This window comes from Dermacentor andersoni, chromosome 9, assembly GCF_023375885.2.
Source record: "Dermacentor andersoni chromosome 9, qqDerAnde1_hic_scaffold, whole genome shotgun sequence".
NCBI classification, from domain to species: domain Eukaryota; kingdom Metazoa; phylum Arthropoda; class Arachnida; order Ixodida; family Ixodidae; genus Dermacentor; species Dermacentor andersoni.
The window spans coordinates 103146286-103218374 of NC_092822.1; the positions used below are offsets into that span (position 1 = coordinate 103146286).

A 72089-nucleotide genomic window follows, 5' to 3' on the forward strand; every position below is an offset into this window, starting at 1 on the left:
ATTTCGCCCCTGCGTCGTCGAGTTCCCACTGAAGAGGGAAACTGACTGCTGCAGTTCCTGAGGCAAGAACTGCAAATACATCTACGTTCTCAAGACCTCAATCTTCGCCGCAAAATGTAATTACCGTTTTTGTAGAGGGAGTACCAGCAGTGGCAGTAGTCGATACCGGAGCAGCCGTTTCCGTCATTCATGAAGGCCTTTGCCGCAAGCTACGAAAAGTGACTTCAGCTCGCTCTGGCCTTGTGCTCGCCACTGCCAGCGCGCAGCGAATTCACCCTTCAGCTGCATGCACGGCCTGTGTCGTCATCAACGACGTTCTGTACATAATCGAGTGTTTCGTGCTACCATCGTGCTCTCACGACCCCTTCCTTGGTTGGGATTTCCTGTCACGTCATCATGCTGTCATTGACTGTTCGCGTGCAGAAGTGTCGCTTTTACCGCTATGTGGATCACTGCCGACCAGCTCTCCTCACTTTGCCGACAAACTCACTGTTGATGCCGACACAACCATACCACCTGAGTCGTCGATGACTGTTGTCTTGTCGTCTGATGCCGCATCTGACGCCACCGTAGTGTTCACGCCGTCCGATGTGTTTGCTCAACGCAAGGGCATTGTTCTTCCGTTTGCCGTGCTTGCTGTAACATCTGGGTCAACTGTGATGCTGGTCACCAACTACTACCAGTACCCGATCAGCCTACTGCGTGGAGAGACAGTAGGATACCTCCAAGCGGTCGACTACGTCGACGACCTCGAAGTTCCTGCCGACTCCCTCCGTCACGTTGACGCCATCGCTTCGGTCTCCGGCTCGTCACCTTCAGTGGGTTTTGACAAGGCCATCGACCCTGCACTTTCCCCATCTCATCGCCGCCAACTTCTCGCTCTCTTTCACAAGTTTGTCTCTTCTTTCGACTGTCATCAGACGTCACTGAGCCGTGCCACCGGTGTTTCTCACATCATCGACACCGGTTGCCACTCCCCCTTGCGACAGCGCCCGTATCGTGTCTCTGCCGAAGAGCGCCGAATCATCATGGAGCAAGTGGACGACATGCTCAAACGTCAAGTCATCTGTCCCTCTCAAAGTCCTTGCTCTTCACCTGTCGTATTGGTGAGGAAAAAAGATGGCTCCATTCGCTTTTGTGTCGACTACAGACGCCTAAACAAGATAACGAGGAAAGACGTTTATCCTCTGCCTCGAATCGATGACACTCTCGACTGTTTACAAGGCGCAGAATACTTCAGTTCCTTGGATCTGCGCTCCGGGTACTGGAAAGTTCCAATGGCCGAGCCTGACCATCCGAAAACCGCATTCGTTACACCCGATGGCCTCTACGAGTTTAACGTCATGCCCTTCGGGTTGTGCAACGCGCCTGCTACTTTTGAGCGCATGATCGACACCATCCTTCGTGGCCACAAATGGAAGACCTGTTTATGTTACCTCGACGACATCGTCGTCTTCTCAACCGATTTTCCGACGCACTTCGCTCGCCTGCATGACATTTTGACCTGTCTCACCTCTGCCGGTCTACAGCTTAACCTCAAAAAGTGCCGCTTTGCTGCAAGCAAGCTTACCATATTGGGTCACGTTATCTCAAAAGGCGGCGTCCTCCCGGATCCAGGCAAGCTCCGCGCTGTTGCAGAGTCCCCAAGGCCCACCTCTATCAAAACCCTCAGAAGTTTTATTGGCTTATGTTCTTATTTTCGTCGCTTCGTACGCAATTTCGCATCCATCATGGTGCCTTTGACAAGTTTACTTTCCGCCAGTAACGGCATAGTAGCATGGTCACCTGAATGGGATGCAGCATTTCAGCAGTTGCGCCACTTGTTGACCTCACCACCGATTCTTCGCCACTACGACCCTGATGCTCCCACGGAAGTCCATACTGACGCCAGCGGAGTTGGCCTTGGCGTGGTCTTAGCGCAACAGAAAGCTGGCTATGATGAATACGTCGTCGCTTATGCGAGCCGTACTCTAAAGAAAGCAGAATTAAATTACTCCGTCACAGAAAAGGAGTGTCTAGCGATCATCTGGGCACTAAGCAAGTTTCGCCCATACCTTTACGGCCGTTCTTTCGCCGTTGTTAGTGGCCACCATGCCCTTTGTTGGCTTTCTTCCTTGAAAGACCCGTCTGGACGCTTGGGACGTTGGGCGCTTCGCTTGCAAGAGTACGACATCCGCGTCATGTACCGCTCCGGTCGCAAGCACTCCGACGCTGATGCGCTCTCTCGCTCCCCACTGACGCCTGATTTGGCGTCGTTGTCAGCTTCCTCGTCCACCCTGTCACCATTCACCATCACCGACATGCTCACAGAGCAGCGCAAGGACCCCTCCCTTGCAATGTTACTTGACTACCTTGCTGCTCCGTCTGATGTCCCTTCGACACGAGCACTGCGTCGCCAAGCAACCCACTTTTCAGTACGGGACAACATTCTATATCGCCGAAACTACATGCCCGACGGACGCAAATGGCTCCTCGCTATACCTCGTCATATGCGCTCTGACGTCTGCGCGTCTTTTCACGCTGACCCCCTAAGCGCTCATGCCGGCGTCCTCAAAACTTACACAAGGTTGCGTCAGCGCTATTATTGGAAAGGCATGTACAACTTTGTGCAAAAGTACATTCAGTCTTGCACTACATGCCAACAAGGCAAGACACCTACACGGCGTTTCACAGGACCGTTGCAGCCGCTACCATGCCCGTCTCGTCCGTTCGACCGCGTCGGCATCGACCTCTGCGGCCCGTTTCCATGCAGCGGGCGTGGAAATCGGTGGATTATTGTCGGCGTAGATCACCTTACTCGCTACGCTGAGACTGCAGCACTGCCAGCAGCGACCGCCCATGACGTTGGTTTTTTCATCCTTCACAATTTTGTTCTTCGCCACGGTGCTCCCCGAGAATTACTGAGTGATAGGAGCCGTGTCTTCCTGTCGGAGGGTATCCAAGCCTTCCTCGCTGAGTGCAGGATAATTCATCGCAAATCGACCGCGTACCATCCCCAAACCAACGGTCTGACCGAGCGCTTCAATCGCACACTTGGCAACATGTTGCGGATGTATATTTCATCCGACCACTCCATCTGGGACACCGTACTCCCCTTTGTTACGTTCGCGTACAACACCGCGACGCAAGCGACCACTGGCTTTTCCCCTTTTTCCTTGTGTATGGCCGTGAGCCTTCATGCCCTTTGGACACCATACTGCCGTACCAACCTGACGCTACAGAGTATACTCCGCTTTCCGAAGTCGCCAAATATGCTGAAGACTACCGTCAGCTGGCACGTGCGCTGACTAGTGAGACTCAAGAACGTCAAAAGACAAGACATGACCGTGCTCATCAACCACCGCACAACTTTCCTTCTGGTTCGCTTGTTTGGCTTTGGGTACCAGCCCACATTCCTGGCCTTTCTTCCAAACTCCTGGCGCGTTATCACGGTCCATACCGTATAATCGAGGCCACTTGACCGGTCAACTACATCGTCGAGCCGCTCACAGTGTCACCAGACCTGCGTCGTCATGGGCGAGAGACAGTACATGTCAACCGCCTGAATCCGTACTACGACCCACTCATCTCCGCGCCCTGAGTCGCCAGGATGGCTACGCTTCGCTCCCGGGGCATTGTAATGAAACAGACGCGCCCCTGTGTATGTGCCGTCTGAAGAGGAAGACGAAGGGCCGTGCCGTGGTCCCGAGCGACCCCCGTGCTTCGGGCAGCCCTTGCAGTGCCTTGATTGACCCAGCGTTCCACAACGTTGTGAACGAGAATAAACCTCATCGCATAGCAATCATGCCAAAACCACTTAGCGCATATATCGTTTCGTTTACGCGCGTATTCTATAAACTTCGCACTTCCTACATGACTGAAGTTAGTGTACACTGTCAAAGAGGCTTGAGCGTCGGATCACAATGATTCATTGCGCTCACTTGTGACAATAGTTAGTTTTTGCAGCACCATCATATTCTGGCACTATACGAAACCAAAAAAAAAATGCACAGGCAGAGTTTACTGCCAAACCAGAAAAAGTATGTCTCATTTTTTATGTAAAGAATATACAGCACCGTGAATCACAATGAATTTTCGAAATGTATCTTGCGACACAACCCCCGACGAAAGGCCAGGGGTTGTGTCACAAGATACATTTCGAAAATCAGCTGAGGTTCGCCACTTGCATACAGGGTGAAGTACGGCAATGCAGATCACAGCAAAAGACAGCAGGAATGCAACACAACCACCTATTTCTTGTATGCCGAATTAGTACCTTGTTGGGGCGGTGGTGTTACCTGACTAGGCGCTCATATTGTGATTATTATACTTATTTTTCATTCTTTCCTCTTCCTAATTTATCAAACAAAGCATTGAGACAGAACTTCAGCCAGTACTCTGATGTAAAGTACACTGTAAAATAATTTACACCCTTAAAAGTGAAAAAAGAGGTGTAAATGTGTCTATAACTCATACCATTAGGTTGTCGGTTATATAAATCACACCATAAGGGTGTGAGTTATAGACACAGTTACACCCTTTTTCACTTTTAAGGGTGTAAATTATTTCGCAGTATACTCAAGGGAATGAAAGATTTCTTCCCTATAGCTGCTACTTGTGTTTGGTCGGCTCTTATACTGTAATGCGGGTGCCACGTTTTTGCAGACGCCAAGGGAATGACGGAGGAGCCGACTTCAAAAGGTAACAAGTCCTAATGAAATTCTGCCTCATACGGCCAACAAACACATCTGGGAACGCAGTAGGCCATAATTATGAGGTGCAGTAGACGAGAATATATACCATTAACAGCATCAATTTGAGTTGTGATCACGCTGTCAGTCTTACAATTTTGAAATCACCGGCTCGCGTTAGTTAATCCCTGCGGGCTGTGAGACATTTTCAGTTTTTGACACCCCTACACGGCTTTAGCGAAGGCTGCCAAGGTCAGGCCCTTTGTGTGTTTCAGTACAACCCTTCGGCATTTTTCGTAATGTGGCCCTAGAAATTCCCGTGCATGCCGTTGCATCTAAGGCATTCCGAGTTCCTGCTAAAGCTTGTTTTAAATGCCAGATCAAATTGCTGAATTGGTCTGTGGAGGTAGGTGAATTAGTGAAATCGAGCTATCAGGACTTACTTTATCGGATACACATCATGCTCCACGTGTGGAATGAACGAGCAGCCCATTTGTTGTGTAGTAATGTAGCTCAAAGATTACAGAGGGACGTTAGTAGAGCAGTTTTAGCAAGCATTCATATCCCTCCGTGTAAGATTGAGCTACTCAGCCATTCTGCGACAGTTCGTTGCTCCTAGGTGACTCTATCAGAGGCTATGTGCATTAGCTAAAGCCGAACTAAAATTTGCATTCACCGAAAGGACATGCCAGCGGTGTTAAGAAGGTACACACGGATACTATATAGACAACCTAATGAGCTGTTCCCAAATGAACAATCCCTCCATTCTTCCGTTCTTTCCCCTAAAAATGAGCCTATGATGTGCGGTACTTCACTCTTCCACCTTTTCATCCACTCTCGTTCCGTGACACCAAGGTAATGTGTCGACCATAGTGTACAACAGTTACTACGACTTTCTTCTTTCACACATTCTACGTAGAGGCTGCTTATCGTAATACACAGGTACGAAGGAGATTACGGCGGGCGTAAATGGTATAGCAATCATGCCAAAACAACTTAGCGCATATATCGTTTCGTTTACGCGCGTATTCTATAAACGTCGCACTTCCTACATGACTGAAGTGTATGTACACTGTCAAAGAGGCTTGAGAGTCGTATCACAATGATTCAGTGCGCTCACATGTGACAAAAGTTAGTTTTCGCAGCACCATCATATTCTGGCACTACACGAAACCAAAAAAAAAAAAAATGCACAGGCAGAGTTTCCTGCCAAACCAGAAAAAGTATGTCTTATGTTTTACGTAACGAATATGCAGCACCGTGAATGTTGAGGTATGAGTTGTGTATAGATAATATAATTCGTGCAATGAATTTTGGGAAAGCTGAAACTGAAAAAGTTATAAAACATTTGCTTTGTTATGAAATTGAATTCCTCCTAAAATTTTAGCTTGTAAATGTAGCAATTTATCTTGAATTGGTATTTCAATTACTTGGCAGGTTAGGAACCACACTACTTTTCTATACTGTTTGGTATGTTTTTAGTGAATATATGATTACTAAGCACATCGAAAATTGTAGTAAGAGGGCTATCACTGTGACCTACTGCGAAGCTTGGCTTTCTTCCGACGTAAAGCCTGCGGCGCGATGATATGGCCACCAAGTTTGACAACTCGGTCAAGATCGCTAACACTTTCTCGCTTGCCCTGCGCTGTTCGGGGCCGTGCATGTGCTGGTTTCAGTTTCAGTTTATTATACCTTAAATACAATGAATTGGTAACATACAATATACAGACGAGGGTCCCAAAATCAAAGACTGCAACGGGACCTCTCAGAAGCAGTGTTTGTGCCGGCACGCACGCATAACGCCAGGCACACTTCCCCACAAAGCACGTCTGAGCTAAGATGGCGCACCTTTTCCGCTTGTGCTGTGTTTGTGCAGAGACTTAAAAGAAAAAGTCACCTGGGTCAAATAACACAATTCTAATTATTCAGCTGGATCGGTCAAACAGACAGACATAATTTATAGGATAAATTGCAGCGCACAATCGATAAATTACCAAACATTCACTGGTTTGGTTTTTTAACTGATTGCCTTGGGCAGATATTTGAGTTTGCGAATCTGACAAAATTACAATGTTCGTAAGGCAGATCCAGTTCGAATTCTCAGTATGACACCAGATTCGAAATATTAAATCCCAAACATTGCGAATACATACATGGGCAGTCCATTTACCTTAGTGCAAAAGGCCATTTTGTTCCACTATGGCGGTTTTGTAAACGCCATTTACAAAGTGCATTTTTAACGCGTTTCATGGCACGTACCTCAAAAACAGTGTCATCCACAGAATTCTTTTAATGCGGATACGCCTTGCAATCTAACCAGCTACAATTTGTAAAATAGAATGTGTGTCGTAAGGAATTATATAAAAACTTAATTACTGAATTCTGGCCCCCATTAGTCAATTATATCTCTCGATTTCTCGTGCAAATGAAGTCTGCCTCTTCGAGTATACCAATATTGTGCTATCTGTTACAAGCGATTTTTAGAAATCGCTTGTCTTTGTAATAAACACCTGGTGTATTCGCACCAACTAAATTGTTCTGTGTTTGTTTTTAAGAATCACATTTTATGTTTTGCAAACATTAGCGTGATGAACAAGCACTATTTCACTTTACGCAAACCAAAACCTGTTTTCAGGAGCTACGAGAGCAACCAAGACATCTAAGAAAACAGGTGAGCAGAAACGTTCATCGCATTTTTGGCCTTAAAAAGAAAAAGAAGTGCAATAGTACACTTGGCAAGCTTCAACTTAAGCTGGACAGCCGTATTTCTGTTAGCATGTCAGTGGAAGAGTGCCGCAGTCGGCCAAAGACTGAGGGTAAACGCGCGGAGAGAACAGCCATGAAGTCGTTGAGACATATAGGCAAAATTAACTCTCGCTGTTATGATTAACATTGCAGTTGAAGCCAACGAGTATTGAATTTATGTGTATTTACCCAAATGACAAGTGCCAGCTTGGAAAATATTACTATTTAAGGATGTGCCACGACATATATTACAGCGGTCAATGAAGCCTTTCGTCATGAATTGTTTTCGGCAGGGATAAGAATAACACTATTTTATGTGACGTTCGCTTAAAATTAGTGCGTGATAGTCATGAAGGTTTAGCGCTAGTTAGAAAAATTTCAAGCAGCTGGTATTAGGTGTGACCATCCTAGGTTTACATAAGTTCGTGTCATAACTGTTGAAAAAGCGCGTCAAACATTGGACACCTTGAATCTTCCTAAAGCCCCCCGCTCTATGTACTGCCTCACAAAAGTTAATGCATATTTGCTACACTATATTGACGAAGTTGTGTCATAATTTCTGAAAAAAGGATGTAAATTTGTGAATCGCCCAGTATTCATTTTTGGCCGACAGCGAGGTAAAAGCGACGTGTATAATACGAATAAGGGAAGGGTGGAACGAACTAGCATGTTCTGATTAGGTCAATTCCGTTGCAGTGATTTTGAGGAACACAAAGCGTGAGCATTAGTTCCTCGCTGAATGATCGCTTATACATGTCAACATGCGTTCTTAGAAAGCAAAAACAGTCTCAGATTTCGAAGTTGAAGCGTGAGCTGCGTATAACGGTGAACGCTAGCAGAAATCTTAACGATATATAGCCGAGAAATTATGCACGAACAGACGTTGCTTTTATTGAATCAGCAGATGTGCTTAGCGCCCTATGTGTCGCATCAGCAACCTTCCCATGCGTAGCCTTCACCGCTATAGTTCAAATATTTAATACGCTCATTGCCGACAAAACAGAATAGATAGCAGACTGCAACGTTTCACACACGTTCGGTACAAGGAGGTGAGACTGAAGGGGCTTTCACAAATACTGTGCGATAACTGAACGGTCACAAATGATTAGCCTACTGCGATTGCCACAGTTGCCTTGAGAGCCACCCTGTATATCATAAAAGTTTGTTTGAAATTAGCAATGATTCGCTGCTCATGAAATGAAGGCAATGAAGCAAGACATTCTACAGTCTCAGTTTTAATGAAGACATAAAAAAATACTCTATGTGAGATATGAACGAGGCAGCATTTTAACTGTGATTGGAATTGTTGGGTACATTTGATACTGTTGACCTGGATGTACGTTTTGTTGGATAAGCTAGAGAATTTTGAAATTTGCGTTGCGTTTCTTACTTAGCCGAAAGGCTATTTCTCGACTCGAGAAAAAAATGTGAAAATTGATAATTATGTCGGCTTGACTTGGTGTGGCGCGCAGTCTCTCAACAAGGTCACCCAGATTTAGCTTCTACGTGAATGACCCTTGGGAAAATGAACTCGAGCATGACTCAACATGGAGATGAGAAGGCACTGATGTTGCTACATGACAGAAAAAGGAGCAATTATGCGCACTCTGATACACGTAAAATACTGTAGCGATTTCACGAACACGAAATTGTTATCAGTAATACTTAGACAGAGCTGTTTTTACGCGTAGGCGTAGATCGGCGAGCTGTGAAATCGGCGAGCTTATGTTTGAACCCGCGAAGGAAGCGAGCACCGGAGGAGGAAGGCGCCTGGAGGTGGAGGAGAGAGTCGCCAGGCTCGCGCCCTTTCTCTTTTTGCTTGGACGCCGCAGTGCTCACCGTGCATCCACGCGGCACCTCTTCTTTGCATGTGTAGCAATGTGCGCTTGCCCTGTTATTTCACTGTTATTAAAGTTTGGACAACTGTTCAAAAAGCGTGCCAAACATTCGACACCGTGAGTCTTCCTAAAGCTGACGGCTCTAAATACTGGCTTGCAAAAGTTAATGCGTCTGCCACACAATCTTAACGAAGTTGTTTCATAATCTCCGAAAAAAGGAGCATGTTCGCGGCGTGCATACGTTTGCGCATGACTTGCGTTCACCAAGCGAAACATCACAGTAACATATTTTGAGTAACCGGTACAAGGAACTAAGGGCAACTATAGCTCTGAACTTGCAAAGTGGCAATTGCTGTAATTGGTGATGGAATGCACTTCTGCATGGTAACACTGTAAAGTATGTAGCAGCAGTATTGGACCGTGTGGTGTCTCAGCAGGTTGAAGCCGAGCAGGCATGCAAAATGTTGTGAACAGTAATTTTGCGGTTGTATGACCCAAGTGCTATGCGACTGCCCATCCGAAGTGTCTAATCAAAATATATTTTGTCATTCTTCGTTAGCGGGCCTTACTCGCGCTTCCTGCATTTCGCTACTGCTGCGAACATTCGTTTAAGGAACGAAGCGATTGCGCCTCCGTTGGCTACGGTTGCTCGGTTCAGCTACTTTAATGGAATCCCGTTCTCGCTGCCCTTGCGCGTGATTATGGTGCCCTTCTTGTTCAGTTAAATAACACTGGCAGACGAATATGTCCTTATCTCTCAATTCACGGTATTTCATCACTTAGCAATAGTTGTCGCAGAAGTACCTGGTATACCTGTGGCCGGCCACATCCATAATATTGCATCTTCTTGCTAGATTTAGGTCATTGTTATTAGTATGTCTAGTTTTCCCCCGGTTCTATCTGAGACTCTTTATTTTTTTAAGTTTTGCCTGAGCTTATTTCTTGATACAAACTGCGGCTGCATTCCGGGCTAAGAGAGCGGCGTGTCGTTCATTGTAGCGCGATGTTGGCGATGGCCCACGCCACGCAGACGACGTGCTCTCAGACGTGGGTGAGCCGATGCTGAAGAAAGTTTGCCAGCACACTAACTCACACGCATACTGTGTAGTGCACCGACATAAGTTCAGGCAGAGGCACGGCTTGCTCAGAGGAATGGTCTTTGTAACGCAAAGTGTCGCAATGATGATAACTAATCAATAATTAGTAACCTGCCTGTGTAGACTCGTGAAGTGTACGGCTTCTTGCAATGACGTTGCAAGTGCTCAAATTCTCATATCAATTTTGATCTGAAGAAGTTGCTCGTTCTTCGTATATAAATGATTCATTTTCATGAAAGAGCAAGCGTCAAATTAAATAACTGGTTGCCGCTTAAATCAGCTAACCCTGGATGTGCAAAGAGAAAGCTTGGTTTAGCCTGGTAAAGTCTTTGTTTCACTTGGTGAACCTTTGATTTAGCTGTAATTATTACACTTAGGTATACGATCATCATTAAGCCAGGTATGACGACTGTGCCTAGGTCGGTGGCCAGACATGACTGTGATTAGCCTTGTGTAGAGACGCTTCGTTCGACGGTGCGCGCCATTTGTGCCACAGAAAAAGCGCAAGTGCTAGACATGCAAAGAGACGCCGCGAACATGCGCAGCGTCGAAGTGCAAACGGACAGGGCGCAAACGCGGTCGCTATATTGATCTCGACGGTGCGACGCCTGTTGCATTCCGGACCCTCTCCAGTGAAGCTGCTCGCCGGGCGATATCCGTGGTGTGGTCAGACGCCGCTTGGCGACGACTGCTCAAAGCCTCCCGCACAACGCTCGGAGAAGATGGCAAGGCCTCGCTCTCATCCATGGCCGAGCTTGTACTGCTTAGGCGAGCGCGGCCCTCCTCTTAGCCCGGAGCGCGGCGAGTCACGTGGTTAGGCGGCGACGACCCAGCTGCGGAGAGTGCATGTGCCAAACCGGCGGTGTCGGCGGAGCTCGGCGCGGCGAGTCACGTGATGCGTTGCCAAGGCTACGGCGCAGCTGCGGTCAAATTGCTGGCGACAGCTAAACTCGGCTCGATGCGGTTAGTAAAACTAACTTTAAAAAATTGGAGGCATATCAAGGTTAAGCCCAGTGGATGCGAAGCATGTTAAGCAGCTGCCTCAGTGTGGATGGGGCTAAGTAACAGAGACGTGGTTTTAGGTTAATCATTCTTCGCGTTCTTCATCGGTTTCCGTAGCACGCTGCAGCCTTCGTTTTGCATTCCTATTATTAACGTCCTTAGCGTTTGGAGGCATGTTGACCGCATACACGCCCGGCGCAAAGACGCTGGCGCGGTTGCGGGCACAGAGACTGACGCGACGGCGGGCGCGCGCCGCTTCATCCCTCGCGTGACGTCACATATCACGTGATGCAGTGATGGTGGCGCCGCCGCCGCGTCGCGCGCGACGGCGCGAACCGAAGCGTGGAGGCCTCCGCCGGGCGACGTCCGACGGCGCGATATGAGGCCCCATCTGCAGCCGGTGTGACGTCATCACGTGATGTCATGTCACGTGACCCCACTTCAGGGTCAATGGTGGCCACCGCCGGGCGTCGCGCGAAGGCCTGAAACCTACGTTAATATGCTTCGCATAAAAGTTACAGCTATGTTCCACTTCGTGAATGCGGGTTACATGCAGTTTGCCTATGTTCTCCCCGAATATGCACACCAAGCGCTACGGCATCGAAGCACAAACAGAGAGGGCGCGAACGCTGTCGCCGACGCTACATTGATGTCGACGGTGCGACACCTGGGGACGTATTCTGTAAGAGTCCACCTTAGTAAACATGCTCATTTGATGATGATAGCAACTTTCATCATCAAATGAGCATGTTTACTAAGGTGGACTCTTACAGAATACGTCCCCAGGTGTCGCACCGTCGACATCAATGTATGCTCATTTCGTCTGCTTCTGACGTGCTCATTGGCTGTCTCAGCCTAGTCGATCAGATCTTCCACAGCAGATGAAATGGACATGTCCACTAGGTAGATTGTTACAGAATACCAGCCCTGATGTGCCACATGGAAAGCGCCATTGCTACACGTGCAAAGAAAAGACGCCGCGAATATTCACAGCGAGCACCGCGGCGTCGAAGCACGAACGGAGAGGGCGCAAACGCTGCGATTCTCTTCTCTACCCCCAGGCCTCTTTCTCCTCAGGTGCTCGCGTCCCTCGCGGTTTCAAACATAATCTCGCCGATTTCACAGACGGGCCATCTACGCTTACGCGGAAAAGCACTGCAGGACAGTCCGCCATTAAAATTTAAATAAAAAAATGTTTTTTCACTATATGTACACATAAGGTCTAAATGTATACGGAACAAAAGGTGTAGTTAAAAAATAATCAGCAAAAAGTGGTGCGATTGCATTAGGCCATGTTACATGTTCCCACGAACAGGCAAGAAATGAAGTTCTATAACTTGTACTGTGCGTCAAATGCTAGTTTAGAAGAACTTCTTGCTGGGCTAGTTGGTGCATTGCTTTGAAAAACCAAGTCGCACATTAAAAAAAGCTGCTCTTCCGTCTCCGTCGCCTTTTCATGTCGTTGTCTTTTTTTGAATGCGCAACTTCGTTCAAGGTGAAATGTTAAGCAGATTGAAACGAAGCGAGCAACTCTTTTACAGTAATAGACAAAACGCGGCTAATGATCATATTTTAAGAAATAAACTTACATTGTTCTAAAGAAAAACGAAGCTTAGTGTGTTTCCTCTAATTTATTCGAGGACTGTTGTATCAATAGCGCGAATTACCTGCTGTTCACAAAGGTTCTGGCGGGTCCCTGTGGTAAAGTTCCTTAAGAAGGAGAAACGTGGTAAGACGTCACTAAGCTAGGCGACGACTAAAACATTTGGTGGCAAGAAAAGAAGCTTCGCTGTTGAGAAAAACAATATGAAATTTTTTACGTTATGTGCTCGTGTTTAAAGCCTAAATAAGCGATTTGGATGGTTGTGGTGTGTTTTCCTGTAGTTTGCTAACCTGCAAAATAATGAAAGTACGGTAGTGAAAGAAATAGAACACGCAGCAAAAATAAACGTGCCCCATATATACCAGGTACATAAAGCATGTCTGATCATTGTCGTGAGCAGAATGAAAAATAAAAGCTATAAGTGAGAACAAAAGACTACTCATTTAGTTTGGGTTGTGATGATGTTTGCATACAGCGCACTTAAGTTTAGGAAACATTTCTAAACTAGAGCTCATTTTACAGAAGTGCTCTATAATTAAACAAATGCGTACTAGTCTCTCCCGCCAGGAACAAACACAACGACACAGCGGAAAACGATGACGACGACCGAAACAACAACAAAGGCAACGATAGCAAAGAAGAAGATGACAACAAAGGCAACGATAGCAAAGAAGAAGGTGACAACAAAGGCAACGATAGCAAAGAAGAAGATGACAACAAAGGCAACGATAGCAAAGAAGGTGACAACAAAGGCAACGATAGCAAAGAAGAAGGTGACAACAAAGGCAACGATAGCAAAGAAAAAGGTGACAACAAAGAAGACGACAACAAAGAAGACGACAACTAAGAAGACGACCACGACATCAAAGAGCACGGGTACAACGACAACAACGCGTAAGCATAGAGTGAATTTGCTTTACATTGACATTCGTGAAATTTTTAGCAACCACAGCCAATGGAAGAAAACTAAAGTGCTTCCGCCATTTTTTCTTCATCAGGATGAGTATCTGACGCACGATCCTATTAAGGGCCGTCTAAAAAATAGGGACACACGCAGGCACAAAAATTATTGGACGTTACTTAAAGGTTACACGAATCATACATGATGCCATTGCTCTATACATTTATAGGGCATGACGGATTCCTTAGCGATTTTGGGAGTTCAGAATAAAATGCAGAATTAAATACTGATTGAACATTCGTCAGCGATGTGCCAAATTTCGGGTATTTTGATATACTTTTCATGATCACGTTAACTGCGTCAGGATAGCTCTTGCTGAGTCGATAAGGACAAATGCCACCTTCTTGTGATTAGCTAAAATCGGGACCCTGAGTTCACCGCCATTCTTTTTTCACCCGTAGAAAAAAAAAAAACGTCGTAGCTACGGTGCTGTCGATAAAAATAATTTTATTTAATTTCTCATAGCACAATGCACATAATGTGCTTGTTCTATGAGAATAATGAAATAATAATGAAAGTGTGTGGTGGTACAAGGAAATTAAAATATGTAAGGAGAGAACTTTAACCAAGCACCAGAATGTCATAAATAAGTTGGAGGACGTATAAGCTTCGCCTTTAAGAGGAAGCTTTAGCGCGGGTGGTCCTATCTAAATACACGTAAAAGGAGAATTCGTTTTTCTCGGCAACCACTGCACCAAATTTGACGAGGTTTGTTGCATTTAAAAGAAAACTTAAATTGTAGTGACTGTTTGCTTCGAATTTTTCATTTAGATGGTCAATTTTTTATGAAAAATTGGCAAACATTGCAAATCTTCAGAAAACCAAACTATCAGGGTTACAACTCTAACTCAGAAACGAAAAATGATATCAGAATTCTGTAAATTGCATCTAATAGTACATTTAAAGCGGACAAAACTGACATGTTACACTTGAATCTAAAAAAAATAGAAATATGGAAATACAGCTTTTGCAGAGCCCTTGTACACAACTTAATGAATTCACGTAACATATAAAACGACTTATGAAATTTGTCCGCTTTGAATGATCTAGTGGATGCCGTTTACGGAACCGCAACATCTGTTCTTGATGCAAAGCTATTAATTTTCAAACTTCGTGCTTCTATAACTATCACACTTTCAAATATTTGAAAATCTTTTCAACAAAATTGAGGCCCTAAATCGAAATTCCGCTTACAACAGTCACAAGAATTTAATTTTATTTCTCAAATGCAACAAATTTCATTCAAATCGGTCCGGGGGTTATCTCCGCAAAATGTTCTTCCGTATTTCTTGTATCTGAATAGGCCGCGTCGCAGTTGGGCCCGAGCTAAAGCTTCCTCTTAAAGAGTGGAAAGCGATAGCATTCAAAGTTCCCTGACTGCATTTCATGCCTCCCGGCAACTGCATCTTACGTAACCGCAGTGTTTACCGGGAAACGCTGGCGGCGAACGCTACGCACGAAAGCAATTTTTCTGGTAGAAGCGTGGCCCCTTGCGTGGGCCGCTCTCGTGTTACTGTTTCGCACTTCTAATATTTCAGCCTTAGAACATTTAACATAAAAGGTATGTGCTGTCGGTGTCTCTCTTTACAAGACATTTCTTTATGGGCTAAACGAGAAGAGAGGGGTTTAACCGAGGGTCCCGATTTTTATTAGTCATATCATGAGAAGCCAACAAACACTGTCAGTGTTTGTTGGCGTCTCATTCTTTATGGGCTGTCATTCAAAAATTCCGGGGAACTTTGTGAAGAATGAAAGACAATGTGTGAGCAACTTTGGTGATAAAAGATTCGTTGGGTATGCGGGGATAGAAATTATTTTTGCCGAAACAACGGTCGACGCGGACGCCGACGCCAGATTTTCTTCGACATGGGGCCCTTGACGCTTTCGCGTTAATATAGGGCGCACATCTGTGCACCGTGCAGTATAAAGGGAACATGTGGATAATTACACAGAGTATTAATATTGTTACGTAGGAAGACGCAGACGAAAAGCTATATACAAGTATATTTACAAGGGAATACGCCGCACTTGGCCAAGAGGCAACAGCCCGCGCTAGCCTCTAATCGTCGTCGTCGACTTCTTACTGCTCGCCTCTTCGTCATTGTAAACACTGTTCTGTAGCAATGCCCCCGGCGGCAAAAGCGCTGTCCCGGAGCGACTAAAGGCCGGACTCGGAAGCAGTGTACAAGGCTTTGAGCCTACTGACGTGCACGACATCACTAGATGCCAGAGGAGGGGACGAGGTTCAACACACAGGAGCAATTTCGTAAGTAACAGGCGTCACCTGGCGCAGCACGCGGTAGGGCCCTGTGTATCGCGAAAGGAGCTTCTCTGAAAGTCCGACGTGACGAGAGGGCGACACAGGAGCACGAGCGCACCAGGCGAAAACTGCACGTCACGATGGCGGGCGTTGTACTGACACTGCTGAGTGGTTTGCGAGGCCGTCTGTCGAGCACGTGCAAGCTGGCGTGCATGGTCGGCGAGGGCGATGGCGTCGCGCGCATACTCGCCTGTTGAGATCGCAGCAGGAGGAAGTACCGTGTCAAGGGGCAAGGTCGGTTCGCGACCGTAGAGTAGATAAAATGGAGAAAATCCGGCGGTGTCATGCCGTGAAGAATTATAAGCAAATGTTACGTAAGGAAGGGCAATGTCCCAGTCGTGGTGGTTTTTGGAAACGTACTTGGACAGCATATCGGTAAGAGTACGGTTTAACCGCTCTGTCAGGCCATTGGTTTGAGGATGGTATGAGGTAGTCAGATTGTGTTGAGTGGAGCAGGAACGCACAATGTCCGCGATAACTTTCGAGAGGAAGTTACGACCACGGTCAGTAAGCAGCTGTCGCGGGGCGCCATGAAGTAAAATAATGTCACGCAAGAGAAAATCCGCGACGTCAGTGGCGCAACTGGTAGGGAGAGCCCGCGTGATAGCATATCGGGTGGCGTAATCAGTTGCTACGGCTACCCATTTGTTCCCAGAGGATGACGTGGGAAAGGGACCGAGGAGGTCTAATCCAACACAAAAGAACGGTTCCACAGGGACGGTGATCGGCTGGAGATGACCGGCAGGTAGCACCTGAGGTGTTTTCCGACGCTAGCAGGGATCACAGGCAGCAACATAGCGTCGGACGGAGCGAGCGAGACCTGGCCAATAGAAGTACGTGCGGGTTACCCCAAGATGTCCTGCAGTGGGTGCGTCATGCATCTCAAAGAGCACAGTCTGTCGTAGCTGTTTTGGCACGACAAGAAGAAGATCAGAGCCGCCAGGGAGGAAGTTCCTTCGGTACAGAATGTGGCCCTGAAGGACATATCGGCGAACGGATGCATCGGTAGGTGTAGAGCGCAGACGCTCGATAAGTGCTCGCAGCGATAGGTCTCGGTATTGCTCATCGGCGATGTTAGCGAAGGCAGACACAGAGAAAATGCCGTTGGCGGTACTACTATCGGCGTCGTCAAGCTCGTCTACCGGCTAGCGAGACAGGCAGTTAGCGTCCTTGTGTAGTCGGCCAGATTTGTAGGTGACAGTATACGAATATTCTTGGAGGCGTAAGGCCCAGCGACCAAGTCTTCCTGCAGGATCTTTCAGTGAGCATAACCAGCAAAGCGCGTGATGGTATGTGACACTGGAAAAGGGTTGGCCATATAAGTATGGGCGGAATAAGTATGGGCGGAACTTTGCAACCGCCCAAACTAGGCCCAGACACTCACACTCAGTGATGGAATAGTGGCGCTCCGAGGGTGAGTGGAGCCTGCTGGCGTAAGCGATAACACGGTCGTTGCCACGCTGGCGTTGGGCCAGTACTGCGCCAATTCCGTGACCGCTGGCACCAGTACGGACTTCGGTAGGTGCAGAAGGATCGAAATGGAGCAGAACGGGAGGCGTTGTGAGAAGGTCGATTAGATGCGAGAATGCAGAGGCCTCGTTATCGGCCCACTGTAAAGGGGCGTCTTTTTTCAAAAGCTCGGTTAGTGGTCGTGCTATGGCTGCGAAATTTTTTCACGAAACGGCGGAAGTACGAACAAAGGCCGATGAAGCTGCGCACATCCTTGACACACTTCGGAACAGGGAAGTGCGCAACAGCATGGATCTTGCCTGGGTCCGGTTGCACTCCGTTCGCGTCAAAGAGATGTCCAAGGACGGTAATCTGGCGACGGCCGAATTGACACTTCGATGCGTTGAGTTGCAGACCGGCTCGACGCAAAACGTCCAGGACTGCTGAGAGGCGCTCGAGGTGCGTAGCGAACGTTGGGGAGAATACGATAACGTCCGTGAAGAAGGGAGTCCATCATGCGTTCAAAAGTGGCAGGGGCGTTACATAGACCGAACGGCATCACTTTGAATTGATAAAGACCGTCGGGTGTTACAAAAGCAGTCTTCTCGCGGTCGAGATCGTGCACGGCAATCTGCTAGTAGCCGGAGCGAAGGTCAATAGAGGAGAAATAGCGAGCACCGTGGAGACAGTCAATGGCGTCATCAATCCGAGGTAGGGGATACACGTCCTTTTTGGTAACCCTGTTAAGGTGCCGATAATCCACGTAAAAGCGCCATGAGCCATCCTTCTTTTTTACCGGCACAATAGGTGACGCCCATGGACTACATGACGGTTCAATATTGTTCTTGGCAAGCATTTTGCGAACTTCTGCGTGAATAACTTGACGCTCAGCCGGTGACATCCGATACGGGCGGCGATGAATAGGATGGGCATCGCCGGTATTAATGCGAAGTTTAACAGCTGTAATTTGGGCCAAAGGACGATCGGTAAAGTAAAAGATATCGTGGTAGGAAAACAGAACGCGGTAGAGGTCACGAGCGTGCTCGGACGGCATGTCGGGCGCAATCATTTTCTGTAGGTCGGCGATGGTACAAGTTGCCGACTGCGATGGTAGAGGAGGATCAGCTGATTTGTCGTCTACTGCAATAGATGCTACTGAGTTATCCTCGAATGAGCAAAGCTGGGCCAGAGACATCCCGCGTGGCAGCACTTGTGTCGTCAAGCCAAAATTGACCACTGGCAGGCAGACGCAATTCGCCGTAATAGATAAAACTGTATGAGGTACTGTGATCATGTGTGTAAGTAGGACGTCTTGCATAGGAGCCTCGATGTAGTGACCGTCGGGCACTGGTGTGGATGACACTAAGTCAACGTAAGTCAGTGCCGAAGGTGCCAAGCGAACGAAGTCGACGGAACTGAGGCGACTGGGGTGTGGTTCAGGGGGATCCAGAACGGGCAGGTCAAGGCGGAAAGTAGTGGCGGAACAGTCGATGAGAGCAAAATGTGCGGAGAGGAAGTCTAAGCTGAGGATGATGTCGTGGGGACAGTGGGCAATGACTGTCAATAGCACGATAGTGGAGCGTTCGGCGAAGGAGACGCGGGCGGCACGCATACCAATTACGGGGGCTGTTCTGCCATCGGCGACACGGACAGGCGTTGTGGCGAGCGTGTATATTTTCTTCATGCGGTTGCAAAGGTCAGCGCTCATTACCGACAAATGCGCCCCAGTGTCTATAAGATCAGGTACAGAAACACTGTCGACTTACACGTCAAGAAGGTTCAGATGAGTGGGCAACGTCAGTAGAGGATTTGGCAGCTTAGGGAGCAATGCAGCGTCACCTCGAGGCGCTGCATCCTCTAGTTTTCCGGCTGGGAGCGGCGTTCGAAGTGAGTCGGCGAAAAGGAGCGACGCGGCTGGGGAGAGCGAGATTGTCGTCGTTAGGGCGAAGGCGAACGATAATAGGGGCGGTTCGGCGCAGGAGAATCAGTGGCGGCATTATCGGAGCGTGCGACATAGGGACGAGAAGGGCCACCTGAGGGGCGAGAGTAGTCAATATAAGTAGACCGGGTCGGGCATCTCCAGCGACTGCGACAGTTCCAAGAAATGTGCCCGATTCGACGGCAGTGAAAACAAATGGGCTTGTCGTCAGCAGTGCGCAATTCAGTGGGTTGCGAAAACGGGGTGGGTAATAAGATGCAGGACGGGGCGGAATCGATGAAGCCGGGTGGTTATCAGGGCGATGGGCCGAGCAGATGGTGTGAAGACCCATGTTTGCGAATTCCTGGCGGACAACTGCCTGGATCAGGGAAACTGTGACTGCAGGTGCGTTGGAGGGGCTGGAGTCGAAGGCAGCCGGATAGGCGGCCTCTATCTCGCGCCGGACGATCCGGGTAACATCGCCAGTGTTGGTGGGACGAGGTGCGTCGGCACAGGAAGATGTCGCTGGGGTGTTGGGCAGACGGGCAAACTGCTGTTCAATACGTCGGCTTTTAGCGAGTTCCAGGTGGCAGCACTCTTTTATAACTGCATTCACCGTCGCCACGTTGTTGAAAACAAGCGAGTTGAAGGCGTCATCGGCAATGCCTTTGAGGATGTGGGAGACCTTGTCGGACTCAGTCATGTGTGCGTCAACTTTGCAGCACAGAGCCAAGACGTCCTGAATGTACGTGACGTAGCGCTCCGTTGACGTCTGCACGCGGCCGGATAACGCCTTCTGCGCGGCAAGTTGGTGACCGTATGGGTTGCCGAACAAGTCTCGGAGCTTTTGCTTAAGCGAATCCCAACTGGTGAGCTCATCTTCGTGCGTGCGATACCAAACTCGAGGTGTGCCACCGAGGTAAAAGACGACGTTGGCGAGCATAATAGTAGGGTCCCACCGGTTATTGCGGCTGACGTGTTCATACAGGCTGATCCAGTCATCGACGTCTTCCCCATCTTTGCCCGAGAATACGCCAGGATCACGCGGAGCGGCGAGAGTGATGTAGGTCGTCGAAGTGGCAGCAGGTGTCGGAGGCGGCTTCGAGTTGTCATCGCCGGGAGACATGAAGGGAGGCTCGACGTACCGTCCACTGCGAAGCTCCGTGACAAGGTACAGGGAACGTCCACCTCCACCAGATATGTTACGTAGGAAGACATAGACGAAAAGCTGTATACAAGTGTATTTACAAGGGAATACGCCGCACTTGGCCAAGAGGCAACAGCCCGCGCTAGCTTCCAATCGTCGTCGTCGTCTTCTTACCGCTCGGCTCTTCGTCATTTGAAATACTGTTTCGTAGCAATATGTTTGTTCAAGTGCTCAAGGTTAAGGTCAGAAAAGAAAACATACGGGAAAATTCCGTTTCGATTTAGCGGTTCATGCGAGAGAAGTGCGTTAGCATTGCGTTGCACTTCTGTGAGATCCCGCATCCATGATTTAAACCACGTTGAACACTTTCCAAAGTATTCAGGAGCTCGCTCGACACACGTCTAGCCCCTTCGAAGAGTGAAATGAAACTGGCGGTGTTCTAGAGTAGACCACCGACAGTCTAACTATATGTGTGTATATATATATATGTGTGTGTGTTTGCGTGTGTGTGTGTGTGTGTGTGTGTGTGTGTGTGTGTGTGTGTGTGTGTTCACTGCAGGACGAAGGCCTCTCCATGCGATCTCCAATTACCCCTGTCTTCGACTGCGCTTCCCTTCTTTGGCTCCCACTCTGTAACCCTAATGGTCTACCACTTATATAACCTACGCATTAGGAGGCTTGCCCAGCTTGATTTCTCTCTCTTAATGTCAATTAGAATATCGGCTATCCCTGTTTGCTCTCTGATCCACACCGCTGTCTTCCTGTCTCTTAATGTTACGCCTAACAGTCTTCGTTCCATCGCTCTTTGCGCGGTCCTTAACTCGTTTTCGAACTTCTTTGTCAGTCTCCAAATTTCTGCCCCATATATCAGCACCAGTAGAATGCATTGATTGTACACCTTTCTTTTCGATGATAATGGTAAGCTTCCAGTCACGACCTGACAATGTCTGTCGTATGCGCTCCAGCCCATTTTTACAGCGAAGCTGTATACCTCTGCCGTCCAAGGAAATTTTCGTACCGTTGTGGTAAGCAAAAAACTGCCCATACGTGGGCCGATCTCAGAGAATGTGCAATGCCGGGCCGACCCGCGGCGGAGGTGAAGCAGACGTTAAGCACTTCCCTGGTGTGCCGATCCCGAAGATAGTGCAATGCCGGGTCGACCTGCGGCGGAGGTGCAGTTCACCATTAAGGGGTCCACATACACAGCTTCACTGGTCACACTTTTTCACAGAGTGAAAGGGCACTGACATTTTTTTATTCTTCTGTAAATTTTCTTTTCGTGATCAGCATCCCCCGTGAGTAATTGACCTAGGTAAACGTACTCCTTTACAGGCTGAAGAGGCTGACTGGAAATCCTGAACTCTCGTTCCCTTTCCCGGCTATAGATCATTATCTTTGTTCTTCTGTATATTGATCTCCGACCCCACTCTTACACTATCCCTGTTAAGGTCCTCAATCATTTGTTGTAACTCGTCCACAGTATTACTGAATACAAGAATGTCATCTGCAAATCGAAGGCTGTTGAGATATTCGCCTTTGATCCTTACTCTTTAGCCTTCCCTGTTTAATAGCTTGAATACTTCTTACAAGCACGCAGTGAATAGCATTGGAGAGATTGTCTCTCGTTGTCTGACCCGTTTTTTTATACGTATCTTCCTCCTTTTCTTGTCGAGAATTAAGGTAGCTGTGGAAGCTCTGTAGATATTTTTCAAGATATTTACACAATCATCATCATCATCATCATCATCATCATCATCATCATCATCATCATCAGCCTGTTTTGTGTCGACTGCAGGGCGAAGGCCTCTCCCTGCGATCTCCAACTACCCCTGTACTGTGCCAACCGATTCCAACTTGCGCCCGTGAATTTCCCAGTTTCGTAGCTCCACCTAGTCTTTTGTCGTCCTCGATTACGTTTTTCTTCTCTTTGTACCCATTCTGTAACCCTAATGGTCCAACTGTTATCTAACCAGCGCATTGCATGACCTGCCCAGCTCCATTTTTTCCTATTGATGTCAATTAGAGTATCTTTTATACCCGTTTGCTCTCTGATCCAAACCGCTCTCTGTCTGTCTCTTAACGTTATGCCTAGCAATCTTCGTTCCATCGCTCTTTGCGCGGTCCTTAACTTGTTCTCAAGCTTGTTTTTCAGTCTCCAAGTCTCTGCCCCATATGTCAGCACTGGTAAAATGCACTGATTGTGCACCTTCCTTTTCAATGATAATGGTAAGCTTCCAGTCAGGAGCTGGCAATGTCTGCCGTATGCAATCCAACCCATTTTTATTCCTCTGTGAATTTTCTTCTCATGATCAGGGTTCCCTGTGATTAACTGACCTAGGTAAACGTACTCCTTTACAGACTCTAGAGGCCGACCGGCGATCCTGAACTCTTGTTCCTGTGCCTGACTATTTATCATTGTGTTTTTCTTCTGCATATTTATCGTCAACACCACTTTTACCCTCTCTAAGGTCCTCTAAGGTTAAGGTCCTCAATCATTTGTTGTAACTCGTCTACATTGTTGCTGAATAGAACAATGTCGTCAGCAAACGGAATGTTGCTGAGATATTCGTCGTCGTTCTTTACTCCTGAGCCTTCCTAGTTTAATAGCTAGAATACAAGCGGGCAGTGAATAGCATTGGAGAGATCGTGTCTCCCTGTCTGACCCCTTTCTTTACAGGTATCTTCCTGCTTTTCTTGTGTAAAATTAAGGTAACTGTAGAGCCTCTGTAGATATTTTCCAAGGTATTTGCGTCAGCGTTCTGTACTCCTCTTATGTAATGCCTCTATGACTGCTGGTGCCTCTACTGAGTCGAATGTCTTTTCGTAATCTATGAAAGCCACATTGAGAGCCTTATTGTACTCTGCGAATTTCTCGATAACCTGACTGATGACATGGATGTGATGTATTGTAGAGTATTCCTTCCTGCAGCCAGCCTGTTCCCTTGGTTGACTAAAGTCCAGTGTTGTCCCTATTCTATTGGAGATTATTTTTGTAAATATTTTATATAATTCTGGGAGGAAGTTAGTGGGCCTATAATTTTTCAATTCTTTAACGTCTCCCTTTTGTGGATTAGTATAATGTTGGCATTCTTCCAGTTTTCTGGGACCCTTGCAGTCGATTGACACTTCGTATAAAGAGCCGCCAGTTTTTCAAGAATTACGTCTCCTCCATCTTTGATTAAATCGGCTGTTATTCCATCTTCTTCTGCCGCTCTTCCTCGTTTCATGTCTTGCAAGGCCCTTCTGACCTCATCGTAGTTATAGGAGTTCCTGTATCCTGTTCATTACTGTTTCTACTTGAGGTATCCTGACTCCTCTGGGTATTGAACAGGTCAGTATAGATTTCTTCCGCTGCTTCTACTATATCTTCGAGTTTGCTAATAACATTATCCTGCTTATCTTTCAGTGCATACATTTTGGTTTGTCTTATGCCAAGTTTCTATCTCACTGATTTCAGGCTGCGTCCATCTTTTACGGCTTCTTCAGTCTTTCTCACGTTATAGTTTCGAATATCCCTTATTTTCGCCTTGTTGATCAGTTTTGACAGTTCCGAATTCTATCCTATCTCTTGAGTAGGACACTTTCATTTTTTGCCGTTTCTTTGTTAGGTCCTTTCTTACTTGGGAGAGCTTGCCGACCGGTTGCCTTGGTGCCTTGCCTCCCACTTCAATTGCTGCCTGTGAAGCCAACCTAGTTACGGTTTCATTCATTAGCTCTATGTCATGATCATCTATCTGTTCTAAGGCAGCCTATTTGTTTGCAAGTACCAGCCTGAATTTGTCTGCTGTTACCCTTACTGCCTATACGCCTCGTGCACCGCCTATAGAGGCGCCACTGAAAGCCACCTAGCGGACGCTTCCAACAGTATACGCGGGAGCAGTAGCAGACGACAACCCTTTGCAGCAAGGATGGCTGAAGTTCGCGGCTGCGATTTCTCCTTTGTTCGGGTGCCAAGCTTCTTCTTCTGCAGTGACAGCTGTAGGGAAGACACTGACCTCTGTGGGAGCGGGTATGAACACGATGTTATCGGTGTTTGGGACGAGTTGGTCCACATACGTGTCAGGTGTGTCCCGCAGACAAACGCCACGAACCCCATTTACATAAAGTGGAGCTAATGTTCACTAGCCGATAAATTTTGTTGAATAATGCTATGTGTCGATCGTTTTTTTTTTTAATTCTACCCTTGCCGTAATGCTGCTTCTGTACCTCAATAATCAGCACCCGTCGTTATTGTAGACTTATATTTATTTATTTTATTTACACATACTGCAGCCCCTGCTGGGGCTATAGCAGGAGTGGATAATACAATACAAGAAAGAAATACAATAGGCAACAAAGAAAGTTTAGGCGCAGTGTTGAGGGAGTACAGACAAGAATTCATTTAATGGGAGAGAACGGTTGGTTCCTGGTAGCGAATTCCAGGCTTCAATTGTTTTAGGGAAAAAGCTATACTTAAAAGTATTAGTGCGTGCAAAAAATGGTGTAATGTTAAGCGCGTGATGTCTCCTACTAGAAGAGATTTTTGCAAAGGTGATATATTCATTACTGGAGAGGCGACAAGATGAGTGAATAATGCCATGAAAAAACAAATCCGCGTGGTGCGATGTCTGCATATGCCGTTGGGATTTTTCTGCCGATGAATACGTGTGTCATCGCCGAATAAGTGCGGTCGAAGTTGCCTCAAGAGGAGTAATTGCCAATTTATTGATGGAAACGCGTACACTAGCCAACGAAGTCACCAAGCACACGGGTTAATAAAAGCGCGTGTTAGTGCTGTACCACCGATGCAATTCTGCTGCACACGCCGATGAACTACCGTTCCTGCTGCAGTTTGTGCAATTTTAAATTCCCCAAGGGAGCTGCTTGGAAACGTACAAAGCTAAAGACTCACTAACTTTTCAGTACTTTTTTATATTACTGGAGAGAGGTGCCACATGATATATTTAAAAGCAGAGCAGCGCCAGTCAAAGTAGATGAGCGCTGGCGGCAAGGCCCGGTTTAGTCGTCTGCAGCGTAAGTATAAGAAAGAAATCAGTTGAGTACAAAACTCACATGCAAGAAGGGACTACGTTGTGAAACAAACAAATCACTAGGCGTGTTAAGTTTGCTCAGGCAGCATCGAGGTGTGATGACTTCCCAAACGGGACACGAACTTTTCAGCGAGAAATGGAACAAAAATACCATATGCAGCAGCTATTAGCAATTCTCGCCCTGAACTACCTATTTTCTAAACACATTTCCAAAAACGCAAACAATATCTAAGATGCCCTCGGGCGAAAAGAATAAATCTGGTAAAGAAGCACTTCCTTGGTATCATTCCGATTAGACACAGCGTGATTTATACCCTTTACAAACAAGGCAGGGTGAAAACTTCGCAGCTGAAAAGAATCGACAAGAGTTAAACATGGAGCAACTAGCAGCAGTTAAACATATGCAAAGCCACGCATAAAATAGATGTAAAAACATGAAGTGCGCGACAGCTGGTGCGAGGATTTACCGCGCCACATGAAACCAACAATTTCAGTTCTTGCAAACTTCAGTAGCTTTAACATACAACGCAATGCGCTCGTGCAGTCGTGCTGCCTAGCTAGCGCAACGCGGTAAACAAGCGGGAAACAATATAAGCGGCAAACAGCATTCCGAACTTTAGCGAAATGCCTTTAAATCTCATGCTGCACTGCAGACGAATTTCGTTGCTTACGCGTCTATGATCGAGTGGAAAAAAACACCGACAAGACAAAGGAAAGGATGAGAACAAGAAATTTCCCTTCGAAGCGACGATCTATTTTTGCTACCGTTGCTCCCGGTGATGAGGCTTTGCCGGGAATGATTAGAACCGTATCGCCGGCACGTTTTCACCGGTATTTGAGCCCCCCACCCTGCAACAATTCTTCTTCGGCATTCCCTGAAGCTTTGGCCACCCCACACGTGCGAATGGTGTTGCCTATCTTGCTCTGAAAACGTGAATAAGACAGAGAAGCACGATCAACGACACAACAAACTACGGCGCGCGCCAGGCTCCTCTCCCGCGTGTTCTGCGCAAGGCCGCCACCAGTGGCGCGTCCGTCGGCCTGCACGGCGCGTATAGGATGACCTGTTTCTTCTTGACCAATTTAGCTGTTTCTTCAAATTGAGGTGAATGCTAGCCCTCACTAACCTATGATCATTGCAGTTTATCCTACCTATCACTTCTACACCCTGCAGTATGCAGGGATCAGCAGAAAGTATGAAGTCAATTTCATTTCTTGTTTCACCATTAGGGCTTTTCCAGGTCCACTTTCGGTTCGTACGCTTCCTGAAAAAGGTGTTCATTATTCGAACCTTACTTGTTTCTGTGAATTTTACCAGCATCTCTCCTCCAGCGTTCCTAAATTCGACGCCGTAGTTGCCAATTGCTTGTTCACCAGCCTCCTTTATTCCCACTTTTGCATTGAAGTTGTGGTGACACACTCCGCGCATATTTCTGCGCACCCTCCATCTTCTTATCATCCGTCCCAGCATAACACAGCTGCAAGCTGGACTGCGTGGCCGATAAAACATTGCGCTACCGCCGCGTCACCCGAGGTATGCGCCACCGACGGTGGCTATAAAAACAGGCTGCCTGGCTTTCTACCTTCCGCTACTGGAGCGAACGTAGCGTTGGTATGCCCGTCCGCTGCCATCGTTAGTCGAATAAGGAGTCGTTACGTTTTTATGTTGGGATTCGTCCTTTGGCAGACACGACATCCCACAAAGTCGCCCATCACTACAGTATACTATGTTAACACTCTTCTCGTCGTTAATTCAACACCTTAATGAAAATCATCTGCGTCCTCATCATCGTGACTGGATGTTGGAGCGTATGCTTGTGCTACCTTTAATCTATACCTCTTGTTAAGTTTGATTGCGACTACAGCTACCCTCTCCTTAATGCTGTAGAATTTGTCAATGTTGCCCGCTATGTCTTTATGGTTTATGAATCCTACCCCGTATTGCTTCTTATCTAGGAGACCTCTATAGCAACGGACATGTCCGTTATTCAGCAATGTATAAGCCTCACGAGATCTTCTAATCTCACTAGGGCCGATGATATCCCAAACAATGATAATTCCTCAAAGAGCTCTGCTAAGCTAGCCTCACTCGAGAGGGTTCGGGTGTTAAACGTTGCAAGGATCAGTTTCCATTGGCGGCCTATCCGGATCCAGAGATTCTTAGATATTTACGTAAGCGCCCTGTACTCCTTGATTACGTAATGCATCTATGACTGCTGGTATCTCGACTGAATCAAATGCCTCTTCGTAATCTGTGAAAGCCATATAGAGAGGCTAATCGTATTCTGTGGATTTCTCGTTTACCTGATTGATCACATGGATATAATCCAGTGTAGACTATCTCTTCCTGAAGCCTGCATGTTCCCTTGGTTGACTAAAGTCCAGTGTTGCCCTTATTCTATTGGAAATTGCCTTGGCGAATATTTTATGTAATGTTGGCAGTAAGCTAATGGGCATATCATTTTTCAATTCTTTAACTTCTTCGGTTTTGTGGATTAGTATAATGTTTCCATTCTTCCAGTTTTCTGGGATCATTGAAGTGGGTAGACAGTTCGTATAAAGGGCCGCTAGTTTTTCAATTATGTCTACACCATATTTGATTAAATCGAATGGTAGTATATTTTCTGCCGCTTTTCCCCGTTTGGTGTCTTGCAAGGACCTTCTAACTTCATCGCTAGTTATAGAAGGAGCCTCTGTAGACTGTTAATTACTACTTCGAATGGTGGTATCATGGCTGCTTTGGGTACTGTACAGGTCAGTACAGAATTCTTCCATTGATTTTACTATATCTTCAAGATTGCTGATGATATTACCCTGCCTATCTTTCAGTGCATACATCTTGGTTTGTTCGATGCCTAGTATCCTTCTCACTATTTTCAGGCTGTGTACATTTTTTACTGCTTCCTTAGTCTTTTTCACCTTACAGTTTCGAATATCCTTTATTTTCTCCTTGTTGATCAGTTTTGACAGTTCGGCGAATTATATCTGATTTCTTGAGTTGGGCCTTTTATTTATTTGTCGTTTTTTATTAGGTCCTTTGTTACTTAGGAGAGCTGGCCTGCTGGTTGCCTTGGTGCCTTACCTCCCACTTCCATTGCGCCTTCTGAAGCCAGCCTAGTTACGGTTTCATTCATTTTCACCTATATCATCTTCATCTCTATGTTCTAAGGCGGCATCTTTGTTTGCACGTGCCAATCTGAATTGGCCTGCTTTTACCCTTACTGCCTCAAGGATGACCTGTTTCTTCTATATATATATGAATTGTAGTGGCTAATATGCATGTGGCACTGTGCTGACTGCCATCGCTGCGGTGCGAGAAGCGAGCTCGGGCTGCTGATGCGAAGGGCTAGGACTCGTGATCAAGAGCTAATTGCGATCCCTCGAACGTGCTGCAATAAACCCCTTTTCAATTGGTGGAGGTGCTGGGTATGTCGTCAGCAGCGTAGACTTCCGGTGGTGGTCGTTGAGGCCTACAGAATGGTCGGAAGCCGGAGCTGGGTGGTCGCTGGGTGCCCACGAAGGCCGGCAAGCGCCGGCGGCAGATGTCCCCGGGTACTGCAGACATAGCATGTTGGGCGGTTGTCAGCAGTGTGCCAAGGATTTGTACCCTGCTGCTGTGCACTGAAAAAGGGAGCCGCCGGCTGGCGAGGCGAAGGCGAAGGAGAGAAAACCGGCGGGCGAGGCGCTGAAGTCAGAGGAGAGAACCCCGGCAGACGAGGCACCCGTACAACGGCTTCAGCTTAAGGCGCGGCCACGGGAGCCGGCTGACACGGAGGTGGAAGAGCTTCGGTCACTTGCTCTTGAATTATCTGTCGGATCGCTGGAGAAAAATATTGAAAAGGCTTCTCCGTGGTCCGCAATATCAAGAGCTGTCGCGTGATCTCCTCGCGCAAAAATTCTTTTATTTGCGTCAGCAAAGTTGTGTAGTTGTCGCCAATAACCAATGCTGCTAAGGAATATTCCGTAGGCGGTGGGCACCGAGCTAAGATGCGTTGTTTCCGTAGCTCGTCAAAACTTTAGCACACGTTGATAACTTCGGCCACGGTACCCGGATCCTTCGCTAACATTTGAAAGGCGTCCTCATTAATGCCTTTGATAATGCGTTTTACCTTGTCCTGTTCTGCCATTGACGGATTCACGCGCTCACACATGTCAATGACATCTTCGATGTAACTCGTGAAGGTTTCACCGTGATGTTGCGCACGCCCCCGTAAGTGTTGTTCTGCGCGAAGCTTGAGCACAGCGGGACGCCCGAACACTTTTGCGAAACTGGTCTTGAATGCGCTCCATGTCATGAAATCGTGTTCATGGTTTCGGAACCAGTGGTTCGCGACGCCGGTCAAGTAAAATAGCACGTTGTGCAACTTGGTGACGTCGTCCCGCTTGTTATGCTGGCTCACCCGTTCGTATCATCATCATCATCATCATCATCATCATCATCATCATCATCATCATCAACAACAACAACAACAACAACAACAACAACAACATCATCATCATCAGCCTGGTTACGCCCACCGCCGGGCAAAGGCCTCTCCCATACTTCTCCAACTACCCCGGTCATGTACTAATTGTGGCCATGTAGTCCCTGCAAACTTCTTAATCTCATCTGCCCACCTAACTTTCTGTCGCCCCCTGCTACGCTTTCCTTCCCTTGGAATCCAGTCCGTAACCCTTAAAGACCATCGGTTATCTTCCCTCCTGATTACATGACCTGCCCATGCCCATTTATTTTTCTTGATTTCAACTAAGATGTCATTAACTCGCGTTTGTTCCCTCCCCCAATCTGCTCTTTTCTTATCCCTTAACGTTACACCCATCATTCTTCTTGCTCGTTGCGTCGTCCTCAATTTAAGTAGAACCCTTTTCGTAAGCCTCCAGGTTTCTGCCCCGTACGTGAGTACTGGTAATACACAGCTGTTATACACTTTTCTCTTGAGGGATAATGGCAGCCTGCTGTTCATGATATGAGAATGCCTGCCAAACGCACCCCAGCCCATTCTTATTCTTCTGATTATTTCAGCCTCGTGATCTGGATCCGCGGTCACTACCTGCCCTAAGTAGATGTATTTCCTTACCACTTCTAGTGCTTCGCTACCTATCGTAAACTGCTGTTCTCTTCCGAGACTGTTAAACATTACTTTAGTTTACTGCAGATTAATTACCCACCCTTCTGCTTTGCCTGTCCCGGTCAGTGAGCAAGCATTGCAATTGGTCGCCTGAGTTACTAAGCAAGGCAATATCATCAGCGAATCGGAAGTTACTAAGGTATTCTCCATTAACTCTTATCCTCAATTCTTCCCAATACAGGTCTCTGAATACCTCCTGTAAACACGCTGTGAATAGCATTGGAGAGATCGTATCTGCCTGCCTGACGCCTTTCTTTATTGGGATTTTGTTGCTTTCTTTATGAAGGACTACGGTGGGTGCGGAGCCGCTATAGATATATATTTTAGTATTTTTACGTACGGCTCGTCTACACCCTGATTGCGTAATGCGTCCATGACTGCTGAGGTTCCGACTGAATCAAACGCTTTCTCGTAATCAATGAAAGGTATATATACCGGTTGGTTATATTCCGCACATTTCTCTATCACCTGATTGATAGTGTGGATATGGTCTATTGTTGAGTAGCCTTTACGAAATCCTGCCTGGACTTTTGGTTGACAGATATCTAAGGTGTTCCTGATTCCATTTGCGATTACCTTACTAAATACTTTGTAGGCAACGGACAGTAAGCTGACCGGTCTATAATTTTTCAAGTCTTTGGCGTCCCCTTTCTTATGGATTAGGATTATGTTAGCGTTCCTCCAAGATTCCGGTACGCTCCAGGTCATGAGGCGTTGCGTATACAGGGTGGCCAGTTTTTCTAGAACAATCTGCCCGCCATCCTTCAACAAATCTGCTGTTACCTGATGCTCCCCAGCTGCCTTCCCCATTTCCATAGCTCCCAAGGCTTTCTTTAGTTCTTCCGGCATTACTTGTGGGATTTCAAATTCATTTAGACTATTCTCTCTTCCATTATCGTCGTGGGTGCCACTGGCACTGTATAAATCTCTACAGAACTCCTCTGGCACTTGAACTATCTCATCCATATTAGTAATGATATTGCCGGATTTGTCTCTTAACGCATACATCTGATTCTTGCCAATTCCTAGTTTCTTCTTCACTGCTTTTAGGCTTCCTCCGTTCCTGAGTGCATGTTCAATTCTATGCATATTATACTTCCTTATGTCAGCTGTCTTACGCTTGTTGATTAACTTGGAAAGTTCTGCCAGTTCTATTCTAGCTGTAGGGTTAGAGGCTTTCGTACATTGGCGTTTCTTGATGAGATCTTTCGTCTCGTGCGATAGCTTACTGGTATCCTGTCTAACGGAGTTACCACCGACTTCTATTGCACACTCCTTAATGATGCCCACAAGATTGTCTTTCATTGCTTCAACACTAAGGTCCTCTTCCTGAGGTAAAGCAGAATACCTGTTCTGTAGCTTGTTTCGGAATTACTCTATTTTCCCTCTTACCGCTAACTCATTGATCGGCTTCTTATGTACCAGTTTCTTCCGTTCCCTCCTCAAATCTAGGCTAATTCGAGTTCTCACCATCCTATGGTCACTGCAGCGCACCTTGCCGAGCACGTCCACATCTTGTATGATGCCAGAGTTAGCGCAGAGTATAAAATGTATTTCATTTGTAGTCTCGTCATTCGGGCTCCTCCACGTCCACTTTCGGCTATCCCGCTTGCGGAAGAAGGTATTCATTATCCGCATATTATTCTTTTCTGCAAAGTCTAATAATAACTCTCCCCTGCTATTCCTAGTGCCTATGCCATATTCCCCCACTGACTTATCTCCAGCCTGCTCCTTGCCTACCTTGACATTGAAGTCGCCCATCAGTATAGTGTATTTTGTTTTGACTTTGCCCATCGCCGATTCCACGTCTTCATAAGCTTTCGACTTCCTGGTCATCATGACTGGATGTAGGGGCGTAGACCTGTACGCCCTTCAATTTGTACCTCGTATTAACTTTCACAACAAGACCTGCCACCCTCTCATTAATGCTGTAGAATTCCTGTATGTTACCAGCTATATTCTTATTAATCAGGAATCCAACTCTTAGTTCTCGTCTCTCCGCTAAGCCACGGTAGCACTGGACGTGCCCGCTTTTGAGCACTGTATATGCTTCATTTGTCTTCCTAACTTCACTGAGCCCTATTCTATCCCTTTACTGCCCTCTAATTCCTCCAATAGCACGGCTAGACTCGGCTTACTGATAACGTTCTAGTTGCCGGGTTCAGATTCCAATGGCGGCCTGTCCGTTCATAATATGACAATTAATCCTCCACGTCATGATCATCGGTGCCGCTAAAGATGGTGGGATCACGCTGGCGCAATACACCAGAAACGATGACCGTAGGAGGCTGTGGTGCATCTTCGTGGGTGGTTTCGTCAGGCATGGTCGCAGCAGTCGGTAGCGTCCGGCTTCGGAGTTCCAGTTTCCGAGGTTACTCAGCAGCTCCACCAAATGATATATCACCGGATCGCCGAGTATCACCGGATGTTTTTTGTCGCTCTAATGCCGATGACCTCGAACCGACACAACGTGAGCGGCTAATTACTCTTTTAAATTATATTCACGCCTCTTTTGACGGGAGCCAAGCCTCATTAGGCCGCACAAGTACCGTGTCTCACCACATTGATACGGGACATCACGCACCATTACGCCAGCGTCCGTACCGCGTGTCATCCACCGAGCGTCGTGTCATCACCGAGCAAGTTGAAGACAAGCAATCCTGCAGCCCTTGGACATCTCCCGTAGTACTCATTAAGAAAGAAGATGGCTCAATTCATTTCTGTGTGGACTATCGTCGCCTCAACAAGATTACACAAAAAGATGTCTATCGTCTACCGCGCATAGATGACGCCCTGGATTGTCTACATAGTGCCGAATCCTTTTCTTCTTTGTGCTTGCGATCGGGCTGTTGGCAAGTGCCAGTGGATGAATCCGACCGCTCGAAGACAGCTTTCATTACGCCTGTTGGCCTGTATGAGTTTACAGCAATGCCATTCGGCCTCTGCAATGCGCCCGCGACATTCGAAAGGATGATGGACAGTATTGTGCGAGGCCTCAAATGGAAGACGTGCTTGTGGTATTTACACGACGTGGTAAAAAAATTTAATTATGGGGTTTTACGTGCCAAAACCACTTTCTGATTATGAGGCACGCCGTAGTGGAGGACTCCGGAAATTTAGACCACCTGGGGTTCTTTAACGTGCACCTAAATCTAAGTACACGGGTGTTTTCGCATTTCGCCCCCATCGAAATGCGGCCGCCATGGCCGGGATTCGATCCCGCGACCTCGTGCTCAGCAGCCTAACACCATAGCCACTGAGCAACTACGGCGGGTGACGACGTGGTAGTTTTCTCCCCTAATTTCACCACTCACCTCTCTCGTCTACGCGAAGTCCTTACTTGCCTTGCCACCGCCGGCCTTCAACTTAACTTGAAGAAGTGCCGCTTCAGAGCCCGCCAGCTGACCATACTTGGCCATGTCGTTTCCAAAGATGGCGTCCTTCCCGACCCTGACAAGCTTCGTGCTGTTGCATAATTTCCGCGGCCGACTACAGTGAAAGAGTTCCGAAGTTTTGTCGATCTTTTCTCTTATTTTCGACGCTTTGTGCGCAATTTTGCCTGCATCACCACTCCCCTGACGAAGCTCCTGGCTGGCCCTGGTGACCTTCGCGATTGGACTCCGGCATGTGACCAAGCCTTCACCTTTTTGCGTCGTCTGCTTACCTAATCGCCTGTTCTATGCCACTACGACCCGATTGCACCGACCGAAGTTCATACGGACGCCAACGGCGTTAGTCTTGGAGCCGTCCTTGCGCAACGCAAGCCTTGCTTTCCGGAATATGTGGTGCATATGCGATTCGTGCCCTCACGAAGGCAGAAACCAATTATTCTGTCACAGGAAAAAAACGTTTGGCTATAGTTTAGGTCTTAAACAAATTTCGCCCTTGCTTGTATGGCCGTCCGTTCAACGTTGTGACAGACCACCATGCGCTCTGCTGGCTTGCGTCACTGAAAGACCCCTCGGGGCGTCTTGGACGTTGGGCTCTTCGGCTCCAAGAATTTGACATTCGCGTCATCTATTGATCCGAACGTCAACATTCTGATGCAGATGCGCTCTCCGGATCGCCCATGCGATCTGATGAAACGGCACCCTCATCCATACAGTGCCCGGTTGCTACGCTTGTTGTTATTGACATGTCGTCTGAACACAGAAAAGATCCGTGGATTGCGTGTCTCATTGACATTCTTAACAGTTCTGCAACGGCTACATGCCCTCGAGCCCTTCGTCGCCAAGCCACCGATTTCGTGCTATGGGACGCCATCTTGTACCGCCGAAACTATCAGCCAGACGGTCGCAAACGGCTGCTAGTCATCCCTCGCCATTTGCGTTCCGACACATGCACGAATTTCCACGCCGACCCACAACAAGCTCATGCTGGCGTCCTGAAAACCTACGAGCGGCTGCACCAGCGGTACTACTGGCGCGGTGTGCCTTCTTATGTCCGCAAATACATTCGGTCATGTGTAGCCTGTCAGCGACGCAAGACATCTTCTCATACGACAGGCCCTCTGCAACCTTTGCCATGTCCTGCACGTCTTTTTTATCGGATTGGCATTGACCTTTATGGGCCTCTTCCACGCACTGCTAACGGAAATCGATGGATAATTGTTGCACTAGACCACCTCACAAGATATGCCGCAACTGCTGCACTTGCTGCGGCTGCTGCTCGCGACGTCGCCGCATTCATGTTACGGCATTTCATCTTACGGCACGGCGCACCGCGAGAACTGCTCAGTGACCGAGGCCGTGTCTTCTTGTCGGAAGTTATTAATGAGGTACTCGCCTCGAGCCGCACTGTTCACCGCATCACCACAGCGTATCACCCCCAGACTAACGGTCTAACGGAACGATTCAACCGCACTCTTGGTGACATGCTCACAATGCATGCTGCGTCTGATCATTCCAATTGGGACGATGTCCTCCCTTTTGTGACATACGCATATAATACCGTCGTTCGGGCTACCACAGGCTTCTCACCATTTTCCCTTCTTTATGGACGTGAACCATCCACTACCCTCGACAATGTACTACCATATCACCCGGATGCCTCTGAATTCACCCCTCTTTCCGAAGTTGCTCGCCATGCTGAAGAGTGCCGCCAACTGGCTCGCTCGTTCACGTCGGATACCCAAGAAATCCACAAAGATCGCCACGACAACGATCAGCCCACACAGTCCTTCGCCGTGGACTCTCACGTCTGGCTTCGGCTGCCCTTCCAAGCTCCAGGCGTTAGCCCAAAGCTTGCTCCGAAATATCAGGGTCCGTACCGAATCGTCGCGTGTACATAGCTTGTGAATTATGTCGCCGAACCGGTGACGCCATCTTCGGACAAACGCCGCCGTGGCCGCGAGACGGTTCACATCAGCCGCCTGAAGCCGTACCACGACCCCTTTATCGTGTCATCACCTTAGGTTGCTAGAATGGCTTCTCTTCGCCGCGGGGGCCATTGTAGTGGGCAATATGCATGTGGCGCTGAGCGGACTGCCACCGCTGTGGCGCGAGACCCGAGTTCGGGCTGCTGATGCGAAGGGCTAAGACTCGTGATCGAGGCTACTTGCGATCCCTCCAACGAGCTGCAAGGAACCCCATTTCTCTCTCTCTCTTTCTCTCTCTCTCTCTCTCTCTATATATATATATATATATATATATATATATACAAGTTCAACTTTAAGTTTATTTACCAGACATTATGCTGGAAGGTCCGCTGGGCTAAAAGCCGTAAAAACGGCTTGCGGGGCCCAGGTAACCGTTACATGGCAGCGGCTATACAAGGTGCAGAGGAAAAGGACTAAGGTACGCCGTTACAAGGGCAAAAATGAAAAAGATGCAGATTACATTGCATAATATAACATTCATAAATCACACAAATACACCTGAAATACGATGCACATGAAAATGCATATGCAAATTTCGACACATAGTACATGATTCCAAGGGAAGGAAAGCGTAGAAGAGGGCGGCAGAAAGTTAGGTGGGCGGATGAGATTAAGAAGTTTCTAGGGACAACATGGCCACAATTAGTACATGACCGTGGTAGTCGGAGAAGTATGGGAGAGGCCTTTGCCCTGCAGTGGGCATAACCAGGCTGATGATGATGATGGTGAGTACCGCATATTTACCACTCACACAAACACACTAAAAATGCTGCAAAAGAAAGAAAAAAATTTAATGTTTTTAATAACTGATTTGCAAGCAGCATATATATTATATACAGTAGATATTTATAGTTACTGAATCTTTTACTAGCAAACAATAGAACAAAAGAAAGAACGTAACTGTTTTTTACTGCAACTGGTTGTGTTTTCATATGTGTTTAGTGTTGTTGAGACGTTGTATGCCAAAGTTTTGATACTTATAAGTTGTACGAAATCGAGGTATAGACCTTAAATGGGTGTTTCTTGTAGGTACTGTAATAACACGACGCTCTAGACATGATAAGGGTGTAATTAAGTACGAGAGTTCTCTGTTTGAAAAGTAGAGTGTGTTCAACAAGCGGTATGAGTAAATGTTGTCAACCCGAACTATACTGAACCTTTCAAATGATTTGCATGTGGTTCGCAGACGTTCAATGTTTCCAACGTAGCGAATTATCCTTTTTTCTAGAACAAGTATTTTATTTGTGTTTCTTTTTGTTGTTGTGCTCCAAATCAACGCACAATAATTTAAATGTGAGTTAAATAATGCGTGATATATTTGAAGTTTGGCCTTGAGTGGCAGCAGACTACGGCAGCGAGACACGACTCTTGTTACAGATGAGATTTTCCTACATAGGTTGTTAACGTGAGCATCCCAACTTAAGTTCGATAACACGTAAACCCCAAGTATTTTATGCGTATCAACAATATCTATTTGCTGTGAATCAAGAATTAACTGCTGGTGAGTAGGCTATATTTTATTTTTAGCATGAAATATAACAGCTTTAGTTTTATTTGGATTAATCTTTAGTCTATTGATTTTTGACCACGAGGAAATCTCCGAAAGTACGTCGTTAGCTTTGGATATTAATTGAGGCAGGTTAATGTCAGAGATCACTATCGTTGAATCATCTGCGTATATTACGTACTTAACTGTTGTGTCCATGTTCACGATATCGTTGATATAAACTTTGGACATCACGGTACCCAAAATACTCCCTTGCGGTACACCGCAAGTGATAGGCAAGAATGACGAGCTACATTTATTGATGTGTACACTCTGGAATCTATTTTAAAGATAAGATTCTAGTAAAGATAAGCAACTACCACGAATTCCATTTGATTCTAGTTTGTGCAAAAGAATGCTGTGGTCGAGGCAATCAGACGCCTTGCTGAAATCTAAAAAAATACCGAGTGTGAATTCGTTTTTTTCACTGCGATGAACTATAGCTTCTTTCAGTGTCAGCAGTGCAGTTTCAGTAGACCTGCCGCTTCGAAAGCCAAACTGTGCGTCTGTTAGGACACTAAATTTACTGAAGAACCGCGTAATTCGAACAAAGGTAATTTTATCTCCGCACTTAGAGAAGAGAGGAAGGACAGAAATAGGTCTGTAATTACTTTCTATGTTATGATCTCGTCCCTTAAAAATGACTGATACTCTGGCTCTTTTCATAGCTTCTGGAAAAACTCCAGATTCAATAATTAAGTTAAAGATATGTGCAAGAACTTCTGTGATGAAATGTATAACGTGTTTTATAGGAGAGATCTGCAAATTATCGGCATCAAGTGATTTAGTATTATTTAGGCACATAAACGTGTGACGCACTTCATTTTTATCTGTTGGATCAAGAAAGATGCCCTGCTTCATATTACCGCGTCCTGTAGCCAATTCCATATGTTCATTACATGGAGTTACTGCGTTTAAGAAGTGGTTGTTGAGGTGATTTGCGAGTGATGTGCCAGTTAAATCGCGACCGCCAAGTGTTAAGGATTCAGACAGAGCTTGCCTATTTTCACGCCCAAGTATATTATTGATGAGTTTCCAAGTGGCGTTACATCGTTGCCGACCAGAGTTTTCAAAGATACGACGATAATAGGCTTCTTTAGCACGTCTGAGTTCTGCATTTAGTCCATTCCGAAGTTTGTTAGATTATTTCAACACGTCCATAGCGCGTGTGCGCAAGAATGAATGATAACAGATATTTTTACTTTTTATCATTTTCAGATGCTCACGGGTCACCCAAGGTTTTTAGACTTTTTTACAGGTTTGAAAGTTTTGAAAGGAAAATGTGTCGCGTAGATACGAATAAAAATTTTACTGAAATCATCATAAGCATCATTTGCAGTTTTCTTCGCCTTTACAGTGGACCAGCTTTGATTCATTATGTCGTTCTTGAATAATTCAATACTCTCAGCTGTTATTTGTTGAATAATCAGCTGCTCCTGTCGTAAACTTTTATTTAGTGGTTCGTTATCATAATGTAGAAAGACAGGACAGTGGTCACTAATATCAGATGTAATAGTACCTGCGCTGCAGACAATAGTGTCAATATTTGTCACGATAAGATCTAAAGCCGATGCTGTGGAGCATGTAATACGAGTGGGCGTCGTAATTAAGTTAGTAAATCCAGTGGAATGTAACAGGGTTGTTTAGTTCGCGGGTGACATTGGTTTCTTCCGTCATATTAATATTGAAATCTCCTGCAGAAACCAGGTGGAAGCTGTTATTGCAAACATATTCCAAAAAAGTTTCAAAGAACTGCAAGAAATTGGCAATACTTCCACCTGGGGGTCGATACAGTACACGCACTCTACGCGCACTCTTCCAAGCTCGCCCAATTCCTCTCTACGTGTGCCTCACGACCAGCTTCCCACATATGACACACATTACTTTCTTCACTTTGATACTCCTAATTCAAATGCATTGTCCTTATATGGCCCGTACGACACCTCGCACGCATGTATAGAAGACCTCGCATCTTTTACATATATCACATCTTTCTAAACTTTAAGGACGAGCTTCCTTCGACCCGCTAAAGCACTCGGTGCTTGCAATAGATTGGTAGCTATACCGGCACTCCGCATGATATGTCAGTAATGCAGCTGCCTCTCGACATTGAATCTGCTCCCTAAGCAATTGGAGGGGTCACGTGACGGGAAATGTGTCTCCGTAGCACTCGCAGCTAGACGAGAAAAGCGCCTACAAGTCCTCTGACGTCGAGCGCGGCACTTTACTTATTTATTTAGTGATTTGTTTATTTAATCATACTACCAATCCCAAGAAGGGAGCATTGCAGGGAGGGCAAGAAACGTACATTAGAAAAAAAATATACAAACCAAAGAGTGAGTATACAGGCAGATTATTTATTGTGGAGCAGTGAAAGTATTACAATGTTGTTGTTCATGGAAAACATGCAGTATTAGTCATCAAGAGTACGTCATCAATATGCACAAATACAAAGGGTGGTACAAAGTGGATTAGGTTACATATTTTTGTTGTTCATTATACAATTTTTACAGAGAAGAGAATGATTTAAGAAACCCAAGTACAATAACTAACAGGTTTTTTAATGGTATTCGCAACACAGTCGAATAAGGTGGACAAGTCATGTCTGCGAATCATGTCGGTAAATTTTATGAGATTGTGAAAAGGCTTCTAGTGGTGGACTGAGGATATGTGCAGGTAAGTTGTTCCATTCTCTGATTGCGAATGAAAGAATGAAAAAAATGCGTTAAAACGGTAACTTTGTAGTGATTGGGGATATTTAGGACGTGTCCGTCAAGTTTCAGATTTAGTCAAGTAGCTGGAGCTACCTATGAACAACATCTTATGTAGTAGCTGGTAGATAATTTTCAGACGAGCAAATTTGGCCCGATTTTGTAAAAGGAGTAATCCGGCTCCGTTAATTAGTTGGGCTGGACAAGCAGTTAGGTTGTACTCAGTGTAAATAAATATGATTGTCTTTCTGTGCACTCTTTCTATCATTGTTATTAGTTTATTAGTACGTGCAATTCAGGAGACATTTGCGTTTTATAGGATAGGTCTAACGAAGGTAGTATAGGCGAGTCGTTTAATTTCTGTAGTTTGATGGAGGCGCTTTCGGAGGAAGAACAGCCTTTTCAAAGCTGTAGATGTTACGGCTTTAACGTAAGAGTCCCACCTGAAATTGTCTAATATTACTAGGCAAATATATTTATGTTCTTTAATGGTAGTCAGTGGAGTGTTACCAACTGTGCAAGGGCATATAGAGACGTTCTGCTATCTAGTGATACGCATGACGGCTAATATGCATACATTAAGTTGCAACACCACTCTGTTATTGATTTTAGCGCATGATTCATTATATTGTGATCCTCGGGTGAGTTGATTTCTTGATAAATTATGCAATAGTCAGCAAATAGTCATGTGTTAGTACCGACTATACCAGGCAGATCATTAATAAATATTATAAATAGGATTGGGGCAAGGACACTACCTTGCGGAACACCGGAGGTAACCGTTGTAATTTCTGAACACTCGCGGTTCACTTCGACAAGCTGAGTCCTGTTAGATATCTTTTAACCCATTTCGTAATTGGTCCGTCGCTTATTGTCAACTGAAGCTTTCTAATCATTTTTGGATGGGATACTCTATCGAATGCTTTGGAAAATCAAGTAGGATTAGGTCTATTTGCTTTTGGAGATCGATACCTGAGGATAGGTCATGGATAAGTTCTATTATTTGGGTGACGAGATAGCCCTCGGCGACATCCCTGTTGAAAAGGTGATAAAGCATGTTTTTGCTCAAGGTACAGAGTAATATGTTTGAGTGTGATATGTTCGAGAATTTTACATATCGTGCTAGGTAATGAGAATGGTCGATAGTTACAGGCATCATCTTCGTTACCCGATTGATAAACAGGAAGCACCTTAGCTTTTTTTCAGTCAGTAGGAAGGGAGAGGGTTAATAATGATTTATCTAAGACGAGACACAGGTATTTAACTGCCCATTCTACGTATCGCATTAAGAATTCATTTGGGATATTTTCTGGTCTAGTTCATCCTTTTTATTTAATTTTAGTAGTAGAGTAGGCACTCCTTCCTCGTCTACTGGGATTGGCTCTATTATATTGCTGCAGATTGTCGAAACATCTGGTGTACTTTCGTCATCGGTAGTGAAAACTGATTGAAAATAGGAGTTTAGTGAGTTTGCTCTGTCTTTACTTTCTTCAGGTGTTATTGTACTGGTGGAATCATTTTTTGGATTTAGGTAGTTCCAAAACTTTTGAGGGGAATTTCTCAGAAAGTTGGTAAGGGAATATTGAAATTCAGTATCCTTGGTCTTCTTTATTTTAGTTTTTAAGATTTTTATGGTTTCGTTGAGAGTGGTCTGGTAACCTGGTTTGGATGTTCGATATGTGATTTTCTGAGGCGGTTTACTTTTCGTTTCATGTGAATTATATCTCGGATGAATTCACGGGTTGTGCTTGTTTTTCTCGTTTTAATCTGCACAAAGGTTACGGATGCAAAAATATGTAATTACTTTGAATCGCCGCCACAGTGTTTCAATGTCCGTGTTTATTTCGTCTACTGGGTCCTTGAAGGAAGAGAGTTCGAAATTTAGGTGATCCAATATGCTGGTGTCGTCAACGGAATTTATGGGTAGTACTTTTGTACTCTGATCAGATACTGCAGATTGATATTCTGTGGTCTGCCAATCCGTCAAGAAAAAGAGCTTTTGTTAAATTTACATGGAAGTGGTCGCTTAATGATACTAAATCTAGTAAAGCAGAGCTAGAACCTTGTACATTGTCCTTCTGTTCGTATATGCCTACCGCCTTTAAATAGCCGGTGCAATAGCAACTAGCTAAAGATGTGCAGCCACGCTTCTAAACACGAAAGGTGCAGTGCAGATTTGGTAATATGCTTCACGACAAATACTGCATGGGTTGTTCATTCTATTAAATTTATATTCTTTTGGGGCACAACATCAAAAGAATGAATTGGCGAGGTGGATTTCGAGACTTCTTATGTTTATAGTCGTGTATTCATGCATTTATTTAGTTATTGCTGCGCTCTGTTATTATTTTCCGGGGATGCAGTGCATGATGATCGTAAAACCGATGGCTGTAGAGCGGCAGGAGTACTTTGTTCTGCATACCAATTGCCTAAAGAATTTTCGTTGTCAATTTGTTGTTGAAGTGGCATTCTCTGAAGCACAGCAGAAAAGAAGACAGGTAACTTCCAACCTGGAGACTCTTCATGTCCACTTGTTAGTCGTATTTTGTTTGGCCTACGATAGTTTCTCCCGTTGACGCGCGACAAACCGGGCCTGGCTATCGCCGTCAGCAAGTAAATCCAGAAATGAAACTAGATAAGGACGAGTAATAAGTCACACTGAATTACACGAAGCAGTGGCTTCTGGCTGTCACCATACTATTACACACCTTTCCCCACCCGCGACTCTTCGCAAGAACAATGATGTATAGTTTCATAACTGACTAAATGTTCCATCGCGTATCAGTTAAAAAAATCAATTCAAAATTATTCACTGAGGGAACATTTCAGCAGGATGTAAAATATTGACAATACGATCGTCGTGTCGAGTTTGTATATCGTGCGGCACTCATATAATCAGTTCTTTGTGGCAAATGCTTGTGACACCTGTGCAAGCTTGACGCGTCCTATTTGAGGACATTTATCTCTACCGGTTAAAATACGTCTTTAATATCCGGTGTGAGTCAGCGCTGTTCTTCAATTTCTCGCATGTTACTGAAGAACGTGGGACTCATTTGCGTGTGAAGTTGTAGTGTCCGGGTGGCCATAATAAAAGTGCAAAAATGTATTTTTATTTATTCACCGGATGGGGCCTCACGTTGCTGATGTTGCATAAATAAGTTCGACCACACACTAGAATAACGATGTATTGTCTCCATTCACCAGCTCCGCCTTTATTATCCCACAATGATTCGCACCCAATTCCTCAGAGAGGGTTTGGTGCTGCAAAATGCAATTCATTGATAACAATGCTTCGCTGGGTCAACAAGAGTAGGGTGTGGGTTATTTCAAGAACAAGAAACTCGGAGTAATTGCAAATGCATTTGTGTTTGTGATTCCGCCTTGGTGGGGAAGAGAAACGGTAGGTATACCGCATTTGAGGCAGAAATGCCAGTAAACAGGACGTTTTCCGTTGAAAAACAGCTTTGCGTACTTTTTCATGTTAATATTGCTCGACTGCGTCATGGTGAAGGGTGAAACGGGGCGGGGCTAGAGCTTCCCACAATCATAGAGGGAAGGGGGGGGGGGGTATTTTCAGTCGTGCCTAAAGGACGCTCTCGATAGATAACGACAGACAACCACCTACGGCAAAAATTTACCACAGCGGGCATACAGCGCTGTGTCCTCCTCCGATTCGCTCAACTGTCGAAGCACGATTTTCTGTGGTCGCCGGAATACGTGTGTAAACCTTACGGCGATAGTTTGCCGCAAGTTCTTTGTGTTGAAGGACACCTGCACCATCCGACCTGAATCAAGCTCAAGCAATTATTTTCTCCGTAGAAACGCCGCGATAGCATAGCTAACGCTTCAGCGTTAAGTCAACGGCACAGTAGAAAGCAATGAAAATGAAAAAAAAAAAATGCTTATGCGTAGGAAATGCGCGTTTGTGCCTAGCTTTGCAATTATTTCCTGCCTGCAGCACATATTAAATGACTCGCCGTGGTTGTCCAGTGGCTACGGTGCTGGACTGCTGAGCACGAGTTCGCGGAGTCATGTCTCGGCCACGGCGGCCGCATTTCCATGGAGGCGCAAACACCCGTGTACTTAGATTTAGGTGCACGTTAATGAAACCCAGGTGGTCACAATTTCCGGAGTCCTCCACTACGGCGTGCCTCATAATCAGAAAATGGTTTTGACACGTAAAACCCAATAATTTATTTTGTTACATATTAGATGTATCTAAGACCTAACGTATTTTAATTCAGTAATTTATCAGGTAACCAAATAATCGCTAGCAGGAGGCAACTTCATTTTTCTTTTAAAGCGTATGAATGCGAGCTATTCAGTACAAATTCATGGAGAAAAGACCGTGCAAAATAATTACGGAGAAGGTAGGAAACAGGACGAGATTGATAATAATATCATTTCCATCGTGCGAAAATACGCTTCCACGAGTAACGGCCGATAACAAAATCACCCGTGGCACACATGTCTTGCCTTTGTTGCTGATGGAAACAGGTCATGGCGGAGCTGCCTGGCCGACGCATTCATGATTGAGATTGGGGGTGTCGCGAAGGCATTTATTGCTTAGAAACATCTAGAATACTTCAGAACGCGATTCAAAGAGAAGCTCTCTTTGCCTCTTTCAAGTTTCCTACTGGTGCCGTCTGGCCCACCACGTTGGGTTGGGGCTCAGAGAATTCCATGCATGGCAGTGGCGTGGCTGAGAAGAGAGGCGATGCGTGGAACTACTTCGGACCTTACCACGTCGAATGTGTACAATGGCCTGTGTAGCTATCCTGGCCATCAACACCATTACCTCTTGGCAGCTGTAATTATCCGTGACCCCTCCACAATTGTTCCAGAAACTGCAGCGCTTACCTTATTAAAGAACGTGCGAGTGCAGAGAGGACGTAGATGAAACTTTAGAGAGCATGGGGGAGAAGAGGCTATTCACATGCAAGGGGTTGGGGGTGGGAGGGGATAGGCAAAAGGAGACGTGAGAAAGCAAGGAAACGCTACTACTACAACACGAGAGGGGTTCCGGGAAAACTGCATAAACTTCGGTTCAAGATACGGCCCGGTACGTTTCTGCTATTTCTCAGAAAGAAACACCACGAAATTATGCGAAGCGGACAACTTAGGCAGGGCGTGAAGAAGCAGAGCCGCATTGTTAAAGCGCACTGCAGGATCTAGGCGACACTACGGTAGCGGTCGCACATCAAATCAACACTTCTGTGCCCGCAGCAGTAGCTTTGCGACTGTGGCATCACTCGAAAGAATCTTGCGGGTATTCGCGAGATTCTTTCACACTCGGAAATACACTTTTATATAGCACGTGCTGAGCCACAGAAAGCTGTATCGGGAGTTTATGTTGCTCTACAATTTTCTCACTGACACTTTTCATCTGGTTATAATGTTTGAGAAGTTGATTAAATTAATAAGAAGAATGATCTAACTTGGCGTGATGTAAACGATAGTCTGAGTATCTCCAAGAGACGGAAAATAGAATTTCATTTTAGTTATCTTCAGTTTTATTTTCCAGAAAGATATGTACATTTCTTGTAGGGATACATGGGAAAAAGATGTACAGCTTGACTCCGCCAGGGCAAATTGGAAACTTTTAGCAGTGGCGACATTCAGAAGATGAAATAGATTAATTATTAAACATAGCCATTAACGAACATACAGGTGACATGCACATTCTTCCAGATATAGCCACATATATACTAACACAGCACATATCGTAAATACACAAACAAACCGATTTGACTTCAACAGCTCACAGACATACCAACAGTAAAAAATTATATCATATCCATTTCCAACAATAATATAGATCCGAAATCTATACGAGTTCGAAAATAGTACCAATTGCTCAGTCTGCATTGCATCCTGATAGTTAACAGTATTATAAGACTATACATGTTTCGGAAATATTCTTTAAGCTGTTCCAAAGTAAAGCCCATGGTAAGGTTGTACCTGTTTAAGATACTAGGTAAATTTTGTTCAAGGGTTTGTAGCTTGTAGTTCGTGCGAAAACGCGGTGTAAACCACAAGTCCGTGTTTCGCGTGCATATGTTACTTAGTGCGGGTTTTAATGATGCTGTGTGTATGTAAGGAAATCGTGAAAGGAGCTAGCCGAAAAATAGAACGAGAGCAGAATATGAAAGTTGTACATGTGATGAGAGGCCATAACCTTATAGGCCTGGACTGCAACGCCAGTGGGTGCTAAGTACGGAATGTTTGCAATGCATCGAACTATTCCCTTGGTTCGGTCCAGCTACATTTGCATATGTTTAATGTTTGGCTCAAGTTACGTTCAACACTATGTATTAGCGTCCGACGTGATTGGTGCGGCGTTTTAGTGGCAAAGAGAGAACATCGGCGTTTGTAGCTTGCTGTGTAAAGTCGGCTCCGCTCAGACCACTCTAGTACTGACCTGTGTTGCGGCAAAGCGAGGCTTAGCTCTCCGCAGTGCGAATGCTTAATTGTGTGACCGCTATACGCTAAATAACGTATGCCCCAAATCGGCGATCTTTAATGTCAATGGCGTTGGTCTTTTTTTTAAATTTCTTTCTTCTTTTCTCTGGGCGTTGAATACACGGTCACAGTCACGTGCAGCTGACAGAGTTGCTTTCTGTGTCACTCTGAGTGAACGGCCTTGGAATCTGACTTCTTCATACAGATATTTTTTCCATTTTTTTTGGCTGATATCGCATTCGACCGATGGCGAACAGCGACCACATGTCTCGTTGCCAATCACATATCAGAACGCACGTCGCAGTGGTACACGTTTCTGCAGATTTCTTTTTGTCTGCCACAAATGGCACATCCGGCCAATAAATGAGCCATTGCCCGATATTATTCTATCTTCTAGGTCGAAAACAATAAAAGAAGCAGCAATATAAGGATGTCAATCTCAACCGCAACGCCTGACAAAAATGGCTGAATCGTTGCATATATAATCGGTTTTGTCTGCTTACGTGTAAGAACTTTCGTAACTAGATCCGTGGCTCACTGAGTTGCGGGTACCCCATGATAGATCCAAAACAAAGCAAAACAAAAACACGATTGTGCCCGCTTATGGATCGTTGATTATTCTTTGTCTACCTGCCTGGATCCACAACTAGTTATGGCTAAGGATCCAGACATTGTCGCATACCAGTCCTTGTACATTGATCTGAATAAAGTTATTATTATTATTATTATTATTATAATTATAATTATTATTATTATTATTATTATTATTATTATTATAGCAGTGTGAGCGAGCATCTCGGAGGCGAAAGAGTAGCCCGATGTCGCATCTCGTGCGTTGCCGAATGGCGGGTCGTGGCTGTTGTACCTGCTTCTGCGCACGACACGCATCGGCATAAATTAGCACGCACATTACTCGTACGATTCTCGTACCGCCATTCTGCGCCAAGATGCGCATCTCGGCGTGAAATAGGTTGTTTACAAGTCGCCGCCATGTTAGGCGCGCAGACGAAGTGGGTCCTTGCTCTCGGGAAACTAACGCATATCGTTGGGCTTGTTGGTGTCGATGCATTTGGTGGGACATAGTTACTAGCGCTTATAAGCCTGACGGAAAAAAAAAAGTTGGGACAGGGAGCGGACACTAGCGCTCTGTCCTGTGCCAACTTTTTTTTCCCCGTTAGTCTAGTTAGCACTAGTAACTTGTGGGGGTTCCACTCTGCGTGCGGCTAGGGCTGAAGGCGAGCTCCGGATCTAGCCCCACGCAGTCGCTTCGTGGTACTCCCAACCCGTAGCGCGGAAATCGCGGCTACGCCGGGTTCGGACGAATAAGGCAACCAGCGGTGTCAACGGTAACAACGTTTATTGCTATTAGCAATCGCGAACACTCGCAGAGGGACGTCCTCTCCGTAATAGTAATAAATAGTCTCGCCTCGTTGTCCGGGATAGTCAGGCAACGTGGTCACTCACGGGTAGCAGCAGGTACTCCAGTCCGGCAGTCCAAGGGGTCGCGTCCCAAGAGAGAGAGCGTCTCCCCCGGTCGCGCTGTTTTGTCCCTTTTTAGCTGGGCGAGGGGAATGTCCTCCTCGCCCGTCAGCTGCCTGCCCGCGAGTCGCGGAGGAAGGGCGCGTGCGCGTCGCGAGAGCGAGGGAGAATCGGGAGAGGGCATAGTGTGCCTCTCCCCCGTCTATGCCGGCTCTCGACGCGACGGCGCGGGGGAAGATGGGCGCGTGTGCTCCCCACATCCTCCTCCCCTTAAGAAGCCCCCCGTACGTTGATGCTGGCACCTAGGTACGCCCGAAGGGTTCGGGCGCCCGTTTGCTAAAGTTCCCGCCAAGGTTGACGATCAAGGCAGCGTTGCACACGCCGGCTTTGAGCGTCGGGCTTGCGTTGCTGTAGCCCTCAGGTGGCAGATACTTGATGCCGACTCGAAGGTGTCCAGTCAGCGGCACTGCTCGGGCTTGCGAGGCGGATCGTAGTCCCGGCTCGAAGGCGACTCTCCGTGCCGCGCCCCAGGTGTCGGCTGCACAAGCCGGGCGGTCGCTTGCTGGGCGCCGGGTAGTGGTTCATGCGGCTGCAAGGACAGCGTAGCGCTGCCGGTGCGTCAGTTGTACCCGCGAGTACTGCAGGCAGTTCGCACGGCCGTGTCTTGTTTCCTGCTTCAGAAAATTGGATTAGTCCACTGCACGGAACGAAATTGTGATAAGCAGCATGACTGGCCGGTTCCGGGAACACCGTCAACGCCCGTTACAAAGGGAATGGTCGTCCGCATCATCGGCTCACAGCACACCGCACTGGCCCTCGCAAGTCTTTAGTCAATGCACACACCGCATGCAAACACGTTGAATCGTTCACGCCACATCCCCGTCGTAGTCTGTGTGGTTGCTTGAAGACTGGAACGACGGCTCGTCGTCAATACTCTGCGCTCTGCTGTCGCTAGACGTTCGCTTCCCGGCAGGAACTAACAAGGTGCCAGCACGGCCCGGACTTACGAATAGTCCTCGCAGTCATCGGGCTACGCAAATATAGCCGTCGGATCACTTCCGCCTGCTACGCAAGTTGTAGCGCGGCTGTGGGCTCGCCGTTCGATTCTGGCTGCTCTCACTCACCGACCGCGGTTGAGGGAGGGTCTGATCTTCATCCCACTGCTCATCACGCGGCACGTAGCGTTTCAGGTCGCATACGTGTACCGGCCCGCCGATCGGCTTCCCTTTCATGCTCTCGAGCCGGTAAACAAGCGAGGAAACCTTCTCTCGCACTTGATACGGCCCGGTCCACTTCGGCGCCAGCGAGGCAGCGAACTGTTTGCTAGAATCGCTGAGAACGTGCTGGCGTCGAAGCACCAGATCGCCCACTTCGTAGCGGACGTTCCGATGCGAGCGGTCGTACTGCGCCTTCTGTTGCGCCCTAGCAGTGCGAAGATTACGGCGTGCTTTGTGTAAAGCTTCCGTCAGCTTGTCACGTAGGTGCGTCGCGTATTCAGCTCGTGCTGCCGGCGCGACCGACATTCCGCTGCGATCCGCGAGAACTCTATCCATCGGATTCGGCAGCTCTCTCCCCAGGTTGAGAGAAGAAGGCGCGTACCCAGTCGAGCGGTTCACTGTCGATCGCAATGCAAACCCGATCTCTGGAAGGTAGGTATCCCAGTCCTTATGTCTTTCAGAGAACGCGACAAGCATGTGCTTAATGTTGCGATTGACCCGTTCAGTGGGGTTCGACTGAGCATGGTAAGTTGTCGTTTTCTTGTGCTTAATGCCAAGTGCAGCGCACGAGTCGACGAAATCCTTCGCGGTGAAGTAGGACGCATTGTCCGTTATCAACTGCTCCGGAAAGCCAAATCTAGTGAAAACCTCTATCAACTTATCCATGATCACTCGTGCCGTCAGTTTTCGCAAGGGGAAAAGTTCGACCCATTTACTGAAGTGATCTGTGACTACAAGCAAGAATTTGTTCCTGCTCGGTGTGGTGGGATACGGTCCCATGACGTCACACGCCGCGATTTGCCAGGGAGTCTGGCTGTCGATAGGCTGCATGAGGCCGGGCGGTCGTCCACCTCGGGGCTTCACGCTTTGGCACACATGACATGAGCGGGCGTAGCGCATCACGTCCCGTTTCATGCCTGGCCAGGTAGCGAGGCGACACAACTTAACGTAAGTCTTGGGGCCGCTCGCGTGCCCAGCGATACACGAGTCGTGAAAGTAGCGTAGCAGTGCTCCTCGCAACGCGCGCGGTATCACCACCTTAAACGGCTCACTTGTGTCGTCCTCGGTGGGAATATACCTCAGCAGGAGGCCGTCGGAATTTAGCAGATAAGAATCCAGCGCACTCACAGCATTACCAGCTGATCCCGAGCGCTTAGCACCGACAGCAATACCAGCTGCCTCCATGTGTGCGGCGGCCGCGCCACCCTGCTCCCGGAGCTCGTCGAGCACTTTTCGACAAAACGGGTCCTTCTGCTGAGCCTCGAACAGCTCCTCTCTGCTGAAGACGACTCCTGCGGAACCGACAACATCTACGTGGTTCACGCTCTCGCCCAGGATCGACGGTTGTTCCGCGTCCCTTACTTGGGCCTCTCCATCGCCTCGGACTGGCGCTCGCGAAAGTGCGTCAGCTGCGGCATTGCTTTTTCCTTTGCGGTAGCGCACGGTGAAGTCGTAACGCTGCAGCAGCAGTGCCCAACGCGCCAGGCGGCCACTCGGCTCGCTCAAGCGCCTCAACCAAGTGAGAGCCATGTGGTCAGTCTCAATCTTGAATGCCACTCCATCGACGTAATAGTCGAACTTTCGCAGAGCGAAAACTATCGCGAGGCACTCCTTCTCTGTCACCGAATAGTTCCTTTCGGCCGGCGTCAACGAACGACTCGCGAACGCAACCGGTCGGTGAGTGCCTCCGTGCTCCTGAAGCAAAATTGCCCCTAAGCCTAGGTCGCTTGCGTCTGTTTGAATCACAAACTCCCTATTCAAATCGGGCAGCTGCAATTCGGCCGTGTCAGCGAGCACCTTCGTGAGGCCACGCAGTGCCGCCTCCTGCTCTTGGCCCCAAGTCCACCGTTCGTCTTTCCTCAAGAGCTTCGTCAAAGGCGCTTGCACTGCCGCGCAGTCTGGAATGAATTGGCGATAAAAGTTCACCAATCCCAGAAAGCGCCTTAGTTCGCCGATATCTTTCGGCGACGGGTACCTCAGTATAGCCTCGAGCTTATCCTCACTCGGCAGGATGCGGCCGTTGTCCAGCGTGAATCCCAACAGCGCTATTCTACTCGCAGCTATCTGAGCTTTGTTCGGGTTCAACGTGATACCCGCGGACCTCAGCCTGTCTAGGACGTCTCTCAAGTGGCGCAAGTGCTCCTCGAATGTTTTCGAATAAACCACTATGTCGTCCAGATATGCGAGGGCATGTTGCCACTTCGCGTCTCCTAGCACTCGGTCCATCAACCTTTGATATGTAGCGGGAGCTCCGACCAAACCAAAAGACATTCTCTTAAATTGAAAGAGCCCCCGGTGACAAGTGAAGGCCGTTTTCTCTTTGTCACGCTCGTCCATTTCGACCTGAAAGTATCCACGACTAGCGTCGAGCGTCGTAAAGTACTTCGCCCCGCCTAGGTTAGACACTAATGAGGAAATGGAGGGTAGAGGGTACGCATCCTTCTTCGTAACCTCATTCAGCCTGCGGTAGTCTACACAAAGGCGATAGGTATCGTCCTTCTTCGGGACTAGAACTACCGGGAAGCCCCATGGGCTGTTCGACCTTTCCACCACGCCTGTGTCGATGAGTTCGTCTAAGGCGCTATCAAGTGCTTTCCGCTTAGTCAAGCTAATCGGCCGAGGATTACATTTCCATGGTGCCGCGTCACCCGTGTATATCCTGTGTCTGACTAGCGTAGTGCGGCCCGGACGGTCAGTGAAAATCGCGTCGTATTCGTACAACAGCGACGACAGTCGTGCCCGTTCTCTCTCCGGCATATTGACCTCTGACAAAAGCGGGTGCGTAACTCCTCGCAGAACAGTGGCGCACTGTTGTGCCACCGTGTCGCTCTCCTCGCCTGCGCCGATTACTGTTCGCTCGCTTGGCTGTGGCCGGGTGTGGCCCGCTCGCGCCGCGCCCGGAGACTGGCGTGTCTCCGCTGCCACGGGCGCTTTTGCGAAAAGCTTTAAAGCACCCGTTCCGTTCTCTCGGTAACCTCCGTTGCCGATGTCTATTACAATGCCCGACTTGACGAGAAAGTCTCGACCCAAAATAACAGGCACTGATAAACCCGGGAGATGTACGAGGCGTTGTCGCCTCACGCGTTTCTCCCAACGGATCACTAGCCTAGCTGCACCGCTAGATTGCGCTGTGCCGGAAGCAAGTCGGAAGGTGGTGCCATTATCTCTCAAGCGGATGTTGTTCTCGCGGAGATGATGCAACACCTCGTCACCAAATAATGAAGCGCTTGCTCCGGTATCCAATAATGCAGCGAATTTCTTTCGGGCTATCGTTAGCTCGATGAACGGCGCCTGCGAGTCCGCAACACCTCCTACGCGACAAGCCGAAGGCGCAAGTAATTCGATACCACCGGCTATGTTCGATATCGCCGCACGGGACCCAAGGTGGATCACCGGCGGCCTCGCCCGTTTCCCGAGCCACGTGCTCGGCCTCGGCCCGGCGTGCGGCCGCAGTCACGGGCGATGTGCCCTGGTCGGCCGCATTGGTAGCAGCGGCCGCTGAAGCCTCGGTGGCCTGGGCGGCCGTCGCTCCACTCCGGCCCGCCGTAGCTTCCTTGAACTGCGTTCGGCGTGTGCCGCTCCTCCAGTCTCGCATCGGCCTCTTGTTCCTGTCGCGGCGCGCTGAGTGCGGCATTAGTCGGTGCTGTTCTCAGCGCGTAGGCGTACGGGTCCAAAGCGCGGTCTGATAACTCCCAACTACGCTGGACCTGCTCCTCTGCGAACGATGCCGACGAGCCGACTCTAGACGAGTGGGAAGTGATCGCGCCGCCGTTCCACGCGCAGCGAGGCTCGAGTGACAGCGCCGCGGGTGGAGGCGGGCGGTATGCTCGCGCCGCGAGAATGTCTCCCTGGATGCGCTTCGCCTCGGCGGCGAGTTCGTCTAGGTCTCTAAATTTGCGCCCTCTGAAATAGGCCGCGAAAGTGGGGTGCGCTTGCCGTGTGACGCGCTCAACTTTCTCTTCATCGGTGGCGAGAGGGTTCGCGAGACGATGCAGTTCGTCCATCGCTCGAACATATTCCAGCAGGGACTCGTCCGGATGCTGGGTACGAAGCTCCAGCTCTCTCCTCAAACGCCACTCGTAATTGGCCGGAAGAAATTCTTCGCGGAAGTTCGCGCGGAACTCCTCTACTGTGCGGCATCGGTGTCCGGTCAGTCGGAACCATCGAGCCGCCTGGTCGGTCAGTGAAACCGGGATCACGCGCGCGACTAGTTCGGCGTCTGAAAGCCCGGTTGCCTGCTGGTAATACAGTAGACGGTCGAGGTACTCACTCGCGCTCGTGCGATCGTGGTACCCACTGTAGGTAGGCATGTCTACCTTAATCCGTGGTCGCTCGCTCTGCGACGAGGCCTGCATTGTGCCTTGCAGGGCGCCGGCTAAGCTCTGCATGATTTGCAACGCATTTTGCAGCATTGCCTCGCTAGACGGTAAACTCTCGCCCAAAGAGCCGGATGCCTCCGCCGTCGGGGTTGAGTTATTTAGTGGCATGTGTGCCTCTGTGTCCGCGTCGCGATGCGGCGAGGGGCCCGACGGGGTACGCCTCGTATTGGGGTTAACCTCGGCCCACGTGGCATTTGCGCCAGTCTGACTGTTCCGCGTGAAACACTCAAAACCAAAGCTGCTGGTTTGTTCAGCAGCTGCCGCCGCGTTAGCAATAGGCTGCTGACTTTGCGTCGCTACATTTGACAGCATGAACAAATCTGAGAGGTCAGACAAGCCAGCCGCCATTGTTCGCTGAAACGTGGGTAGTCCTAGCGCCAACACACACCAGAAGACTCGCCGTGTTGCCGAATTCGATCCACGTTGGTAGCGCCAAATGTGGGGGTTCCACTCTGCGTGCGGCTAGGGCTGAAGGCGAGCTCCGGATCTAGCCCCACGCAGTCGCTTCGTGGTACTCCCAACCCGTAGCGCGGAAATCGCGGCTACGCCGGGTTCGGACGAATAAGGCAACCAGCGGTGTCAACGGTAACAACGTTTATTGCTATTAGCAATCGCGAACACTCGCAGAGGGACGTCCTCTCCGTAATAGTAATAAATAGTCTCGCCTCGTTGTCCGGGATAGTCAGGCAACGTGGTCACTCACGGGTAGCAGCAGGTACTCCAGTCCGGCAGTCCAAGGGGTCGCGTCCCAAGAGAGAGAGCGTCTCCCCCGGTCGCGCTGTTTTGTCCCTTTTTAGCTGGGCGAGGGGAATGTCCTCCTCGCCCGTCAGCTGCCTGCCCGCGAGTCGCGGAGGAAGGGCGCGTGCGCGTCGCGAGAGCGAGGGAGAATCGGGAGAGGGCATAGTGTGCCTCTCCCCCGTCTATGCCGGCTCTCGACGCGACGGCGCGGGGGAAGATGGGCGCGTGTGCTCCCCACAAACTATGCCTCAGCTGGCGGGCATTTCTTGTTTTTTAACGCTTTCCCCTCTGTATTCTTTATAACCCCTATATCCAATCCCCAGTATAGGGTAGCAAACCGGAGACGGATATCTGGTTAAACTCCATGCTTTTCCTCTTCATCTCTCTCTTTCGCACTGTTTGGTGACAATAAGCGCTTAGTGATCATACGCAGTAAGAAAGCATAATAAGGAAAGAGGCACTAAGCGTACGGTTCATCCCCGCTTTAGTTATAGGCTCTCGCTGATATCAGGAACGAGTGAGTTACAAATACATAGGTGCATTTACATTATCCATCTCCTGACATCATCGCAAGACAGAGAGAATGGCTACACAGACAAAAAGAAAGATTTTAAAAGTGTATCCTTGAGCGAACTATTTATTACAACAACATAGCCTTCCAGACGAATGCCAATTTGCGTTCTTTACTCTTTCTGCGGATTTAATAGTGCTTTCGTGGAACATGAGCGCAGAAATTCAAAAGACCGATTTTTTCGCACTACCGCGTCATGTGCATTTATTGAAGCAATATTTTATTTGTTGTGCTGTAATGATCTTCTATTTCTATTTCTGTGCAAACGAGCTACGTTGTGTTTTACACTTAATAAAGAAATTTTACTCTTGTGGACTGTAGTTGTTTTCTTCCAGCATCTTTGTACACTAACAATAGTTATCTACCATGTTGCAATCGGGTCGCAAGCCCCAAGGGTAGCGTTGGCCTGGCGGCCTGGGGCACTGGAAGCATCCGAAGGTCCCGGCAAAGCATGAGTCGACTGGTAACAGAACAACTGGTTTATTCTAACATCGCAAAAGAGCGAGCGGTCAGGTCGACCGAAGTGAGAGACGGGAGAGCACGTACCTCGACAGAAGAAATCGGAGCCTCTCTCTTGGCGTCCGGGGGCAGCTGCTCTTATACTTTCGCAGTTGAGGGCAAGAAGGAAGGCCTCGTGACGAGACCACGTGACGGCGGGTACGGACAGACTGAGAGACACGATGAGACGAGTGTAGTGACGCATCGCCAAGCTGGCGCCTGTCAGACCTCCTCGCTTCACACTTGGGGAGCTCCTCTCCCCGGCTGCCGCGCTTTGACAAGCGTGGGCACACACACACACACGCACACACGAAGACACGTGGCACTGAAACACGCCTGGACGCGCTTGGCGGGGAGACTGCGGGAGCTCCGAACGGGCCAAAATGTCCGCCGCTTTGAACGAAGCTCCGGCGTCCGTTGCATCCGCGCCGGCTATACCGCGCGTTGTAGGCGAAACGTAACAGACCGCCCCGCCGGGGGAAGGAGATCCCGATGGTCAGGGGACTGCATCCGCTGTCCGGAGGGATGTCGCTCGATGATGCTCATAACCGAAGTCGGGCGTCCTTCGGCGTTTCTTGAGCGCAGCGCACAGAGAAGGCCTCGTTCTCTCGTTCAGGTTCACACGGGACACTGCAAAGTGACTTCGGGAGAGTTGACATTTTTGTTCTCGTTCCCGGCAAGCGTTAGAACTACGCCGAAAGTCAACCGCTCAGTCAGCAAGCACGGCACAACCCTCACTAAGCCCTGTCAGGCTCTTTCCCCTTTTATACTACTGCCTAGTTCCTTACAGTAGTTTAGCAGCACTCAGAACGCGTCCACAAATCGGAAAATTGCACTAGAAAGCACATCATCACTTTGAAACACTACACAAAAGCAATATGTTAAAAATCCTGCCTCAGGAAGAAAAACATCAGTAACAAACAATTTTGAGGCTGATTCCCACGTTAGGGGCTTCGACTTAAGCCATCGGCGTTACCGTTGAGACTCCCCTTTTTGTAACGCACCTCAAGGGAATGTTGTTGCAAAGCGAGGCTCCAGCGCAGGAGGCGGCCATTTGTGGAAGAGATGGTCGGCAGCCATTGGAGAGGGCAGTGATCAGTCTCGAAGCATGCGAAGCGGAGATCGCAGCGAGCGACCGTACACTAGCTCAGCTGGCGAAAACCCCGTAGCCGCATGCGGCGCGGTCTTTAATGCCAACGTCACCGCAGGCAGACACAGCTCCCAGTCAGTTTGTTGTTCAAAAGACAATGCTCTCAACACGCGCTTCATGACGGAGTGGAGCTTTTCAACGGAATTCGACTGTGGGTGGTACACTGAGCTGTGTAACAGCTTTACCCCGCACCTTTCGAGAAAGGCTGTCGTCAAAGCGCTCGTAAACACCGTGCCCTGATCTGACTGGATTTCCGCAGGAAAACCAACTCGCGCAAATATGGACAGTAGTGCATTGACTATCTCAACTGAGCTGAGTTCTTTAAGCGGCACTGCTTCCGGGAACTTTGTCGCTGGGCAGATCACAGTCAAAATGTGTCTGTACCCCGTGGTTGTTACCGGCAGAGGTCCCACTGTATCAATAACGAGCCGTCTAAAAGGCTCCGTAATGATAGGTACCAATTTCAACGGCGCCCTCGATTTGTCCCCTGGTTTGCCCACCCGCTGACAGGTGTCACATGTCTTCACAAAGTGGCCTGCGTCCCGAAAACACCCTGGCCAATAGTACTCTTGCAAGAGACGGTCCTTCGTTTTCTTAACTCCTAGGTGTCCGGACCACGAACCCCCATGCGACAAGCGCAACAGATCCTGACGATAGCATTGAGGCACGATCAGATGATCGAACTCCACTCCTCTGCGGTCTAGATACTTTCGGTACAGGACCCCACCTCTTTCCACAAAGCGAGCATTTTTCTTCGCGATACCTTCTTTGACAATGCAGCGTATGTTTTCTAGGCTGCCATCCTTCTTTTGCTCGGCTATCAAAGCCGCCCGGCTGACTTTTAGCAACCTATTAAGTCCGTCTGACGTAGGCGCGATGAGCAAATCTGCAGATAGCTCTTCTAACTTTCCCGCATCGGGAATTTCCTCTCCAGTATCTGGTGCCTTTAACGCTACAGGCTCAATCTTATTCAGTTCGGGCGTGCTCTGAATATCAGCTTGCTGCGCCTCTGACCCTTTCTCATCGTTCGACAACGTCGGTCCCGCAACTACCGCCTTTGCAGCGAGCTCCCGAACCTTCGATCTGGTTAAGGCCTGAACGCTAGCCTCACCAAACAAAAGCCCCTTCTCGCGCAGGAGGTGATCGGACCTGTTCGAAAATAGGTACGGGTACTGGGGGTCAGCATAGATGACACTGCGGCCTCCGTCTCAAGCGCTCCGAAAGGTCCCTCAATAAGCACTTTTGCTACGGGCAGACACACGCTATGAGCTTCCACGGCTTGCTTGATCCATGCGCACTCGCCGGTGAACATATCGGGTTCTACGTAAGAGGGGTGAACTACATCCATTGTGGCTGCGGAATCGCGAAGCACTCGGCACTCTTTCCCGTTCACGAGGAGGTCTCGCATGTAAGGCTCGAGAAGCTTCATGTTCTCGTCAGTGCTGCATAAAGACAAAAACACGACTTTTGTTTTTGTTTCTGGACACTGCGCCGAAAAGTGACCCGGCTTCTGGCACGTATAACAAACGCGCGCTTGCCTCGTCTCGAACCGCTTTCTGCGTTCGGCTTCGGTTGCCGCCGTCTCCTTACGTTCGGTCGGACTGCTTTCACTCGCATCCGCACTACGTGTGTCCCCCTTTGCTCTCATGGGCGTGAACTTCGGCCTCTCAAACTTGGAGCCAAATTCACCCTTTTGACCGTCCTTAGCTCCGCGAGCCCGACGCGTCACAAACTCCTCGGCTAGCTCGGCGGCTCTAGCCACCGTACTAACGTCTGGCCTATCCAAGACCCAGTACCGCACGTTCTCAGGTAACCGACTATAAAACTGTTCTAGCCCGAAACACTGCAGAACTTTCTCGTGGTCACCAAACGCTTTCTCTTCTTTGAGCCACTCCTGCATGTTTGACATTAGCCTGTAGGCAAACTCTGTATATGACTCACTTTTGCCTTTCTCATTTTCCCGAAACTTCCGACGGAACGCCTCCGCGGACAGCCTGTACTTTTTTAGCAGACTCGATTTCACTTGGTCGAAATCCTCTGCCTCCTCTCTTTTCAAGCGAGCGACTACGTCGGCCCCCTCGCCGGGTAACAAAGTGAGCAAGCGCTGTGGCCACGTTTCCCGAGAGAACCCCTGCTTCTCGCACGTTCGCTCAAAGTTAACCAGGAACAAGCCAATGTCCTCTCCAAGCTTAAACGGCCGCATCAGGTCAGTCATTTTGAACGATACTCGTTCTCCTGCACCGTGTGCCTGACTTCCATTACGAGCGCGTTCCATCTCTACCTCGAGACGCTTCATTTCCAAAGCGTGTCGACGGTCGCGCTCTTCTTTTTCTTTTTGCTCTTTAAGTTCGCGCTCCTGTCTTTTTGCCGTCTCCCTCTCCTCAATGCTCTCAAGGCATTCCGACAGCTCGTCATCCTCAGCTTCTAACTCAAGAATAGCCCTCAGCAGTTCTGGTTTTCTGAGTTTGTCTGAGACATCCAGACCCAACTCTCTTGCAAGCTCCAGCAATTTCGGTTTGCGCAACGACTTCAAATCCATGGCTGCTCTGAATGCTGCTTTCTCTACTGCCTACTATTGTCTTGCCGCAAACTAACCCGGCAGCAACGACAACCACAATTACCAGCTCTGTTTCTGACACTAACAAAAGCCTGGCAAAACTCAGAAGAAGAAAGTCCCGCACTCACCAAACCTCGCAGCCAAGAATTCAGCGCAGTCGTTCCGCTGCAGGCAACCAGTCATCACACAGGGCTCGTTGCACTGCTCCCGGATGGTCGTTGTCCTGCTCAGCATACAGTCAACCGCATCTCTTCACTGCTGGCCTCCGTTGTCGCGATCTCACCGCTGGCACCAGCTGTTGGAATCTGAGTGCTGACGCCCGTTGTTGCAAATGGGTCGTAAGCCCCAAGGGTAGCGTTGGCCTGGCGGCCTGGGGCACTGGAAGCATCCGAAGGTCCCGGCAAAGCATGAGTCGACTGGTAACAGAACAACTGGTTTCTTCTAACATCGCAAAAGAGCGGGCGGTCAGGTCGACCGAAGTGAGAGACGGGAGAGCACGTAACTCGACAGAAGAAATCGGAGCCTCTCTCTTGGCGTCCGGGGGCAGCTGCTCTTATACTTTCGCAGTTGAGGGCAAGAAGGAAGGCCTCGTGACGAGACCACGTGACGGCGGGTACGGACAGACTGAGAGACACGATGAGACGAGTGTAGTGACGCATCGCCAAGCTGGCGCCTGTCAGACCTCCTCGCTTCACACTTGGAGAGCTCCTCTCCCCGGCTGCCGCGCTTTGACAAGCGTGGGCACACACACACACACGCACACACGAAGACACGTGGCACTGAAACACGCCTGGACGCGCTTGGCGGGGAGACTGCGGGAGCTCCGAACGGGCCAAAATGTCCGCCGCTTTGAACGAAGCTCCGGCGTCCGTTGCATCCGCGCCGGCTATACCGCGCGTTGTAGGCGAAACGTAACAACCACAATGCTTTTTTTAGAAGTTATTATGCGTTGTATATTTAAGGAGTAACAATGCTTAATACTCACCTATTTATTTAGTTATCATTGGTTACTTGTTACACGCATTGTTATCACAATACTGCGGAACAGAGGGACCCTTTACAACTTTTTTTTAAGGTTCTTGCTTCCCAGAAGCGTAACATTTATGCATTCTATTCAGCTGGTTACGCCAGATGTTACAATATGTTACACCAGATGAGCATCCCTATGACCACGATAACACAGAATGGTGACATGTAATAATAATAATAATAATAATAATAATAATAATAATAATAATATTTATTGCCACACAATATACAAAACAACACAAGCAGGCCGGTCTAAGCCTTAGTTGTCTTGTAGGACCGTGCGAATGAATATGACAGACAAGGCAAAAAAATATACGTAAATTGGTGAGACATGAAGAAAAAGAAATAAAACGAATGGCAAAACATTGAAAAGAACAACATAACATTTGGTTATCTACATATAACAAAAGTTGAAGAGGTAAATATTGCGATGCAAGAATTAAGGTGTTTCGCTAATAATACAGTGTCGTCAGCATACTGGACTACTGAATATTTCGAAATTGCCAAAGGGAGGTCGTTAACGAAGATATTAAACAACAATGGCGAAAAAATGAACCCCTGAGGAACTCCAGCTTTTACCGACAGCTTAGAACTAAATACGCCCTTATCATCGGTAGAGACCACCTGAAATCTGTTGCTCAAGTAATTTTCGAGAACTTTGTAGAAAGGCCCACGAAATCCCCAAAAATGCAGTTTACTTAACAAGATTTGATGATTCAGGGTGTCAAACGCTTTCGCTACATCTAAAAAAAGCGCACATGTGAAAAGATTCTGATCGAATGCCGAGAACAGTTCATCTGAAAATTCCTCAAGCAGTGCCGTAGTACCACGCCCTGAAATAAAGCCAAACTGTCAATTAGTCAGGATAGAAAATTTGTTAAGAAAAGAAGACATAGTATAGAAAAAAATTTTTTCTAAGACCTGAGCAATAATCGGCAGTATTGAAATTGGCCGATAGCTTTCAATACTATCTTTCTTCCCTGACTTGTGTAGTGGTACAACTGCAGTTTTTAAGCATTCTGGAATTTCGTCGCCTTCCGAAAAACCATTCAGTATATGCAGGATAATATCTGACAGCGCATTGAAATTCCTTCTGATGGTGTGTAAAGATATTCCATCATATCCAGTGGGCTTTTTAGGACGGAAACTGAAAATAATTTCTTCCAGATAACCCCTCAAAATTTAATAATACCCTCAAAATATTATTAATAATAATAATAATAATAATAGTAATAATAATAATAAAATAATAATAATAATAATAAAGAAAAATACGGCCTGAAGGACGGCTTTTCAGATTTTTAAGATTGACTGGGAGTATCTAAAACTGGCGCGCTCAGTTCGAGCTGCGGTCGAAAATTCTGTTATTTTTTGTTTGTTTGTTTTGCGACGGCGCCTCTTCGGATGACTGCAGATTATCATTGTGTCGTTCACTGTCAAGACACCAATATAAACACGAAAGGGTTCATGCCACCAGTGAAATTCTGCCGATTCACAAGAAAATGATGCAAAAAAACAAAACAGACGACAGACATGGATTACTGCGGTGCGCCGAAAGAAGTAAACTACTGGCAAACGAAGCCATCTCGTTCATTATTCACTCGTGAGTGTATGACGGTTTTACATGTAATCCACATGAATCTCAAGATTACAAGGTATTTAATCCTTTTCCTCATATGAAAGCTTTCAGTTGTTCGACCAACGCTTGTCCTGTATTTCACGTGTTTCGTTTGTTTTCGCTGCCCAAGAATGGAAACCACTTATGTTGTATGCGCTGGCAGTGGCCGAAATTCATGAATGCAGAAAAATTGAATATGTGCACGATGCATGGAACATGACCGGAGTTCATTCCTGCATCACCACTGCACGGATCGATCGAGTTACTGGCCGATACAGGCCCGCGTTGTGGTCGCGCCGGCATTGCTGAAGCAGGAATGATTACTGATACTGTCAACTTCTGTTTCTTGAGCACTGTGAAAAAATGGCCAAGCTGTTTACATTGCTGCGTCTATTCTATATTGTAGGGGTCTTACTAGTTGAAGTTGTGTGCGCATGTCGTACTTCTGCCGTGCGGCAATATATTTTGTTTATTACCGCACAGTGTCAATAGAAGCCCGTTGTCGCCATCACACACAACACGAATTTGTAGCAAACATTTTGCGGGAAATTGCAAAAATGACTTTAGCAAGCACGCATCCTATGTGCCGACGACTTTTCTGGCTGCACATACGATGTCGCTTCCAGTCCCCTGCTCAGCGTCACTTAATGGCTAAGCAGACGCTGCGTTTTAGCCGCATTAGAGCCATGAAAATAATCGTCAAGCGTACCGATCTTCATAAAGGCAAATGGAAGCTTGTACATCGTCCTTCGAATAACATCCACGCACACACACGTAGGCACACACCGCGCGTGGTACGAAACGTGCCCAAACACGCGCAGTGCAAGAGGCAATCAAGGCGGCGTGAACGAGAGGTGGGACAGCTGTACACCCGCTAGTTGATTTTCGCCCCGCATGCGGTGCTCTCAGCTGGCACGGCAGCGCCGCTCGGCGGTGCCGTTCTTCTCTATCCTACTACGTGAAAGCCACAAGGGACGAAAAAAGGTAACGACGCTCAGAATAAAAAACAGAGGACAATTTCGACGAGTAACAGCCGATAACCAAATCGCACGTGGTACAGATGTCTTGCCTGTGTTGCTGATGGCAACTGGTCATCGCGGAGCTGCAGTGCCATGGCATTCGTGACTGAGATTGTCACGAAGGCAGTTACTGCTTAGAAACGTCTAGAATACATTAGAACTTTATTCAAAGAGAAGCTTTATTTGCCTCTTCTTTCGAGTTTCCCACTGATGCTGTCTGGCCCACCACGTCGTGTTTGGGCTCGAGCATTGCATGCATGACAGGGGCGAGGCAGAAAAAAGAAGGCGACGCCAGAAATTTGTTCGGAGTTCACCGCGTCGAATGTGCACAATGCGCTTTGGAGCTCCCTGGTCGCCAACCCATCCCCCTCTTGGCTGCTGAATTATCCGTGACCCCTCCACAATAATTCCAGAAACTGCAGCACTTACCTTATTACGAGTCCAAAGCGGACGTAGATATAACTTTATAGAGGATGGGGGGAGAAGAGGCCGTTTTCATACGAAGGGGGTTGGAGGGGCGGATAGCGAAAAGAAGACGTGAGAACGCGAGAGGGGTTCCAGAAAAACTGGATAAACTTAAGTTCAAGGTGCGGCACTGTACGTTTCTGATATTTCTCAGAAACAAACCCCACGGAGGTATGTCAAGCGGACAACTTGCTTATGGCGTGAAGAAGCAGAGCCGCATTATTATATCGCACTGCCGGGCTCAGGCGAGTCTCTCTCTCTATATATATATATATATGTATATACGGTAGCGGTCGCACATCAAATCTACACTTCTGTGCCCGTCGCGGTATCTTTGTGGCTCTGGCATCGCTCGAGGTCGCGGATTTGATGAAGACAGCGACAGTTGCTTTTTGACCGGGGCGAAATAGAAAACACAAGTCCACTTAGATTTTATGACAGGTTAAAGAACACCGCAGTGTCAAAATTAATCCACTGTCTGCCCCTGCATCGTGCTTCACGATCTGATTGTGGTTTTAGCACACAAAGCCACGTAATCCATTTTAATTTTCATGCTTCTGCCATGTGAGACAATGACAATGCTCAACTCTCTCTGAGGTTAAGGAAAATAGTACACAACAATGCCTCAAGAAAACCCCTCTCCTTGTGTGCTCTATTTATAGTACACAGACAAACAGCAGTTGTGCACGCGACATAACCTTTAACATCAACTCACCGATGTCGCGTTCGACTGAAAGTTGAAAAAATTAAGCACTCCCCGTCAACATCACCGCTAATTATTCGCCACTCAAAGTAACCAGAACAGAAAGCTTCGCTAACACCGATTCCAACAGTGCGTGGGATCTACATAATTTTATTTTCCTCAGTTTAATTCTTTCTTTCTCTCAGCATTTTTTTCGGAAGTGCTTCCGACGCGTCTTCACTGCAGCTCGACAGCCAAGTTTAATGGGCACTCGGCTCATATGTATTTTATTCGGTTGTTTGTACACGTTCTTCGTAGCGCACGGACGGCAGAAGAAACCTAATCAAACCATGACCGGACGGACCAGCGCTTGTAGCAATGCGTGCTACCTGCTTTGTGGCGTCTTGACTTCTCAGATGTAAGTGGCGAAAAGTACTTCGTCTCGCAAGGCAAACCGTCACACCGAGAAAGTCTGCGAAAAAAACAAAGCATCCGGTAATTTCGTATGCAGCCTGGCTGCCCAGCGTGGCAATCAGATGTATTATCGGAACGTTAACAAAAGTGCCAACTTGCAATAGCTGCTGTGATTGTCATAAAAGGCACTGAGTGGAAACTTTTCAGATTTCTGTCGCATGATTTCTGTGGATTTCAGCGTTCCTAGAAGCAAAATCTTGTGCGCGTTACGTAAGTCGTACCCTAACCTTTATTGTAACGCTTTGAGCACAAACAGCCACTGCATGTTTCATTAGAAAAGCGAGCCTTCCCCTGGGTGCACCCACTGAATACCATCAGTGTGAGCTACGGTACGTCTCTTCTCGATCCAGTTTGCGCAGAACCCCCTCCATACAGCATAATGTACGTCATGTAGACGACGCTTGCAGCATCAATGTCGCGTGTGGGTGTATTTTACTGGCGAGGCTTAAAATGGTTTTAAACGTATTGAATTAGCCACGTCTTATACGACGCCTTATTTCCCGCTGCCAACATTTAAGTTTAGATTAGAAATTTGCCTAGGGGTGTGAATAAAGCAGTCTACCGAAGAAGCGTCAAGAACGAACTGCTCTGAGCGAAAAAGCACGGTACGCCGAAGGTCACTCACGCTCGTTTCCGAACGAAAAGTGCAGGGGACTTGAATAACACTGAGCGGAACCCAGCCACTGTAGGAACCCAGCCACGTGGCATAAAGCCTGCGTTCGCTAAACTCCTAGCCACATTCTCTTGTACATCCTAAATGAGAAAAAAATAATGAAAGAAACACCTGGTCTATACCTAATCAACGTGATGCAGCTGTTCAGGCCGTTTCCAGCCGACCGCCGCATGGCACGCAAATAATCGAACAATTCGGAAAAAGAGAAACAATAGCATTTACTGCGAATTTGAGCAGTACAGGCATATCTTCAAAGGCAGCTGCTTCGAAGTTCAGCGCACATGGTCACAGGCTACGTAATTGCAGCGGTCTGTGCGCCCTGTCGTTAGCGGCACAGTGCTGACTGATCCAGTGGTGATCCTAGGCCTAGGCGCCGGTGATGCTACCAACACCGAGGCACCAACACGAAGGTCTCGGTTCTGAAGAGGCATTCCCGCAGGTGACCCTGAAGTTTTCCAAGCTTTCCGACGAACGGGCAGCCTAAGCCGGCATGGAAACAGCGCACCGGAAGTTTCAGAAGATGCGGCACTGGGAAATCCAGAACCACGAGGTCGGTCTCCACAAAGGGTTCACTGTCCAGGGGACACGAGCCGTCACGGGGCCAGTCTTCGAAACTGTCGCCCTCCCGCCGAGCCGCATTTGTCCCACAATCAGAAATGTCGTCAAGGCAGCTATCACACAAGGTGTGACCGCAGGGAAGCAGCACGGTATCGGCCGCAACCACCGTGCATCTCGCGCAGACGCGCACCCAGGACAACGGCTTCAGGAAGGTGATCGGTCGATCGTTCACGAATGGGCAGTTGAACCCTTCCAGGGTGTAAGTGGCATCCGGGCGACCCTCGGAAGACCCGGATGGCTGAAACGGAGGGCCAGGTTGCCCGTCTCCGTAGCCTGAGTGGTCGCTCTCTCGAGCGGTCGTCCGATCGCTCGTTCGGCGATGGAAAGCTTCTCTGTTCATCTCTGCTGGCTGTCGGTGTCTGGGCGCCTGCCTGGTGTTAGACGAGTTTGAACAGCGCGCCTTCCACGATGCTGATGCTTGCAAGACGATCAGGGAATGATGGGCGTCTCACGGGCTTCGTCTGCGGCCAGGCGCAGGTCGTCAATGTTGTTTGCAGCGAGGAAGTGCGTGACGTCACGAAGATCCGACTCAGACGCGCTGAGAGCTGAGAAGAATGTTGCCGAGATGGACACTGTGCCTTTTATAGCCTGGCAGGTGCGTCTTCCATTCTTGGTCGTGATTGGTTGCAAATTGCTGGTGAGGGCGTTAAAGAATTCTCCAATCTCAGGACGTCTTTGTGGCAAGTGTGGGAGACATGCCGGCGGCAGAGAGAGAGAGCCTGCCATTCTCAAGGTCAAACGAGGGGTGCATTTTTCCAGAGTAGGCAAACAGGAATTTATTCATTAACTGTCATGGCAAGTACACAAAGACGAAACAGAGACGCTCCCAGTTCACGAAGATATTCCAACTTGCTCAATTCTCGGTACTTGGGGAAAAATGAATACGAGCTATAGTAAGTGGCCAGCCCGCGTCCGCATTTCTTTCTTCACACTGCTCCCGCCTGACAATAGAATAAGTCATTGACCATATGACCGTCAGCGCAACTAGACAAAGAAGAAAAAAAAAAGAGAGACGCTGACAGTTCACGGAGATATTCCAACTCGTTCAATTCTGGGTACTTGGGGGGAAAAAATACGAGCTATATTAACTGGTCAACCATCGTCAGCATGCCATTATCGACGCTGCTTCCACCTGACCACACAAAAAGTGACTGGCATCCTTTCAACTACGGTGCTTTCAGCCAATGTGTTTAAAAGCATGGCTGCTCATTTTTTTATGTGGCTGCTGTTGAACTTTATAGTGTAAGGGCTAACAGGCAGCTTAAAGTCGGAAGGCAAGAAAACACAGCACTATACAATTATTAATAAAAAAATGAAAAAAAACCAAAGCGCGCCTCTCTGGAATCAGTCTTTATACATATATACAATTTTAAGAGTTCAACGTGCTATCAAACTTGAATATCCTTTAGTAGCATGCAATAACACTGTCGTCTTTCTTTATATCAAAAGTGAAAAAGTGCAGTGCTGATTTTGTAATATGCTTTACGACAAATATTACATGCATGGGATCGTTCTTATCATAACATTTGTATTCTTATCGGCTACATCATAAAATGACGGGGTGAATTTCAGGAGTTGTAGTATCTATAGTCCTGTATTGATGCGTTTATTTCGATATTGCTGCACTCAATGTTTTTCAGGGGGTGCCGGGTATGATGATCTTAAAAGCGATGGCTGTAGAGCAGCAGCTATAATTTGTTTCGCATACCAGTTGTTCAAAGGATTTGCGTTATAAATTACATTTTTTCGCGCATGCACACTGACATTCTCTGAAGTGCAGCAGAAAAAAAAAAAAGAAAACCTCCAACAGGAAAACTTTATTTTCATGTCCACTTGTTAGTCGTACTCCGTTTGGTCTGCGATGCTTTCTCACGTTGACGCGCGAAAAGTTTGGTATGGCTATTGCTCTCAGCAAGTAAATCCACACTAATAACTAGATAAGGACAGGTAATAATTCAAACTGGATAACACAAAGCAATCGCTTGTAGCGGTCTCCCTAGTATTACACACCTTTCCCAAGGCGCCACTCTTCGCAAGAACAATGATGTAACGTTGAGCGTCTTCCTTAAAATTCAATCTCATATTCCTTAAAAAATAAGTAAAACATATTCACTGAGGCATCTCTTTAGCACGATGTAAAATATTCACAATACGATCGACATGTCGAGTTTGCAGGTTCTTTTCCCATCAAAAGCAACGCTCGGTCTATTTTCACCGCTATATCCCAGTGAATGTGAGGATTATCAGAAACATTCACGTTATTAACCTTATAGTAGAGAATATAATTAAATCCAGTTATTACGTCACTTTCTTTGTTACTTTAACTTTTACTGGCTTCTATTGTTGTACAATTTGTTTTATTGGTGCACGGGGACGATTGCCTCTCCTGGTCACGTGGTAATGACTGTTGTGCAATAATAAGTATGAATGTATATCGTGCCACACTCATATAATCAATTTTTTATTGCAAATGCTTGTGACATCTCTTTAAGGTTGACGCGTCCTCTTTGAGAACATTTATTTCTCCCGATTCAAATACGTACGTAATATTCGGTGTGAGACAGCGCTCTTCCTCAGTTTCTTGCATAATACTGAAGGACGTGGTAATTATTTGCGTGGTAAGTCGTAGCCTCCTGGTGGCGATGTTTAAATTGCAAAAATCTACTTTTTTTTAATCACTGGTGGGGGCTCAAGTTGCTAATATTGCAAAACTAATTTAAACCGAATGCTGGCATAACGCTGCATGGTCCCCATTCAGCAGTACCGCCTTAACCATCCCACAATGGTACACACCCAATTATTCTGAGAGCGCTTGTTACTACTAAAGGCTTTTCATTGATAACAATGCTTCGCTGGGTCAACAAGACTAGGGCGTGGGGTACTTCATGAGCAGGAAATTGTCGGAGTAATTGCAAATACATTTATGCGCATGCTTCCTCCTTGTTGGGAAGGGAAAGGGTAGGTGGACCGCATGCGAGGACGAAATGCCTGTAAACAGGAGGTTTTCGTTGAAAAACAGCCTCGCGTACTTTAACAAGTGAATATTGCTCGAGGTGCCTCACTTTGAACAGTGAAACGGGTAGGGCTAGAATTTGCCACAGTCATGGAGGGAGGGGGGGGGGGGGTCTTTTGAGTCGTGCGTACAGGATGCATTCCATAGACAACCACCTACCGCAAAAAATTTGCAGCGGGAGCACAATGCTGTGTCCTCCACCGCTTCCCTGAAATGTCGAAGCATCATTTTCCGTGGCCGCCCGACTACGCGTGTAAAATTTACGGCGACAGTTTTCCACAAGTACCTTGTGTTGAAAGGCACCTACAGCATCCGATCTGGATCCAGCTAAAAGAATAATTTTCACCATTGAAACGCCGCAACAGCATAGCTAATATTGTATCGTTAAGTCAACGGCGCAGAAGAAAGCCATGAAAAATATGCTTATGCGAAGGAAATGCGCGTTTGTGTCAAGCTTTGCATATTAAATATCTCTAAGGCAAAGTATCTTTTCCTACAGTAAATTACCAGCTAAATAAATAATCGTTAGGATGAGGTAACTTCTTTTATCCTTTAAAATATATGAATGCGAGCTAGTTGGTGCGAATGCATTGAGAAAAGACAGCGCAATATAAACGCGGTCAAGAGAGGAAACACGACGAGATTGATAATGAAATTATTTCCATCGGTGCAGAAAATAACCGAGGACATTTCGACGAGTAACAGCCAATAACAATATCGCCCGTGGCACCCATGTTTTGCCTGTGTCCCTGATGGCAACAGGTCATGGCGGAGCTGGTGGGCCGGTGCATTCATGCTTGAGAATGTGGCGACGGCATTTATTGCTTAGAAACATCTAGAATATTTTAGAACTTGATTCAAAGGGAAGCTTTCTTTGCCTCTTTGCTTTTTCTTCGCCACCACGTCGGGGTCGCCTCGGAGCGTTGCATACATGACATGGACGACGCCGAGAGGAAAGGCGACGCGAGAAACTTGGTTGCGACCCACCGCGTGGAATGTGCGCAATGACCTCTGGGGCTAAGCGGTCGTCAACGAGTCACCCTCTTAATTGACAGCTGTAATTATCCGTGACCCCTCCACAATCATTGCAGAAAGTAAAGCGCTTTCCTTATTACTAAAGTGCTAGTCGAGATAGGACTTTAACCACTTAGTGCAAACTGTTCTGATTTCTGCCGCACGATTTTTGTAGATTTCCGCGTTCCTAGAAACGAATTCTTCATTGTAACCCACTGAGAGCAAAGAGCCACTGATCACGATCAAAGCGAGCTACTCTAGGGTTATTCTCAATCAAGTTGGCGCAGAACCCCGTCTATACAGCGTAATATACTTGATGCAGACGAATCTAGCAGCACCAATGTCGCAGTGTGTGTATTGGACTGACAACTGCGAAAAGGCTTTTAGACGTAAAACAAAGCCACGTCTTATACGAAGCCGTAACTTGGGCTACCAACGTTTAGGTTTATGTTAGCGATTTGCGTAGGGCTGTCATTAAAGCCGTCTCCCGAAGAAGTTTCAAGAACTAACTGTTTTAAGCGAAAAAGCAAGCAGTACGACAAGAATCACTCACGCCTGTTGGCGAACGAAAAGTGCGTGCGACTAAAAGAACAATCAGCGGCACTTCCCATACGGCGTTGAGTTGCGCTTCTATGGTTTGCTTAGGTACGGATTTTGTTAATTTCTGTATTGCAGTTACGACTTTGACATCTTCGTAAATGTCCAGTGCTGCAAAGCGATCGCATGGCCACCAATCACTCAGTGAATAGGTGGAGAAACGTCATTGCATCATTGTGCTCAAGTTGCGATTAAGCACTCGCTGTCATAGCGCGGGATCGGGGAGGCACCATATGGATTTCGATGATAGCACTCGCGGCAGTTGTTACTGCAGTGAAGATCATGCCCATCTGAGCGGGCTGCGTCGACAGAGGCACGCTGCACCGGAGAATAGAATAGTTGACGCGAGGGAAATCACAGTGTACCTCTTAAAATTACTTATTAACAAAGCATCTGAAATTGAATCTTGGAGAACACGAAAGAGAATCCTCGTAGTTGCATCAATAAAGGCAATGACGAATACTTGTAACGTACCTCAAAGATATTGAAAGGAAAGTAATACGTACTTTTAGATACAGCTTTTTTTAACTCGGAGAAATCATACGCTTATTGCCACTACTTAGTACTTCATCAGACTGGCTCGATATTAGGCCAGTTATTGCTAGTTGTACTATATTATATTATTTTACTATATCCTGACAAGTACATGCCCATCCAGGAACCCAGCCACGGGGAAAAAAGGCCACGTTCGCTACACACCTAGCCGCTTTCTTCTGTATATCCTAAATGAGAAAAAAAAATAATGAAAAAAAGAACACCTAGTATATAACTCATCAACGTGCTGCAGCTGTTCAGGCCGTTTCCAGCCGACCACCGCATGGCACGCGAATAATGGAGCAATTGGGAAAAGGAAAAACAATATTTATTACGCACTCGAGCGGTACAGGCATATCTTCAAATGCCGCTGCTTCGAAGTTCAGCGCACGTGGTCACAGGCTACCAAATTCAAGTGGTCTATGAGGCCCGTCGTAAGCGGCACAGGATAGATCCACTGGTGCTTCCAGGCCTAGGCGCCAGCGATGCTACAAACACCGAGTCGTCAACACGAAGGCCCTGGTTCCGAAGAGGCATTCCTGCAGGTGATCCTGAAGATCTCCAAGCACTCCGTCGAACGTGCAGCCCAAACCGGCATGGAAACAGCGCACCGGCAGTGCCATAAGATGCTCCAGAGGGAAGTACACGTCGACGACCTCTTCGTCCACGAAGTATTCACCGTCGAGGGGACACCAGCCGGAAGGGTGCCTGTGTTCGCTGCTGTGGCCATCACAAGCGTCTTTGAGGCACCGACCG

At 47.5% G+C, this 72089-nt stretch overlaps 1 long non-coding RNA gene across 1 annotated transcript; it reads left to right on the top strand.

Annotated features, from left to right (window-relative positions):
• Positions 1 to 4642: 4642 nt before the first annotated feature.
• LOC140213243 (uncharacterized) lies at positions 4643 to 39161 on the top strand. Its single transcript, XR_011890191.1, has 4 exons — positions 4643 to 4680; positions 7309 to 7344; positions 13513 to 13852; positions 39054 to 39161. It is a non-coding gene; the product is annotated as an uncharacterized lncRNA (long non-coding RNA).
• The last annotated feature ends 32928 nt before the right edge of the window (positions 39162 to 72089 follow it).